Source organism: Amblyraja radiata, chromosome 2, assembly GCF_010909765.2.
Source record: "Amblyraja radiata isolate CabotCenter1 chromosome 2, sAmbRad1.1.pri, whole genome shotgun sequence".
NCBI classification, from domain to species: Eukaryota; Metazoa; Chordata; class Chondrichthyes; order Rajiformes; family Rajidae; genus Amblyraja; species Amblyraja radiata.
This window is the reverse complement of record NC_045957.1, coordinates 94,116,090-94,188,178: the sequence shown is the minus strand read 5'-3', so window position 1 is coordinate 94,188,178 and position 72,089 is coordinate 94,116,090. Positions and strand designations below refer to the sequence as shown.

The 72,089-nt window shown below is 43.5% G+C and overlaps 1 protein-coding gene across 2 annotated transcripts; it reads left to right on the top strand.

Annotated features, from left to right (window-relative positions):
• The first annotated feature begins 39,095 nt into the window (after positions 1 to 39,095).
• On the top strand, positions 39,096 to 62,480 carry LOC116991670 (retinol dehydrogenase 12-like). 2 transcript variants are annotated; one of them, XM_033050499.1, is made up of 7 exons: positions 39,096 to 39,365; positions 50,091 to 50,197; positions 53,630 to 53,785; positions 55,185 to 55,289; positions 56,430 to 56,639; positions 58,894 to 59,086; positions 61,571 to 62,480. In XM_033050499.1, the coding sequence occupies exons 1-7, from the start codon at positions 39,358 to 39,360 to the stop codon at positions 61,671 to 61,673; spliced, it is 882 nt and encodes a 293-aa protein (XP_032906390.1). In that variant the 5' UTR covers positions 39,096 to 39,357; the 3' UTR covers positions 61,674 to 62,480. The 2 variants fall into 2 exon arrangements, with proteins under 2 accessions (XP_032906390.1, XP_032906380.1); XM_033050489.1 differs by lacking the exon at positions 39,096 to 39,365 and adding an exon at positions 39,748 to 39,813.
• Positions 62,481 to 72,089: the final 9,609 nt, after the last annotated feature.

The window sequence follows — 72,089 nt, the reverse complement described above, 5'->3', positions numbered from 1 at the left end:
CTTACCCCATTCTTTCAACCTTCCCCACACTGAAAGATCTGGTTACCTCTGGTCCTGAAATATTCAATTATTCAGCCTCCACTGCTCTCAAGAGCAGAGAATGTGAAAGATTCTGCAGTTGTGACAGGAAGAAAAATCCTCTTCACCCCTCTTAAATGGGCATCCCCATATTCTGAAATAATACCTCTAGTTGCAGATTCCGTTAGAGGAGGAACAGCCCTTCAACATGCTGCCATTACCTCACATTTCCCCATATTATACCACGAATAAAGGTTGCAAATATTTGTGGCTCTGGCACCGTTCTCAGTGACATCCCTTTGGTACCAGCTGGTCAATTGAAAAGTGGCCTTTTTATCACCTCACTCCTATCTCAAACTCCACCAGCACAACACCAGATTCGGGGACAGTTTCTTCCCAACTGTTATCAGGCAACTGAATCATTTTACCACAACCAGAGAGCAGTGCTGAACTACTATCTACCTCTTTGATGACCCTCGGACATTCATGGATCAGACTTTGCAGGTCTTATCTTGGATCTTGGAGCAGACTTTGCTGGTTTTATCTTGCTCTAAACGTTATTCCCTTATGTCGCCTATTCCTTCGCTCCATAGATGCTGCCTCACCCGCTGAGTTTCTCCAGCAATTTTGTGTACCATCGATTTTTCCAGCTTCTGCAGTTCTTTCTTAAACATTGTCTTTCCGCTGACTGGTTAGCATGCAACAAAAGCTTTTCGCAGTCTCGGTACACATGATAATAAACTAAACTGAACTCTCTGTGCTAAGGTGAGCCTCAATGCTGAGTCATCTCCTCTTGTGCAGTGAGCATTTACATGCCACAGTATCAATTACCTCTGGAAATCCAGATACATTGTATCTACTGTTTACTTTTATGATAATTACTAGACTAAGTGGGACCCGTTGGGTCCCAGCATCCCACGGGAGGGCTGGTCCCCCAATGCAATATTCCACCTCTCCACCAATTCCAATATTGGTGGCCAGTAGGGTGGGGGGGGGGGGGGCTTTCTGGAGCGCTAGCATGGGTGTTGTGTGCAGAAGGGACTGGTTTGCAGAGGGCTAGTATGGACATTGCGGGCCAAATGGATTCTTGGGCTGGCGGCTCAGTCACTCAAGCCTGTTGTGCTGGCAGCTCACTCACTCATGGCTGGTGGGCTCGCAGTTGACTCGTGGCTATTCCTTGAAATTCCATTTCAAGAAGGGTGCAAGGGCACCAAATTCAAGTGCAGTTTCATACCATTTCAAGCAGGCCATTAAAGACAGCGAGACATGACCTTTCCCTCCCCATTTTGCATAGACTGAGTCACGCCCACACTTCCGTGTTTTATAGTCCCTCCCCCCCACCCACCAGAAGGGGCGTGGCCTTCATGGCATGATTGACAGTAGAGAGAATCTCAATATTTTTTAAACACTAATAACTCTTTTATTTTCCATCGGTGGGAAAAATTCCCGACACCTGATGAGCGGAGGGGGATTCTGAGTAAGATGGCCAAAAATCACAGCTGTACGCGGTAGCGTTTTTTCTAAAATCAATATTAAGCGCAAACAGGAAGTGATCAAGATTAGACTTTTAATTATATAGAGGGCAAGGCAGCTCTAATTAGGCAAGGCAGCTCTAATTAGGCAAGGCAGCTCTAATTAGGCAAGGCAGCTCTAATTGGGCAAGGCAGCTCCAATTTGGCAAGGCAGCTCCAATTTGGCAAGGTAGCTTGCTTTAGAACTTTCAAAACCAAAGGCAACACAGCTTGCTTTAACACTTTCAAAACCAAAGGCAACACAGCTTGCTTTAGCACTTTCAAAACCTAAAGCACCACAGCTTGCTTTAGCACTTTCAAAACCAAAGGCAACACAGCTTGCTTTAGCACTTTCAAAGGCAACACAGCTTGCTTTAGCACTTTCAAAACCAAAGGAAACACAGCTTGCTTTAGAACTTTCAAAACCAATGACAACGCAGCTTGCTTTAGCACTTTCAAAATCGCAGGCAACGCAGCTTGCTTTAGCACTTTCAAAACCAAAGGCAACACAGCTTTAGCACTTTCAAACCAAAACACACTTTTGCATTTTCAAACTACATTTTCAAACCACATTAAGGGCACTGACAGGTCAGTAAAACCACTCACAGTTTAGTAGACATGTGTTCAGTGTTATTCACAGCTCAGACTGAGAATTACGACCTCTCGCTCCCCCATCTTGCAGAGAACTGAAGCACCTCCACACTTCCGGGTTTTATAGTCCCTCCGGAAGGGACGTGGCCATCAGGAGAGCGAATCTCAACATTTTTTAAACACTAATAACTTTTATTTTTCATCGATGGGAAAAATCCTCTTGTCCTGTGCAGCGGAGGGGGACTCCGAGTAAGATGGCCAAAAATCACAGCCGTAAGTGGCAGCGTTTTTTCTAAAATCAATTTGCAGAACAACAGGAAGTGGTCTTTTAGTAATATAGATTACAGCTTCAAAGTTCACTGATGGAGCATTATCTTCCAAAGGTAACCACCTAAGATCCCATAATGGGAAATTCAATATACTGCAGATGCTGGAAATCTGAAATAAAAACAGAAAATACAATAAAAAGTCAGTCTCAGGTAACATCTGTGGAAAGAGGAAATGGGATTATTAGTTTTGGTAAAACACTTTATTAGAACTGGACAAAAATAATAAAGCAAGTTAAGTTTAAGTCTCAGAGAGATGGGGAGTTGGACAGATATTACAAAGGAATATCTTTGATAGGGTGAAGCCAGTTTTTATGGTGATACACTGTTTGCGCAACAGTTTTATTCATAGGTCAATGGCTAGATCCTCAACCTTGCTGGCTGCCAGCTGGAAAATAGAGTAAAACAATAAAGAGCCTGAGCCAATAGACAATAGACAATAGGTGGAGGAGTAGGCCATTCGGCCCTTCGAGCCAGCACTGCCATTCAATGTGATCATGGCTGATTATCCACAATCAGAACCCCGTTCCTGCCTTCTCCCATATCCCTTTAAGAGGCCTGTCTAGCTCTCTCTTGAAAGTATCCAAAGAACCGGCAGAGGATTCCACAGACTCACAACTCTCTGTGTGAAAAAATGTTTCCTCATCTCCGTTCTAAATGGCTTACCTCTTATTCTTAAACTGTGGTGCCTGGTTCTGGACTCCCTCAACAGCGGGAACATGTTTCCTGCCTCTGGCATGTCCAAACCCTTAATAATCCTATATGTTTCAATAAGAACCCCTCTCATCTTTCTAAATTCCAGAGTATACAAGCCCTGCTGCTCCATACTCTCAGGATATGACAGTCCCGCCATCCCGGGAATTAACCTTATGAACATACGCTGCACTCCGTCAATAGGATGAAAGTCCTTCCTCAAATCTGGAGACCAAAACTGCACACAACACACTAAATGTGGTCTCACTAGGGCCCTGTACAACTGCAGAAGGACCTCTTTGTTCCTATACTCAACTCCTCTAGTTATGAAGGCCAACATGCCATTCGCTTTCTTCACTGTCAGCTGTACCTGCATGCTTACTTTCATTGACGGGTGAACAAGGTCCCCAAGATCCCGTTGTACTTCCCCTTTTCCCAACTTGACACCATTTAGATAATAATCTTTCTTCCTGTTTTTGCTGCCAAAGTGGATAACTTCACATGTATCCATGCATCTACCATGCATCTGCCCACTCACCCAACCTGTCCAAGTCACCCTGCATTCTCATAGCATCCTACTCACAGTTCACACTGCCACCCAGCTTTGTGTCATCTGAAAATTTGCTAATGTTACTTGTAATCTAAATCATTAATATATATTTTAAATAGCTGCGGTCCCAGCACCGAGCCTTGTGGCACCGAGACATTAAATAAAGGAAGTCTTGCACCCCTCCTGTATTTCTGTGTTTCCTGGTAGCTTCATGCTCTCCCTTTCCCTAGAGATACCAAGCCCTGAATAATCCTGATTGTTCACCAGATTTAACAATTTACGTTAAACAAAAAATTGCACTGTTATTGAAAGCAGTCAGCATTGTGAACACACAGCAGTGAACTTCTCCAGCTTTGACACTGACTCTCAATCATACTTAGAAAGCATAATTGATAAATGGTGTGCAGAACAAGAATGTATTAGACAATAGACAATAGACAATAGGTGCAGGAGTAAGCCATTCGGCCCCTCGAGCCAGCACCGTGATGGGCCTTGCCTCAACTATCTCCTCCGGCAGCTCGTTCCATACACACACCCTCTGTGTGGAAATGTTACCCCTCAGATTCCTATGTTTAAGAAAGAACTGCAGATGCTGGAAAAATCGAAGGTAGACAAAGAAGCTGGAGAAACTCAGCAGATGAGGCAACATCTATGGAGCGAAGGAATAGGCGACGTTTCGGGTCGAGACCTGTCTTCAGGCTGAAGAAGGGTCAATCCGAAGAATAGACAATAGGTGCAGTAGGCCATTCTCCGCTTGGAGCCAGCACAGCCATTCAAATGTGATCATGGCTGATCATCAACAATCAGTACCCCGTTCCTGCCTTCTCCCCATATCCCCTGACTCCGCTATTTTTAAGGGCCCTATCCAGCTCTCTCTTGAAAGCATCCAGAGAACACGCCTCCACTACCCTCTGAGGCAGAAAATTCCACAGACTCACCACTCTCTGTGAGAAAAAGTGTTTTCTCGTCTCCGTTCTAAATGGCTTACTCCTTATTCTTAATTGGAAGTGTATAAGAGACCATTCCGAGGCTGATGCATCAGTAATATTGAGTGAGGGTGTGTGTGTTGGCGTTTGTGTGTGTGTGTGTCTCTGTATGCCTGTGTGTGCATGTTTGGGTGAGAGGGTGTGTGTGGGTGTGTGTGAGCGTATGATTGTGTGTGATTGTGTGCATGTGTTGTGTGTGTGTATTTGTATGTGCATGTGTGTGGGTGTGTTTGAGTGTATGATTGTGTGTGATTGTGTGCATGTGTTGTGTGTGTATATTTGTGTGTGCATGTGTGTGGGTGTGTTTGAGTGTGAGGTTGGTTGTGTGTGGATGTGCATGTGTGAGTTTCACATGTAAAAGTTATGGCAAAGAATGGCAGCTTGTTGTCAGTGCTGTTGAAGTGACTGCAGGCAGTGGCGGTAATGACACTGGTGCTGGAGCAGCTGTTGCTATTAACGGACCGGATCGTTTTCCTAATTTAAAAAAAATCATGATTAATTACTGTATGTGCAGCTCGTGGAGTGAGTTCAAATATGCACTCTACTGTTGGAAATCTGAATAATGTGCCAGAATTTACTCCCACATACATTACTCAGCTGTGCTCTCATTAGTGGATATCAGGAGTGTCCAGCACAATAGATAATTATTATTCTAACTGAAACACGAAAGAGGTTACATGGCCTGTGGTATAAAATATACTCCAGGTCATACACATAAGAGACTTACTATGTTTATTAAAATGTGAGTGATCAGAGTGGGTGAATAGTATAATTTTCAATTTTGCATTTACTGTTGGACCATTGCATTCCCTGAGGTTCAACATATCACACATATGAGGAAACATCTTCACTCCAACTTCATAGGTTATTACCATAGATCATTGTATTACCTTAGATACCTTAGATAGGCAGTAGAGTTATATATAATTTGCAATACCAGTTGTGATTGTCAATGTATTGTTATTCTCAAAATTGTGAACAGGTTTCTTTTGTGGAATTGCATACATGGGAATTGGGATAACATTGAAGGAAGCCATTCATATGACACTCATCTATTCGAGAGGACTCCTTCACCCCATGGATATAAGTCTAGGATCCTGGCGTCAAATGTTTCATTCAATTAAAACACCATACTGTGCAGTTGAAAAATAGCTTCACCGGGGGATCAGCAATACCACGTATTGTGCTTTTGTATGTAATTTATTCTATGTAATGTTTTGTCTTTTACCTGGACCTTGAGTCTGTGATAAAAAGTAAGTAAGGAAGTAAGTATTGCACCCTTGTCTGGTTGTCTTAATTATTATTTGTGTATTATTGCATTTAGGGGCCTGTTAAGCTGCTGCAAGTAGGAATTTCTTTCTTCCGTTGTCCGTACATTCAACAGTTGTTGAGTTGCTGCCTGGAGACCCTGGTTCAATCCTGACTATGGGTGCTGTCTGTCAGGAGTTTTCACGTTTTCCCCGGGTGTTCCGGGTTCCTCCTGCACTCCAAAGGCATAAAAGTTTGTAGGTTAATTTGGCTTTGGTAAAAGTTGTATATTGTCCTTAGTGATTAGGATGGTGCTAGTGCATGGGGATCGCTGGCCGGTGTGGGCTTGGTGAGATGGAGGGCCTGTTTCCGCACTAAACTAAAACTAAACTAAACTAAGACAATAAGATACAAGATACATTTATTTGTCACGTGTGCCAGTTGGCAGAGTGAAATGAGATCACCATACAGTCGTGGTACATATTGGTACAAATGACATAGGTAAAAAAAGTGAAGAGGTCCTGAAGGGAGGATTTAGGGAGTTGGGAGGAGAGTTAAGGAAAAGGACCAAAAAGGTAACAATCTCAGGATTACTGCCTGTGCCACGCGACAGTGAGAGTAGGAATGGAGCGAGGTGGAGGATAAATGCGTGGCTGAAAGACTGGTGCAGAGGGCAGGGATTCAAGTTTCTGGATCATTGGGACTTCTTTTGGGGAAGGTGGGACCTGTACAGAAAGGATGGGTTGCACTTGAACCCGAGGGGGACCAATATCCTGGCGGGGAAATTTGCAAAGGTCACTGGGGAGACTTTAAACTAGAATGGTTGGGGCAAGGGACTCAAATAGAGAAAGCTAGTAGACAGAATGGGAGGCAAGAAGCAGAAAAGGGAAGCACTTGGACACAAGAGGAGAAAGAAAAAAAAGGAAATAAACAGAGAAGAAGAGACGGGGGTTTCTTAAATGTGCATATTTTAATGCTAGGAGCATTGTAAGAAAGGTGGATGAGCTTAGAGTCTGGATAGACACCTGGAAGTATGATGTTGTGGCGATCAGTGAAACATGGTTGCAGGAGGGCTGTGATTGGAAACTAAATATTCCAGGATTTCGTTGCTTCAGGTGTGATAGAATTGGAGGGGCAAGAGGTGGAGGTGTTGCATTGCTAGTCAGGGAAGATATTACAGCAGTGCTTTGGCAGGATAGATTGGAGGGCTCATCTAGGGAGGCTATTTGGGGGAACTGAGAAGTGGGAAAGGTGTAGCAACACTTATAGGGGTGTATTATAGACCGCCAAATGGGGAACGAGAATTGGAAGAGCAAATATGTAAGGAGATAGCAGATATTAGTAGTAAGCACAAGGTAGTGATTGTGGGAGATTTCAACTTTCCACACATAGACTGGGAAACACATTCTGTAAATGGACTGGATGGTTTGGAGTTTGTAAAATGTGTGCAGGATAGTTTTTTGCAGCAATACATAGAGGTACCTACTAGAGGAGGGGCAGTGCTGGACCTCCTGTTGGGAAATGAGACGGGACAGGTGGCGGAGGTATGCGTTGGGGAGCACTTCGGGTCCAGTGATCACAATACCATTAGTTTCAATATAATTATGGAGAAGGTCAGCACTGGACCTAGGGTTGAGATTTTTGATTGGAGAAAGGCTAACTTTGATGAGATGCGAGATGATTTAAAAGGAGTGGACTGGGACATTTTGTTTTATGGGAAAGATGTAGAAGAGAAATGGTGGACATTTAAAGGGGAAATTTTAAGAGTACAGAATCTTTATGTTCCTGTTCGGTTGAAAGGAAACAGTAAAAATTGGAAAGAGCCCTGGTTTTCAAGGGAAATTGGACATCTTGTTCGGAAAAAGAGGGAGATCTACAATAATTATAGGCAGCATGAAGTAAATGAGGTGCTTGTGGAGTATAAGGAATGTAAAAAGAATCTTAAGAAAGAAATTAGAAAAGCTAAAAGAAGATATGAGGTTGCTTTGGCAAGTAAGGTGAAAGTAAATCCAAAGGGTTTCTACAGCTATATTAATAGCAAAAGGATAACGAGGGATAAAATTGGTCCATTGGAGAAACAGAGTGGGCAGCTATCTGCAGAGCCAAAAGAGATGGGGGAGATATTGAACAATTTATTTTCTTCGGTATTCACCAAGGAGAAGGATATTGAATTATGTGAGGTAAGGGAAATGAGTAGAGTAGTTACGGATACTATGAGTTTCAAAGTAAAAGAAGTACTGACACTTTTGAAAAATATAAAAGTGGATAAGTCTCCAGGTCCTGACAGGATATTCCCTAGGACATTGAGGGACGTTAGTGTAGAAATAGCCGGGGCTATGACAGAAATATTTCAAATGTCATTAGAAACGGGAATAGTCCCCGAGGATTGGCGTACTGCGCATGTTGTTCCATTGTTTAAAAAGGGTTCTAAGAGTAAACCTAGCAATTATAGACCTGTTAGTTTGACTTCAGTGGTGGGCAAATTAATGGAAAAGATACTTAGAGATAATATATATAAGCATCTGGATAAACAGGGTCTGATTAGGAACAGTCAACATGGATTTGTGCCTGGAAGGTCATGTTTGACTAATCTTCTTGAATTTTTTGAAGAGGTTACTAGGGAAATTGACGAGGGTAAAGCAGTGGATGTTGTCTATATGGACTTTAGTAAGGCCTTTGACAAGGTTCCTCATGGAAGGTTGGTTAAGAAGGTTAAACTGTTGGGTATAAATGCAGGAATAGCAAGATGGATTCAGCAGTGGCTGAATGGGAGAAGCCAGAGGGTAATGGTGGATGGCTGTTTGTCGGGTTGGAGGCAGGTGACTAGTGGGGTGCCTCAGGGATCTGTGTTGGGTCCTTTGTTGTTTGTCATGTACATCAATGATCTGGATGAAGGGGTGGTAAATTGGATTAGTAAGTATGCAGATGATACCAAGATAGGGGGTGTTGTGGATAATGAAGAGGATTTCCAAAGTCTACAGAATGATTTAGGCCATTTGGAAAAATGGGCTGAAAGATGGCAGATGGAGTTTAATGCTGATAAATGTGAGGTGTTACACCTTGGCAGGACAAATCAAAATAGGACGTACATGATAAATGGTAGGGAATTGAAGAATACAGTTGAACAGAGGGATCTGGGAATAACCGTGCATAGTTCCTTGAAGGTGGAATCTCATATAGATAGGGTGGTAAAGAAAGCTTTTGGTATGCTAGCCTTTATAAATCAGAGCATTGAGTATAGAAGCTGGGATGTAATGTTAAAATTGTACAAGGCATTGGTGAGACCAAATCTGGAGTATGGTGTACAATTTTGGTCGCCCAATTATAGGAAGGATGTCAACAAAATAGAGAGAGTACAGAGGAGATTTACTAGAATGTTGCCTGGGTTTCAACAACTAAGTTACAGGGATAGGTTGAATAAGTTAGGTCTTTATTCTCTGGAGCGCAGAAGGTTAAGGGGGGACTTGATAGAGGTCTTTAAAATGATGAGAGGGATAGACAGAGTTGATGTGATCAAGCTTTTCCCTTTGAGAATAGGGAAGATTCAAACAAGAGGACATGACTTCAGAATTAAGGGACAGAAGTTTAGGGGTAACACGAGGGGGAACTTCTTTACTCAGAGAGTGGTAGCGGTGTGGAATGAGCTTCCAGTGGAAGTGGTGGCGGCAGGTTCGTTGGTATCATTTAAAAATAAATTGGATAGGCATATGGATGAGAAGGGAATGGAGGGTTATGGTATGAGTGCAGGCAGGTGGGACTAAGGGAAAAAAGTTGTTCGGCACGGACTTGTAGGGCCGAGATGGCCTGTTTCCGTGCTGTAATTGTTATATGGTTATATGGTTACAGCCATACAATAAAAATAAAGAACACAACACACAATAGTATTCAACATAAAAACATCCCCACACAGCAGAATCAAAGTTTCCCCCTATGAGGGAAGGCACCAAAGTCAGTCTCTTCCTCTAATGTTCTCCAATGTTCACCCGTGGTCGGGGCCTCCCCGAGCCCTCCGCAGTCGCCGCTACGGGCGGCCCGATGTTCAGGCCCGCTCGCCGGGGTGATGTAAGTCCGACGTTGGGGCTGGGGGACATCCTCAGCGGCCTGGACATCAGAGTCGGGCGTGCTGGGTGAAGATACAACGCTGGCGGCCTTCGGCAAAGGGCCCCCTGACTCCATGATGACGGTCAGCGCCGCCCGCGTTGGAAGCTCTCCCAAACCGCAACTCCACGATATTGGAGCAGCGGCCCAATGCTCTGGAGCTCCAAACGGCGATCCAGGTAGGCATCGCCCGCTCCACGGTGAATTCAGCGCTGCGCCGCCGTTGTTGCAGCTCTGGTCCGGTTCCCAGTCCCCGGCAGGAAAGGCTGGTCCGATCCAGCTGGTAGGCCGCGAGGAGGGGGGCGAGGACACGACTCGGAGAAATAGTCGGGTCCCCGCCAGGAAGCGACTGGGAACCAGTTTCCCCCTTACCCTGCCCCCCTCCCCCACATAGAAAAGTTAAGGTTTCCCCCCAAAACAGACTTTAAACTAACGAAAAATAAAAAAAAGATTGGAAGGCCAAACAGGCTGTAGCCAGAGGCTGCCGTCAGTGCGGCGCCCCTAGTACTACTTGTCACAGCATCTAAAACACTCTTGTCTCAGCATCTATCAGAATATTCATATTTTGGTGGGATTTACATTCTCCTGAGCACTTTATTTCCCAGTGTAAACCTCCCCTCGATAATGTAACAATGATGCAACATACAACATTTGGTTGCAGTGAGATTATTCAACCTCATAGGTCTGAAAAACAAAAATTCTTATTTACTCACAGTTAATTTCAGTCATGGCCATGCTATTTCAAGGGCCAACACCCAATTTGTTTTATTTGTTCTCCCTAACATCTGCAACCTACTATAAACACAAATAAAATTCATGTGTGCTTTTATAGCTTTTCCCCCAGTCATAATCACTCACTGTTTCCCAGCCCCAGGACCATCCCAGGCTGCAGCTGTTGATCTCTCCCACATCCAGTGAAGTTATAGCTCATTTGTTACCTAAATCCACATACCTATCCCTATCCTTGATCACTTTGGTTGACAAAAATATGTCGTCCACTGATGTTATAATCAAATGTTGAAGAAGGAGCACGACCCATGGCACTACATGGCAGGATCCTTAGCAGCATTGACGTACCATGGAATCTTGAGGGGTGCTAGTCCATAGTTCCCTGAAAGTGACAACACAACTGAATGGGGTAAAAAGGTGTATGGCATGCTTTCTTTCAATGGTTGGAGCATTAGGTAGAAAAATGAATACTGCATGTCATGTCGCGACTCTATAAACTATTTATTACACCATATTTGGAACGTTATGTGCATTTGTGGTCACCACACTGTGGCAATGATGTGGGGGCTATTGAGTGGCTGCAAGAGAGATTCACCGAGATATTACCTGGATTGCTATTAGCTATAAGGAGAGGTTGTAAAAATTTGGGCTCTTTTCTATGGAGTATTGGAGACTGGGGGGTGGGGGGTGGGGGGGGGTAATCTAATAGAAGTATATAAAATTATGAGAGGCATAGATATAGTAGATAGTCAGTCTTTTTCTTAGGGTGGAAATATCAAATACTGAGAGCATGGTTTAAGGTTAGAGTGGGGAAACATGAAAGGAGATCTACATAGTAAGGTATTTAGTCAAGAGTGTTTTATTATCATATGGTTGGCCCTTATCTATTGTGTCAGTTACACTCAGAAAAACTAATGGATGATTTCCGTCTCATAAGTTCACCAGTCCAAAGTTGCCTGTTTCTTAACTAATTAAGTTACATTTGGGTAACTTCCCACCCATGGGAACCACTGTAGAATTGTGGAATTTGGGGAGATGATTATCGGTGCCTCCATTATCACCATTGCCACTTCATTCCCCTGGAATTCAGATCATTGGGTACTGAGGATTTATTGCCTTTGTGTCCCATTAATTTCTACCATTTTAATTTTCACCTAATGCCCATCTCATTCACCACATAGTCAGCTGCTTTGGAAGGTTACATCACATGGGATCCAGAGAAAGCTGGTTAAATTGATACAGAATTGGCTTCATGGTATGAAGGAGAAGATGTGATGGTAGTTTTTTTATTGGGCTGGAGGACTGTGAATAGTGGTTATAGTCTCAGTGATCTGTGCTCGGCCCATTATTTTTTCTTATCTATATCAAAGAGTTTGATGAGAAAGTACAGTGCACGATTGGTAAATTTGCAGATTATACTAAAATAGGTGATATTGTAGACAGTGAAGATTGTTATCAAGAATTATAATATGATCTTGATCAGCTGGGCAAGTCAGCTTGTAATGTAAGTCAGCTATTGTCTGCCTCAACGAATACAGGCCGGTTGCACTAACACCAATAATTATGAAGTGCCTGGAGAGATTGGTCCTTAAGCACATCAAGGCCGCTCTCCCATCAACCCTGGATCCACACCAACATGTGTACAGAGCAAACAGATCAACAGACAACGCCATTGCCACTGCCCTCCATACTGCACTGCTCCACCTTGAACAACGGGGAGTATGCGCGCGACTGCTATTTGTGGATTACAGCTCCGCGTTCAACACAATCATACCCAGTAGACTGGTCTCCAAGCTGTCCGACCTAGGCTTCGAACACAACATCTGCCAATGGATTAAGGACTTCCTAACTGACCGTCCACAGTCAGTCAGGATGGGACCCCACCACTCCCCCACTCTGACACTCAGCACAGGAGCTCCACAAGGCTGTGTGCTGAGCCTCCTCCTCTACTCTCTCTATACCTATGACTGCATACCAACCCACAGCACGAACACCATCATAAAATTTGCAGATGACACGACAGTGGCGGGGCTGATCACTGAGGGCGATGAGTCAGCTTACAGGGAGGAGGTACAGAGGTTAATAGGCTGGTGCTCAGAGAACAGCTTAGCACTCAATACAAAAAAAAACAAAAGAGCTCATCATTGACTTCAGGAAGAAGCAGGGTGACCATCCCCCACTGCACATAAAGGAGAAAGAATGGACAGAGTCTCCAGTTTCAGGTTCCTGGGCACCCACGTCTCAGCAGATCTCAGGTGGTCAATTAACATGCACTCCCTGGTAAAGAAGGCACAACAACGGCTTTACTTCCTAAGATCACTCAGGAAAGTCAACTTGACACAGCAGCTGCTAGTGCCATTCTACCGTTGCTCCATAGAGAGTGTCCTGACACATGGCATCCTGGCGTGGTTATGGCAACAGTTCTGCGGCTGACAAGAAGGCTCTGCAGAGAGTCATCAACACAGCCCAGAAGATCACCGACACACATCAGCCTGCCCTGGAAGAGATCTATAGCTCTCGTTGCCTGCGGAAGGCATCACGCATCCTAAAGGGCTCATCTCATCCCGCACATCACTTGTTTGCCCTTCTGCCCTCAGGAAAGTGTTACAGGTCCATCAAATCACACACCACAAGATTAACAAACAGTGTCTACTCCAAGGCCATCACCACTTTGAACTCTGCACTGAATACACAGCCCCATAGCCAATATTTTGTCCTGCCACAACACCATACTGTGAATATTGAACATCAGGACAACAGCCTCCTCTTGAACATCAAAAAAACTAAGGAGCTGATCGTGGACTTTAGGAGGGCACATCATCCGAGGACGTACACACCATTGAGGATAAATGGGGATACTGTGGATAGGGTGAGCTGTTTTAAATATCTGGGAGTCCACATCTCTGAGGATATGACATGGACATTACACGCCGCAGCACTTGTGAGTAAGGCAAGGCAACGCCTTTACCACCTCAGGCAATTGAGGAAATTCAGAGTGTCTCCGAGGATCCTCCAGTGCTTCTACTCAGCGGCCGTGGAAAATCTTGTCCGGAAATATCACCATCTGGTTTGGGAATTGTTCTGCCCAGGACAAGAAGGCTCTGCAGAGAGTAGTGCGTTCGGCCGAACGACTATGGGAACTTCACTCGCCCCCCTGCAGGAACTATACATCAGGCGGTGCAACTCCAGAGCCAATAAAATCAAGGGAGACCCCTTCTACCCCTGCAACGGACTGTTCCAGCTGCTACAGTCAGGCAAATGCCTCCGTTGCCATGCTGTGAGAAAAGAGAGGTTGAGAAGGAGTTTCTTCCCAGAGGCCATTAGGACTGTAAACTCCTATCTCTCCAGCAACTAACTTTTACTGTACCACTCTACTGTTTTTTTTTAAATTGCTGTTTTTTTCCCTTTTTTCTTCCGCCCACAATATTTAATATGTAAAAGAATATGTGATTCTGTTCCACTGTTTGTAGTTTGTTTGGTTGTTTGTTTGTTTGTCTTTTTGCACAAAGTCCGTGAGCATTGCCACTTTTCATTTCACTGCACATCTCGTATGTGTATGTGACGAATAAACTTGACGACTTGATTGCACATTCTGACTTGACGATGTTTTCTTGCCATTTTGTTAGTCGTTATTATTTATCTGATACGTTGGAGCTCCGCTCGGGCAGTGCGCCTGAAATTTCGTTATATGTATTTACAATGACAATAAATTGTATTATTATTATTATTATTATTATTATTATTATTATTATTATTATTATTATTATTATTATTATTATTATTATTATTATTATTATTATTATTATTATTATTATTATTACTACTATTCAATTGAGTTTAATTCAGATAAGTGTGAGGAGTTTCATTTAGGGAAGTCGAATGAGGGCGGGAATGGTAGGGCCCTGGGAAGAACGGTAGAGCAGAGAGATATAGGAGTACACATTCACATGTCCCTGAAAGTAGTATCACAGGAAGATTGGTTGGTGAAGAAGGCTTTTGGCATGCTGGCATTCATTAATAGAAGTTGAGACGTTATGTTGCAATTATATGAGATGTTGGCGAAATTTCTATTCAGCTGAGGGTAGTTAAGATCTGGAATTTACTGCCTGAAATGGCGGTAGAACCTCATTTCCCAGCAATATTGAAATGGAGGCCAGACATGTCGTTGATGAAGAAAGATTTATTGAGTCAAGTGAAATCAAGATTACTGTCATGTGCGCAAGTATTATGAGCCACAGGTGCAATAGCAATCTTACTTGCAACAGCAACGCGGGCGCATAGCCTCAGAATACATACAAAAACATAACATATGTATAAGTTATACAAGACAGTGAAAAGAAAAAGATTGTACAAAAGACGTCACTAGAAAACATGTTCATGATGGTCCAGGAGGTGTTCTGCACTGTTCTGTTGCTGAGGTAGGATTAGAGCTCTGCAAGGTCCGTTCATAGACTTGATTGTTGTGGTAAATATACTGTTCTTCAATCAAGTGGTGCAGGAACAGGCTCCTGTAACTACTGTAACTACTGCCCCATGATGGCAGCAAGAAAAGGGCATGACCTGGAAGGGGCAGGTCCTTGATGATAGACGCCACTTTCTTGAGGGTAAAGGATTGTACAAACTTGATTGCACAGATATCAAAGATTATTGATACAGGCATGCGGGGCTGAATGGTTGCATTCCAGCTGTACCACTCGAGAATGTTGCATATTACTCATTGTGCAAAAGATAACAGCTCTTGTAAATTAAAAGCTTTTTTTCCACCATACTTTGTTTCAAGAGCAATTAGAATTAAAGTTCCTTTTCAAAGCACTCATTCTAGTGGCAGAATTAAACTCCATTCAAAATTAATGATGCCAATGCCCTAATGAGCTCTTGGCTCTTGAGAGAATGTTTGACCAATCTTTTATGCAACTACAAAGGTCAAAGGTCAAAGGTTGATCAAAGGTCAAATGTTGAAATATTGTCACATACACCTAGATGTAGTGAAATTCCTTTTGTCAATGCAGCACATAAAAAAGAATACAAACATAACAATAATAAATAGCTTTAACATAAAAACATCCCCCCACAATGGTTCCCATTATGGGGGAAGGCACAGAGTCCAGTCCCATCCCCAATGTTCACCCATAGTCGGGCCTATTGAGGCCTCCACAGTTGCCTCTACGGAGGCAACTGTGGAGGCCTCAATTCCACTGTACACAGTGGAATTCTGTAAACAATATTAAATTGCATTACTATATTGCATTATGTCAACAGTGCCTATTTTTCTCAACCCTCTCATTTTCCAAATTTTGATTGTCAGCAAAATAATTTTGAGAGGAAGGCTCTGCAAAGAGTCATAAAGTCATAAAGACTGCAGAGAGGATTATCAGAACGGAACTCCCCTCCATGGACACAATCTACACACAGCGCAGTCAAAAAAGAGCAGAGAGAATCATCAGAGACACACTACATCCAGCTCACTCCCTGCTCAAACACAAAAACTGCACATACAACCTCAGGCACAGACGAGCGGACAGCATCGCCACAAACAGAACACGCTTTTTTAAGAGCTTCTTCCCTGCCACAGTGAGACTCTTGGCCAAAACAAAATGAACTGATGTCCTGGCCTACCTCATAGCATATCATATTATATCATATTATATTGTCTCCTGGGCCTGTGCAATTTACAATGCAATCAACACTTTTATATAGGGTTTGTGCAAGTTACAATGCTCTCACTTTCTCCTTTATATAGGGTTTTAGGCACTTTCTTTTTTTATTTCTAGAGAAGTATATGTTTTTATAGATTATGTGTCTTTCTGTGTGTCTTTTTAATTTGACTTCACTTGACTCCCTGAACAACCGCACAAGAGTTCCTATGTGTGTAAGCACAAATGGCAAATAAAGTTTTTGACCTTTGACCTTTGACTAACCTGGGCTTTTAGTAATCATTCACATGTAAGGCAAAGGTTTGAAAGGGAGTGTCATATCAGTTGGGATGTAAACCTAGCATTGCAGTTGATGCTAATGTTAGGGTAATCAGAGACTCATAGATAGAATGGTCCATATAGAAGGCAAAAAGGAATAGGGATGGAATTATATAACTGACGGTGGGATCATGTATGTATGTGCTGGATGCGGAGGCTGGTAGGGCAAAAGGTAAAGACTGAGTGAACTACATGTCCTCTCCAGTGTGGGGGAGGGTGGGGGCAGCCACATTTCCCAAACAAAGGAAACACAGTGACACCCTGTTTCGCTCATCCTTCCTCACCCAATAATCCCAATACTCAGGCACTTTCCCCTGTAGGAGGTGCAACACCTGCCCCTATACCTCCTCCCTCACCACCATCCAGGAACCTAAACTGCCCTTCCAGCTGAGCCAGAGATGAACATGCACCACTTTCAAACTTGTCCATTGAATTTGGTGCTATTGATGTGGCTTCTTCTGCGTCGGCGAGATCAAGCATCTACTTGGCAACCGCTTTGCTGAACTCTGTACTTTGTCCATGTGAACTCCTAGTTGCATGCCATTTCAATTCACCATCATATTTGCAGGCCAACTGTCTGTCTTTGGTTTTCCCCACTGTCAATCTAAGGCCAAACGTAAACTAAAATAACTGCACCCCATATCTGGCCTAGGTAAGCTACACCCCTAATGGGTGTGAACACGGAAGTATCCAATTTCAGTTCATCTGCACCCTGCCTTCCGTTCTCTCTCTTTCTGATCCACCCAGGTGTGCTGTCTGCTTCCCCCTAATCTTTCCAAAACGCCTCCTCCAAGCCTCCCATTTACCCAATTCATTCCCCTTCCCCACAGGTTCCATTTGCCTATCATCTCTTCCTTACCAGATTCCAGAACCTGCAACCCTTTGATATCTCCATTTATCACCTCCCAGCCCCAGCCTCCACTCTCCCTTTTCTATCCCCACTGCCCTCTGTGCTTCATCTGCCATTCAACCTCATTCTCCTGGCTTCACATTTTGCTGCTCACCCTCACTGCTTTTTACTGGCTGCCTCCCCTCTACGCTCTGAGTTGTGTTGCCGGGTTTTGCTCTGAAATGTCGACTATCCCTCTGTCTCTATGGCATCGGCTATCACTCTGCTCTGCTTGAGCCACTGAGTTCCTCCAGCATCTTGTTTAGCGCATTTGATGCTGTTGATTTAGTGGTGAGATAGGTTAAAATTTCCGAAGAACATAATTATGGATTTGTCATTTTCAAACCTCTGGAAAGAGCTGTGTCAGCACCTACATTCCTGTTAAAAGGGAACAAAAGCATGCCTATCCCAGCTCTGATCAGTTCCTGCTCTCCAGGGCCTTACTGGGCCCAGGGAGATAAAACAATAAAATCCTCGTGCAAATGAGGTCACTGGTCCTGAAAACGGAGATTCCTCTTAACAATTTCAGAGCCATCATTTAGATATTGTCATATTTATGAGGTTCAACTAATATATAGAGGAAAATTTAAACTTTCAAATGATGATTAGTACTCTGTATTTGCGTTTATTCTCATATTCCCCCTGCACTTACCACATTGCACCATTGTTACAAGGGAACAGGCTCAAGGATCTGACTAGTAGAACAGAAAAAAAGGTACACTCGTCTGTTTAGTTACAAATCAGTTTTATTGGCAAGAGAGAACAAAAACAATACTCGTCTTGGTATGCGCGGGGTCCGTTTTACAGCAGCACATCTCCCTCCCTCTGCCTCTGTCCGCGGTGCTGATTGTGACCCCTAGCCCGTCAGTGAACTTCTCTCGTGCATATAATAACTTACTGTATGATAGACAGTTGGACAAAGATCCTTATGATATTGCTTGCATACAATTCTATTGGCCTAAATTATGAAATAGATCTTATCTGGATGGTTGAGTGGTAAAGTTGTACAGGACAGAAACATGCCCTTTGGCCCATTGAGCATGCACTGACCATCAAACACCCAATTACACTAATTGAAGTAATGTTGAGTCTTATTGTCAAATCTGCAGGTATGGTAATGTAGAGGTACATTGAAAATCTTACTTGCAGCAGCAACACGGGCACATTGACTCTGCACTAGTGCTATTACACAATATTTACGCACTAGTAGTAATTCTACCCAAATCTTATTTAATTCTTCTCACATATTCTCACATATTCGCCAACTGCCTCCCCCAAAACGTTATCACTCCTACCATTATCCCTCAATCCACTGTCCACTGAGATCGTCCACATCTTCACTCTTGGCATTGACAAGAGGTTCTTCAAGGAAAGATCTTTGTTCAGACGCGAGGCTGGAAAACTTCACTCAAAGTTAGTGCAGGTCTCAGCTGCTTTAAATATGCATTACAATTCCTAGGTCATTAACTTGTTGACTCAGCTTCAACACCAGCAATAACCTTTGGGAAAACTAGAACGTTTGAAATAAAGAGTTTGTCCCAAGCCTGAGACTAATTTGGTTGGCCTGAACAATGACAGGACCAAAGGACTGTTTCCCGATGAAGAGGTTTGTCTTACTACTGTTACTGTTGCTGGTAAGACTGAGATTGTTGTCTGCCTGGTAGAACTCATTAGTAATGTTGTTTTCTTGCACCCCGTTACATTAATGACTGGAAATTAAGTAAAGTTATCACTTTGGTGGGTAATTTATATTCCGCAAAATGGTTTTGTAATGGTAGACAGTTAATTTGTTATGCATATTTTACACCTGTGGTTGATGCTATGACTGCCATTGCTGTTTGCAGAGATAAATAACCCTGTTCTCTCTTTGAAGTTAATGCTTCAGCTGTCAGTTAACTTCAGATGTAATTTATTCTCTGTCCAAGTGTAGGTGCTAAAAAGTCATAAAGACGAATATTGAAGTGTATTGCTTTCCATCTTCCATCTGTTAATAATGCAACCATCCATATGGGGGCTATTTCCCCAGTCTTTTCTCAACAATCTATCTCCATCGCACAGCTACATGGTCATAAATTTGGAAGGGATGGACAATGTAGAAAATTGTGTGCATTTGTGAAGCACTTGATCGATTTTATGGATCATTTCATCTGCAACTCTATGGCAATTTTGCTGAGATTAAACTCAGTTTTTGATTGTTTTGCAACTGCATTTTCATCATCCAGCATAAAAAGGGCTCCTGCAGCAGCAGCATCAAGAAAAATCGAGGGAGTAAAAAATAGATATTGGGATAAAATACACAAAAATAGATATAGGGATAAATGCCAGTCATTCTGCAATAATATTTAAATTCACCAAGACAATGGAATGATTGAGCCAGTAACATATTCACAAATGAAAAGAGTAGATCGTTTAGTCTTTCAATCCTATTCTCCCATCTACTTAAGTCATGAAAAACTCAGATCTATCTGCCTTGCCACTGAAACTAAAATCTAACCAATAACCTATGAAATATCCACAAACAAAACATTGCAAGTTCTGGAATTTGGATTTAAAATAGAAAATGCTGAAAATACTCTGCAGCATCTCCAGAGAGGGGAACAAGGTTAACATTCCAGGTCAAAAGACTTTTCACTAGCAGACTTGAAATTACTGAAAACATTGACAGATACCTGTGGGGTTCTGAGTCTCACTTTTAAAATTTACAGCTGTCTTTGCCTCAAAGGCCCTGGTGGATTTCAGACTTCTACTATTCACTGTGAGCATGTTTTTCTAATGTCACCCTGAAGGGTTCCAGTTTTTCCATCAGAGGTTCATAATCTCCTATTGCATGTTGGATTTCTATCTTCCATGTCAATTCCATTTTAACCATAAACAAATTTTCAGTGACAATAATTTACAACAGAAAGTCACGGTAAACTCTAAGTGATATATATTTCCATTGCAATTTTGTAATCAAGATACATTGGAGAAAATGGAAAGAAAACTATTTCAAAACATTTCTGCAAGTTTAGCAAATAAAGGACACACAATCTCCATCTAACCATGAAGTGATGGCAAACAACTATTTTGTCAACTGGGAGGAAAATATTGATCCAAATCAATAGTTGTCCTCAGAAGGGAAACTATATGCATTCATTGGGAATATTGTATATTTATGTTAATATAAAGATCCATGGAATATAATGAAGTGTAATTGTTGTAGTTATGAATAATTTCTTCCAAATCATTGAAGGGGAGTAAAGTACTAAAAGCTAAAATTATTATAGTTAAATGATATTATGATTACCTGCATGTCAATTCAAGCCAAATTTATTGCCATTTGCACAAGTACTGTGAGGTACAGGTACAGTGAAAATCTTGCTTGCAGCAGCAGCAGCAGCAGCATCACATCCACATAGACAACGCATATGAACATAAATTATGCATAAATGACACAAAACTCTACAAGAAAGTGAACAGAAAAAGACTGGGCAAGCAAAATGGACATTGGTACAAAAATATACAATTAGAAAACAATTTCATGGTAGTGCAAGAGGTGGACTATTACGTTACATTGCCGAGGTAAGATTAGGGTTGCGTAGGTTGGTTCAAGAATCCGATAGTTGTGAGAAAATGACCATTCCTGAACTTGGTGGTGTGGAATTCAGGCGTATGTAGCTCCTACTTGACAGCAGCGATGAAAAGAAGGCATGGCCTGGATGGTGAGGAATCTTGATGATAGAGGCCACATTCTTGAGCCAGCACCTCAAGTAGATGCTTTTGATGTTTGGGAGGGTAGTGTCTGTGATGGGCTGAGCCCATCACTCTCTGCAGCCTAAATGTGTGAGAAAGAACTGCAGATCCTGGTTTAAACCGAAGATAGACACAAAAAGCAGGAGTAACTCAGCAGGACAGGCAACATCTCTGGAGAGAAGGAATGGGTGATGTTTTGGGTCGAGACCATAGATTTTATAGCGAGCAAGATAGCCCACTCCTGCGAAATACGATAGACTGACGTGTAGTACGCACCGGAGCGGAACTTCAGCCATTTCAGTAACCCCGACCCGACGCAACGCTCAGTGTAAGACGGGTCTCGACCCGAAATGTCACCTATTCCTTTTGTCCAGAAATGCCGCCAGATCCGCTACATTTTGTGTCTATCCTTTAATCTCTCAGCCTGATATAGCAGAATCTCCCTGAATTAGCTTGACGCCATGATGGAAGCCGGTTACGCAAATGGCACTGAAGATTACCCATGATCCTACTACGGATTATTAGCGGAGTGGACCATCTTGCTCGCTATAGGATCTTTGGTCGAGACCCTTCTTCAGACTGGTTAGGGATAATGGAAACGAGAGATATAGACAATGATGTGGAGAGATAAAGAACAATGAATGAAAGATATGCAAAAAAGTGATGATAATAAAAGAAACAGGCATTGTTAGCTGTTTTGAGGGTGAAAATGAGAAGCTAGTGTGACTTGTGTAAGGGAGGGATAGAGAGAGAGGGAATGACGGGGCTACTTGAAGTGAGAGAAATCAATATTCATACCACTGGGCTGTAAGCTGCCCAAGCGAAATATGAGATGCTGTTCCTCCAATTTGCCTTTAGCCTCACTCTGACAATGGAGAAGACCTAGGACAGAAAGGTCTGTGTAGGAATGGGAAGGAGATTTAAAGTGTCCAGCAACCGGGAGATCAGGTTGGTTCACGCGGGCTGAGCGAAGGTGTTACGCGAAACTATCGCCCAGCCTGCGTTTGGTCTCGCCGATGTATAAGAGTCCACATCTTGAAAAACAGATACAGTAGATGAAGTTTGAGGAGGTCCAAGTGAACCTCTGCCTATTGTGTTCCACTGAGTTGGAATTCCCATGCTCGGCCATGATGCAATAATCAAGGTACTTTCTACCTCCTTTGGTTTGGAGCAATCTGCATTTACTCAATAGTCAATAAATAGAGGTGGAAAGATTATATTTCATTACACAGGTACACCATTGATTTTCCGGCACCCTTGGTTCCAGAGCCTTGCCAGAAATATCCATTTTGCCAGACTTAAAAAAGGTCAGGTAATAATAATTTAATAATACGCCTCTGAACCACTAATTACACTCCTCTCGTATCTAAAGCACCAAGGACTGCTAGAAATTTAAATAAAGGATTAACATTCAACAAAGAAGTAAACAATTACCTCTTTCAGCACAGAGGCACATACAGTATCCCGACAGAGCATGCACCGCATGCAATGCTCTCGTAAATTTATCCTGATTGAAGAAGGTGCCGGACTGCCAGTTGCCGGAAAACCGGTGGTGGACCTGTACTTGTTTAGACAATAGACAATAGACAATAGGTGCAGTAGGCCATTCGGCCCTTCGAGCCTGCACCACCATTCAATGTGATCATGGCTGATCATCCCCAATCAGTACTCCGTTCCTGCCTTCTCCCCATATCCCCTGACTCCGCTATTTTTAAGAGCCCTATTTAGTTCTCTCTTGAAAGCATCCAGAGAACCTGCCTCCACCGCCCTCTGAGGCAGAGAATTCCACAGACTCACTCTCTGTGAGAAAAAGTGTTTCCTCATCTCCGTTCTAAATGGCTTACTCCTTATTCTTAAACTGTGGCCCCTGGTTCTGGACTCCCCCAACATCGGGAACATGTTTCCTGTCTCTAGCGTCTCTAAACCCTTAACAATCTTATATGTTTCAATGAGATGCCCTCTCATCCTTCTAAACTCCAGAGTGTACAAGCCCAGCTGCTCCATTCTCTCAACTTGCATTACTTATGTTGCTAGCATAAGTAATTATGACAGTCCAGAGAATTAACTTTGTAAACCTACGCTGCACTTCCTCAATAGCAAGAATGTCCTTCCTCAAATTAGGGGACCAAAACTACACACAATACTCCAGGTGTGGTCTCACTAGGGCTCTGTACAACTGCAGAAGGACCTCTTTGCTCCTATATTCGAATCCTCTTGTTATAAAGGCCAACATGCCATTCGCTTTCTTCACTGCCTGCTGTACCTGCATGCTTACTTTCATAGATTGATGTACAAGGACCCCCAGATCCGTTGTACTTCCCCTTTTCCCAACTTGATGCCATTTAGATAGTAATCTGCCTTCCTTTTTTTGCTACCAAAGTGGATAACCTCACATTTATCCGCATTAAACTTCATCTGCCATGCATCTGCCCACTCCCCTAACCTGTCCAAGTCACCCTGCATTCTCATGGCATCCTCCTCACAGTTCACACTGCCACCCAGTAGGTAGTTATATTTCCAAAGAAACGGGCCACGTATAAATGAGAAGAGATGCATTGTGAAAACCTGAACAGTCTTTGTACATGTATTTTGGCCAGCATTTGCAGTTAGAGCGGGGATCTCCTTTGTGAACCTGCATGCAGAACCTGTGGTCTAACATGAAGCAGTGTACAAAGGGCTTGCAGAGCTACCAGCAATACATTTAGAAATTCATTGTAAAAGTGCTCATGCCTGGGATTGTTTTCTTAATTCTGATATAGTTTGTTTTGATATGCATATTGCTATAAAAATATCACTCATTGACTATCCTCACAACCTTTTGCTAACTTCCATCTAAACTTAAAGTTCACACCAGTGAACTTTGGTGTCTGGTGTTGTTGCTAGCATAAGTAATTAAGAGATATGCTATCAACAAAGCTATCAATTTTAGTAATTACAGTAACTTAACTAACCAGTATAACAATCTATTAAAGGCGTATCCAGTTCTTTATGGTACACATATATACATTACTTTCCCTTAATGAAACCCTTCTAAATCATTAACTACTTATAAATATAAAATTATAAAATCAATTAGCTATTTACATTGATATACAGTTGTAAATTTCACCAATTTTCAATTCATTTGATCTCTGTTCACTAAACTCCTCACTGAAAGTTGCACATAATGTCTCTGATATATCTGTTCCAGACACTTGTAACTTGGATTCCTTTCACAGTAAGATCTCATACACACCTGATCTCACATCCTGTCATGCAATTGTTGTTTAACATAGATTCCTCACAATTGGGGTGTCCATTTAGAGAAGGACTGAGATGAGATGGAAGTGCTGCTGTTGAGGGCAAAGTGCGGGCTTTGTGAGAAAACTTGGGCTTTGACGAGGCATCATTTCTGGGTCAGAGGTGACCAGTCCGAGAGGGATGGATTACAATGAAACTGGAGGGGGACTAATATCCTGGAGGGGAAATTTGATAGTGCTTGTCGGGAGGGTTAAACTAGTCTGCCGGGAAGGGAAGTGGGATCCAAAGCAGTAGTGTGGCAGATGAGAAAGTTGAGGCAATGGTTGTATTTGAAGTTAAAACATGCAAGACCAATAGGCAGGACAGACAGGAGCAAGACAGGCAGTGGGGAAGGTCTGATATGCTAAACTGCATTTATTTTAGTGCAAAAAGCCTGACAGGTAAAGCAGGTCTCCTCAGACCATGGGCAGGTACACGGGACTAGGATAGAATGGCTACTGTAGAAATATGGCAACAGATGGGCAGGACTGGCAGCTCAATATTCCGGGGTACAGATGCTGCAGGGGTGATAGAGGCAGGGAAAGACGTGGAGGCCGCGGGTTTTTTTTAATCACAAAGAACATCGCAACTGTACTTAGAAAGGGTATTCCTGGCCTTCGTCCAGTGTGGCTATCCAGAAATCGGAGGTACAAAGGGACTTGGGAGTGCTGGTGCAAGACTCCCAGAAAGTTAATCAGCAAGTCGAATCGGTAGTAAAGAAGGCAAGCACAATGCTAGTATTTATTTCAAGAGGGCTAGAAAACAAAAACAGGGATGTAATGCTGAGCCTGACCAGACTCTATAAGGTGGTGGTCAGGCTGCATTTGGTGTATCGTGAGCAATTTTGGGCACCATATCTGAGGAAGGATGTGCTGGCCCTGGAGAGGGTCCAGAGGAGGTTTACAAGAATGATTCCAGGAATGAGTGGGTTAACATGATGAGAGTACGACAGCACTGGGCCTGTACTAGCTGGAGTTTAGAAGATTGAGGGGGGATCTCATTGAAACGTATCGGACGGTGAAAGGCGTGGATAGAGTGGATGTGGAGAGGATGTTTCCACTAGTGGGAGAGTCTAGGACTGGAGGTCATAGCTTCAGAATTAAAGGACATTCCTTTAGGAAGGAGATGAGAAGGAATTTCTATAGTCAGAGGGTGGTGAGTCTGAGGTATAATTTGCCGCAGAAGGCTGTGAAGGACAAGTCAATGGATATTTTTAAAGCAGAGATAGATAGATTCTTGATTAGTACGGGTGTCAGGAGTTATGGGGAAAACTGCCCGTGTTTGGTCCATATCCCTCAAAACCTTTCCTCTCCACGTAACTGACCAAATGTTTTAAATGCATAGGAAAGAACTGCAGATGCTGATTTAAATCGAAGATAGACACAAAATGCTGGAGTAACAGCGGGACAGGTTTAAGAACCAGCTCTGCTATGCGGAGGAGAGTGTCTGAAGAAGTATCTCGGCCCGAAACATAGCCCATTCCTTCTCTCCAGAGATGCTGCCGTTAATTAAGCATTTTGTGTCTATCTTCAAATGCTCTAAATGTTGGTGTAGCATTTTTTATCATGGGTGAGTTAGTGAAAGGCTGGAATATGACTAATGATGTGCCTTTTATTACAAAAGGCAAGGGAATGCCAGCGGACAGGTTAATGGATGTGATTCTGAGAGACCGGATCTACCTGCATTTGAAAAGCAAGGACGGATTAACGATAGTCCGCATAGCTTTGTGTGGAAAATGTTCCCTCATAAATTTGAATGTGTTTTTTGAAGAGATGACCACAAGGATTGATGGGACATGGTGATAGATTTTAGCAAGGCCTTTGACAAGGGCTGGTATGGTAGGCTGGTCTGGAAGGCTAGATCACATAGGATCCAGAGTCAGCTCGCCAATTGTATATATCATTGGCTTGGTGGTAGGAGTCAGAGGGTGAAAATGAAGGGTTAGTTTTCAGGCTGGAGCCCTGTGACCAGCAGTGTAGCAAAGGGATTGTTGCTGGATCCCCTGTTGTTCATTATCTATATTAACAACTCAGATGAGAATGTAGTTGGCAAGACTGCACTCATTCACTAGAGACGGAAATTAGCTACTGATTGGCTATAATCTCGCATATTTACATGCAAATGTTCATTAATATGCACTGTCCCTATAAACAAAACATTATTATTATTATTGACCAGATCAAAGTTTTAGACTTTAAGAGATACAGCTTAGAAACAGACTCTGCTGCCCATTGAGTCCACACCAACCAGCGATCACCTCGTACTCTAACACTATCCTGCATACCAGGGACAATTTTACATCTTACCAAAGCCAATTAACCTACAAACTTGTATATTTTTGGAACTGAAGCACCTGGAGAATATCCACACAGTCACAGGGATAACGTACAAACTCCATAAAAACAGCACCAATAGCCAGGATCAAGCCCAGGTCTCTGGTGCTGTAAGGCAGCAGCTCTACCACTGCTCCACTACACCAGAGACTCACCACAACCCCTCTCACTCTACAGCTTTTTGCAATCCATCCACATTTGTCCAAGTGACTACTAATTCTGTCTATGATTATTGTCTCTCCCTCTTTCCTTAAATAGAAATAGAAATAGAAAATGCACAAAATACAGTGTCTGCGGATGAGAAAGTTAATAACTTTTCACCAAAGGTAGATAGTGTTACAGGGACAAAGAGTGATAGTGTTGAAACTGGTCGTTAGGTCCAACTTGCCCACATCGGCCAACATGTCCCAGCTACACTAGTCCCACCTGCCTGCGCTTGGCCCATATCCCTCCAAACTTGTTCTATCCAAGTACCTGTCTGTTTCTTAAACGTTGGGATAGTCCCAGCCTCAATTACCTCATCTGACAGCTTGTTCCATTCACCCACCACCCTTTATAGAGCCACAAGCAGGCTATCTTACTAACGGTGAAGTTGTGCCATCAACACCTGGTGCAGTGTAGGATAGTGTATTATAGTCACAGTCACAGAGAATTTAACGTAGCATGGGTGACTGTCATTTCAGTGCCTGAAGTGAGATCAGAAATGTAACTGGAATCTGTCTTGTTTAGATACAACAAATCCCTGACTAGAATATAGAATAACGTATTTGAGTAACATTGGCAGGAAGGTTTAATTAAAGCTGTCATTTTATCAGGACAGTCATTTAATAGAACATTGCAGAATTAATTGAGAAAAGGAAAATCTACAGAATGTCAACAAGTCAGCTCAAACTTGCATCACAATATGAAATGACATCATCCAAGTATGCCTTGGGTAATTCTAACCATCATATAGTTATATCTGTTTGGTGACAACACTTCTTGTTTGAGTAGACAGCTTTTGTTATTAGTTGAGACACACTTACTGAAGTGGTGTTCTGTTATAAAGTAAAAAGTCAGGAACTTAGACGAGGCAACGCAATTAGCTAAGCTTAAAAAGACTATTGTGCTACTGAGTAAAGAGTCACCAAAAGCCAACATGCAGATGCAACAAGTGTTGTGTTAGCCTTTATTACAAGAGGATTTGAAGATAGGAGTAAGGAACTTGCAGCAATAGTGTGGGTCCTTGACTGCATCTGGAGTGCAGTTCTAGTCTCCTGATGTACGGTAAGTAAGCATGTATTTGCCACGGAGGGAGTACACTGAGGATTTAATATATTATCATGTCATAAGATCATGAGCTCATAAGTGATAAGAGCAGAATTAGGCATTCGGCCCATTATGTCTACTTTGCCATTCAATCATGGCTGATCTATCTCTCCCTCCTAACCCCATTCTCCTGCCTTCTCCCCATAACCTCTGGCACCTGTACTAATCATGAATCTATCTATCTATCTCTGCTTTAAATATATCCACTGACTTGGCCACAGCCTTCTGTGGCAAAGAATTCCAGATTCACCACCCTTTATGGGTTGATGTTTGTGGTTGTAAAGTATGAAGAGAATTTAAAAGAAGATCCAATTGATAATTACATATAGTTAGTAGCCTGTTTAGGATAGGGATAAGTAGAAATGTCTTCATTCAGGGGATGGTGGTCCTTTGTATTTCTCAACTGTGGAGGGTTGTGCATTTTCAGTCATTGATGAAATCAAAGAATATGTAGAGTGCTCAAGAAACATATAAATTATATATAATTGCATATAAAATTATGTGGCATAGATAGGGTAAACAGTCAGAAACAATATCTCAAGGTGGAAATGTCCACCACTGGAGTGTAGGGCCTGTCCCACCAGCATGCGTTTGCATGCGTCTAGCGCGACCAAACGTGGTCATTTGAGGCGTACGGCCGCGCGGGGCCGGTCCCACTTCGAACCGCGGAGGCGTATGGAGTTGTGCGGGGCTGGTCCCGACATCTTACTCACCAATCAGCTGGGCAGGAGGCGGGCCGACTGAATTTGGACGTCGTACGGCGTCGGGCGGTGACGTCAACATGCAACGGCACGTCGGGCGGTGACGTCATTGCATAATGCCATGTGCTAGGCGTACGCCGTCAAGATGCTGCGTTCGCACTCAATGCGCCTGCGGGCTGACAGGCCGTTGGCGCGCGGAATTTTCGGACAGTGCAGGATTTTTGGAGCCCCACGCAATGTCAGGACCAGCCCCGCATAACTCCATACGCCTCCGCGGTTGAAAGTGGGACCGGCCCTGCGTGGCCGTACGCCTCAAGCGACCACATTTGGTCGCGCTAGACGCATGCAATCGCATGCTGGTGGGACAGGCCCTTTAAGGAGTTTAGTTTATTGTCATGTGCACCAAGGCACAGTGAAAAGCTTTTGTTGTGTGCCAACCAGTCAGTGGAAAGACAATACATGATTGCTATTGAGTCATCAACAGTGTGATTTAAAAGAGTGGAGCGATTGTAATGCGTGATTGCAGATCCACTTCTGTGACTAACACACAAAGAGCCACCTGGCTTGTATCAGTACTGCCAACATTGGGTGAGAGTTGAGGGTGAGAAATTGTGAGGGAGTGTAGTGACCAGGAGGGAGTGCTTTTGCATGTTTCAGCTTGAAATTGTGCAATCTAGTGCAAACTGTAGCATTTATGCTTTAAATTGGATTAGGTATGAATAAGGTTAAGCTAAATTACATTCCTAATTACAGTCTGCAGTAGAGCCAGGCTCTGATCAAGAGGTGCAGCACATAAATGGCCTTAATACATTCATGTATGGAAATCAGATCGTAATTCATGATGTTTTGCATGAAAAAACCCCATAGAAACAAGGCAAGAGGAGTCGGACTTCTATCTGTCGGGGGATCTTATAGAAACTTACAAAATTCTTAAGGGGTTGGACAGGCTAGATGCAGGAAGATTGTTCCCGATGTTGGGGAAGTCCAGAACAAGGGGTCACAGTTTAAGGATAAGGGGGAAATCTTTTAGGACCGAGATGAGGAAAACTTTTTTCACACAGAGAGTGGTGAATCTCTGGAATTCTCTCCCGCAGAAGGTAGTTGAGGCCAGTTCATTGGCTATATTTAAGAGGGTGTTAGATGTGGCCCTTGTGGCTAAAGGGATCAGGGGGTATGGAGAGAAGGCAGGTACAGGATACTGAGTTGGATGATCAGCCATGATCATATTGAATGGCGGTGCAGGCTCGAAGGGCCGAATGGCCTACTCCTGCACCTATTTTCTATGTTTCTATGTATCACTGTTCTGCATCAATCTAACCGTTTGACTATAGAAACAAGACAAAAATAATGCCACTTATTCAACCAAGTATATTGGTTAATGAAATTAAGATATATATGTAAAACATATATATGGAATCAGGCCCTTCGGCCCACCAAGTCCACACCAACCAGCAATCTACCATATACACTAGTTCTATCCTACACGCTAGGGACAATTTATAGAAGTCAATTAACCTACAAGCCTACACTTCTTTCGGATGTGGGAGAAACTGGAATATCCGGAGAAAACCCACGTGGTCATAGGGAGAATGAACTAATTGATGGTGCTTTGAGAGGTTGATCATGGAGCAAATCAACTCCTACCTCGACAAAAACCTGGACCCACTGCAGTTCGCTTGCCGTCACAACAAATCAACGGTGGATGCGATCTCGCTGGCCCTCCACTCCGCTCTGGACCACTTGGACAACAAAAATTCATATGTCAGGCTGTTATTCAACGATTACAGCTCGGCATTTAACACGATCATCCCCTCCAAGCTGGTTACCAAACTCGCAGAACTGGATCTCTGCGCATCCCTCTGCAATTGGATCCTCGACTTCCTCATTCACAGACCACAGTCTGTTCGTATTGGTGGAAATGTGTCAGCCTCGATAACAATCAGCGTAGCCAGTCATAGTGCGAACTCCATCATCAAGTTCGCTGACGACACCACTGTTGTGGGACGTATCACTGATGGGGATGAGTCAGAGTATAGAAGAGAGATCGAGCAACTGTCCATATGGTGCCAGCGCAATAACCTGGCCCTCAACACCAGCAAAACCAAGGAACTGATTGTGGACTTTGGAAGGAGTAGGAGGGGGACCAACAGCCCCGTTGAAATCAATGGTTGAAAGGGTCAAGAGCTTCAAATTCATGGGCGTGCACATCTCTGAAGATCTTTCCTGGTTCGAGAACACTAATGCAATTATCAAGAAAGCTCATCAGCACCTCTACTTCCTGAGAAGATTACGGAGAGTCGGTTTGTCAAGGAGGACTCTCTCTAACTTCTACAGGTGCACAGTAGAGAGCATGTTGACCGGTTGCAACGTGGCTTGGTTCGGCAACTTGAGCGCCCTGGAGAGGAAAAGACAACAAAAAGTAGTAAACACTGCCCAGTCCATCATCGGCTCTGACCTTCCTTCCATCGAGGGGATTTATCGCAGTCGCTGCCTCAAAAAGGCTGGCAGTATCATCAAAGACCCACACCATCCTGGCCACACACTCATCTCCCTGCTACCTTCAGGTAGAAGGTACATGAGCCTGAAGACTGCAATAACCAGGTTCAGGAATAGCCACTTCCCCACAGCCATCAGGCTATTAAACCTGGCTCGGACAAAACTCTGATTATTAATAACCCATTATCTGTTATTTGCACTTTATCAGTTTATTTATTCATGTGTGTATATATTTATATTATGGTATATGGACACACTGATCTGTTTTGTAGTAATTGCCTACTATGTTCTGTGTGCTGAAGCAAACCAAGAATTTCATTGTCCTATCAGGGACACATGACAATAAACTCACTTGAAATTGAACTTGAACTTGAACTAATTCTGTACAGACAGCACCCGTAGTCAGGATCAAATCTGGGTCTGCGCCACTGTGCCACCCCATTAAATTATTTTTTCTGCAATATATTTATTATGGTGTCACGTCAATAAAGATGAACGCATGATTCTGATTTCTGCCCTTAGTTGGATAACACACATCTCCAGTCATTGTGTTTTATATATATATGGCTGGTTTTCAACCTCTTCAGTCTGAAGGTCCCGACCCGAAACATCATCAATTCTTTCTCTCCAGAGATGCTGCCTGTCCTGCTGAGTTATTCCAGCTTTTTGTGTTTATCTTCAGTTTAAACCAGCACCTGCAGTTCCTTCCTACACTCTTTGTTCAGCAAAACAGGTCCTATTCACATAATATTATTCACCTCAACTAAGTCTTTTCTTCACCTCCGTTGCTGCAGAGAATACAATGCCAGTTATCAAATCTTTCTTCAAAGTGAAAAAAAAATCCAGCCCTGCCAACATCTTCATAAATCACCCCTGGATCCTCTCCAGAGCAATTGCACCCTTTCTACAATGTGTCATAGTCTTACAGCATGGAAACAGGCCTTTCATCCCAACTTGACCGTGCAGATCAAGTGTGTGTGAGTGTGTGTATCAGAGTGTGTGAGGGTGTGTGAGAATGCGTGTGAAAGTGTGTGTCAGTATGTGTCAGAGTGTGTGTCAGTGTGTATGAGAGTGTGTATCAGTGTGTGTGAGTGTGTATCAGTGTGTGTGAGTGTGTGTCAGTGTGTGTGAGGGTGTGTGAGAATGTGTGTGAAAGTGTGTGTCAGTGTGTATGAGAGTGTGTGTCAGTGTGTATGAGAATGTGTATCAGTGTGTGTGAGTGTGTATGTGTGAGTGTGTGTGTGTGTGAGGTTGTGTGAGTGTGTGTGTGTAAATATTTGTGAGTGCTTGTGAGGGTGAGGTTGTGTGTGAGAAGGTATGTGAGGGTGTGTGCCTGTGTGTGTGTAAGGGTGTGATTCAGTCTATGTGAGAGTGTGTGTCAGTGAAGCTGCGACAACACCCGGAGTGAACGGAAATTCAGAGACTTGGCGACATCCGGGGAGCATTTCTCTCACCCCCCCCCCCCCCCCCCCCCCCCCCCCCCCCCCCGGGGTCCGGGGGAAGTGAGGGACAGTGATCCAGGTGTCGGGCATCGGAGTGGAGCCTTAACCCGAGATTCATGCCCGCGGCTCCGGATGCCCCCACTCACCCAGGCCGCTCTTGTCTCCAGGCCGGGTTAAAATTCCATGGGGTGTGAAGAGAACGGCCGACGGACACAGAGCCACCGGAGGTGAGGGTGGGAGGTGTGAGCGGTGCCTTCTTCTTGCGTATGCAGTGCACAGCTTAAAGTTGTAGAACAACTTGTTCTATTTGATCTTATTTGATTGTGCACACCGGGTTGATTGCATTCGCCGAAACAGGGCGGACCACGTGAAGTTGCAATCTCCCAGCCCAGCGGTGCCTCAGGGGTCGGTGCTGGGATCGCTGTCATGTCTCACCTATCACACCATCTGCATGCGACTGTTTAGTTTAGTTTAAACTCCAACTCACCCCGCGGCCGGATTGGGCCCCTTCGCGGGCCGGTAGTTTGACACCACTGCTTTAAACCAATGCCCTCTCGTTCTTGAATCACATATCCCGGGAGAAAAGACAATGCATTCACCTTATATATTCCCCTCATGGTTTTTACTCACCTCCAAAACAATTTTTGCTTTAATTTCCAGCACCTGCAGATTTTGGTTCCAGGAATGTCAAATGGAATCATTAGTACTGCAGTTACATTGCCATTTTATAGTGCGCGATGGGTTTAAGACGGTCAAATTACTCGTTCTTTATGAGAAACCTACCGACAGAAAAATATTCTCATTGGTGAGGGTGGAGGAGATCTGGAAACCTTGGGCGAATTGAATTGTTTGTGACTTTTTTTGAGCGTGAGAAATTCTGTGATCAGCGTGAGAGCATGAGAATTGCGTGAAATGCGTGAGTCTCACGCTCAATGCATGAGAGTTGGCAGCCCTGCTTGTATGCTATCTTGGATCATCATGCATCGAGGGCATAGGTATAAGCTGAGAGGTAAGAAGTTTAATGAAAATGTGTGGGACACAGAGTTTTTTACACAGAATGGTGGGGGCTTGGAATGCATTGCCAGTGGTGATGATGGAAGTCCACAATATAGTGGTGTATTAAAGGCTTTTAGATAGGCCCGTGGAAGTGAAGAGGATAGAGCGATATGGATCATGTACAGGCAGATGTGATCAGTTTCACTGTGCATCATGTTTGGCACAAACATTGTCGGCCAAAGGGGCCGTTCCTGTGCTCTGCTGTTCTATGTTCTAAATGGCACTGGGTTAGAACACCCGTAAGCTTGATTAATGGCGGAGTAGGTTGAACGGCCAACTTCTGTTCCTAATTTTTACATTTCTACCATAAAGGCAAAATCTACCTCACGATCTAGCTTATCAAACTTGGATTCTGGTATCAGAAACAATTAATGTAGTTGTGTTGTCATCAAAATTATTTGGTGTGCTCAAGTCCTTGGATTTTAGGTGAAGATGGGATCGAAACCAATGGCATCGATTTGGTATTATTATCCAATGTCATTTATGCTTGAGATTTGTTATCAATTTGTATCGCCTTCCATTTTCATTACAGCATTAGTTTTTATAGGCTCAGAATGGGTGAGACATGACCAGTTCCCGTTCACTGCTCCATGAAACGGAGCAAATTCAGATTCTCGGTCATGTACCGTAGAATGCAGAAATCCCAGTAATTGTCAGTATGTCGCCACAAGTTTGTACTAGTTCCCCCTCATCCAACGAAATCAAAGAAAATCTCTAAAGCTGTTTAAAACATCAGTCACTTACAATTTAATTTCCAGGTAAAATACTTTGAAAATCAGAAGGTAAAATGACTTTTTTGTGGTGCACTAAGCTATAATTTTGGTTTCGCAAACAATATAGTTCAAAACAACAAAATATGTGGGCTCTGATATTTCCCTGGGAATATTTCAAAATATAACATTAAAAAAAAAAGTTTATTTATGACATTTTAATTTCCTTCCTAATCTTTTATTTATGTTCCTGTTTATATTTAGTACTGTACAATATTTAAAAATGTAATGAATGTTCATTTACTTTGCTTGCTTGCAGGCTCTCTGTGTGAGCTTTCAATGTGATTTGCCGTCCACTCAGACTGACAACTTCACAACCAGTGGAAGCCTTTGAACAGATGTGTCGCTGCCAAAGGTATAAAAAAAAAGAACAACTCTCAGCCACAGAGATCACGAGAGGCAATGGGGAGAAGGACAGGGAGGAGGGTGGAGGGGCGGGGGGAGCTGGGGTGAGGGACATGGTTTTTCATGAACATTGGAAAGTGTTACTTTTTCATCACTGACCACCATTTCAGGACAATGTGGGCATTGATGCTTGAATCCTTTCCCCCTCGGCAGTTTGGGAGATTATATATTCCTTCATTTGTTTACAGTCATGATGAATGGACAAGATCATTATGCGTGTTTTCTCTCCATTTTAAGTGCTCAAAGAGTAAGGGGTACTACAAGTCAGCAATTACACGTTATCAAAAAGATAAAGCATTTGCCCTCTCCTCCCTCTATCTTGTAGTCTTTAGTTCTGATGGAGCTTGAACAGAGTGCCTGTTTCCAGAGTCCGGTGTCAGCATGTGAACAATGTTGCCTGCCCATTGAAGGCAATCAAGGGCAATTAAAGTCTTGATTCTGAAGCCGTTGGTCCAGGCAAAGATGCTGATATGCATATCCTGCTTGGAGATTTGGAGGTTTGCATAAAGAAAGCAACATGTTGACACATATCCGTTACTGAGAGGCCTTCTGCAGGTAGTCATAAGGTCAGAAGTAATAGGAGCAGAATTAGGTCATTCGGCCCATCCAGTCTACTCCACCATTCAATCATGGCTGATCTATCTCTCCCTCCTAACCCCATTCTCCTGCCTTATCCCCATATCCTTTGACACATGTACTAATCAAGAATAAAGAATCAAGAAACTTTAAAAATATCCACTGAATTGGCCTCCACAGCTTCAGTGGCAAAGAATTCCACAGATTCACCACCTTCTGAATAGACGTTCCTCCACGTCTCCTTCCAAAAAGAACATCCTTTAATTCTGAGGCTATAACCTCTAGTCCTAGACTCTTCCACTGGTGGAAAGATCCTCTCCACATCCGCTCTATCCAAGCCTTTCACTGTTCTGTATGTTTCAATGAGGTCCCCCCTCATTCTTCTAAATTCCATCGAGTGCAGGCCCACTGCCAACAAACGGTCATCATCGGTTAACCTACTAATTCCTGGGGTCATTCTTGTAAACCTCCTCTGGACCCTCTCCAGAGCCTTCCTCAGATATGGTGCCTAAAATTGCTCACAATACTCCAAATACTCAAAATACGGCCTTTCCAGTGCCTTATAGAGCCTCAGCATTACACCCCTGATTTTGTATCCAAGCCCTCATGAACTAAATGCTAGCATTGAGTTTGGTTTCTTTACTACCGATTCAACTTGCAGATTATTTTTTGGGAAATCCTGCACCAGCATTCCCAAGTCCCTTTGCACCTAGTCTGTGGCTCAAAACTGTGCAGGGGGCAGGGATCACCACAAGATAGTAGACCTTCAACATTGTACTGGGTATGAAGTCTTGATCTTCAAAGGCTGTTTCCCTCAAATGATCTAAAACTGTCCTGGCATATTGGAAACAATGGTATAAATTAGTATACAAACTTAAAGCACACGGTATTGGGGGTTCAGTATTGATGTGGATAGAGAACTGGCTGGCAGACAGGAAGCAAAGAGTAGGAGTAAACGGGTCCTTTTCAGAATGGCAGGCAGTGGCTAGTGGGGTACCGCAAGGCTCAGTGCTGGGACCCCAGCTATTTACAATATATATTAATGATCTGGATGAGAGAATTGAATGCAACATCTCCAAGTTTGCGGATGACACGAAGCTGGGGGGCAGTGTTAGCTGTGAGGAGGATGCTAGGAGGCTGCAAGGTGACTTGGATAGGTTGGGTGAGTGGGCAAATGCATGGCAGATGCAGTATAATGTGGATAAATGTGAGGTTATCCACTTTGGTGGCAAAAACAGGAAAGTAGACTATTATCTGAATGGTGGCCGATTAGGAAAAGGGGAGATGCAACGTGACCTGGGTGTCATGGTACACCAGTCATTGAAAGTAGGAATGCAGGTGCAGCAGGCAGTGAAGAAAGCAAATGGTATGTTAGCATTCATAGCAAAAGGATTTGAGTATAAGAGCAGGGAGATTCTAATGCAGTTGTACAGGGTCTTGGTGAGACCACACCTGGAGTATTGCGTACAGTTTTGGTCTCCCAATCTGAGGAAAGACATTCTTGCTATAGAGGGAGTACAGAGAAGGTTCACCAGACTGATTCCTGGGATGGCAGGACTTTCATATGAAGAAAGACTGGATAGTCTCGGCTTGTACACGCTACAATTCAGAAGATTGAGGGGGGATCTTATAGAAACTTACAAAATTCTTAAGGGGTTGGACAGGCTAGATGCAGGAAGATTATTCCCGATGTTGGGGGAAGTCCAGAACTAGGGGTCACAGTTTAAGGATAAGAGGGAAGTATTTTAGGACCGAGATGAGAAAATCTTTTTTTACACAGAGAGTGGTGAATCTGTGGAATTCTCTGCCACAGAAGGTAGTTGAGGCCAGTTCATTGGCTATATTTAAGAGGGAGTTAGATGTGGCCCTTGTGGCTAAAGGGATCAGGGGGTATGGAGAGAAGGCAGGGATGGGATACTGAGTTGGAAGATCAGCCATGATCATATCGAATGGCGGTGCAGGCTCGAAGGGCCGAATGGCCTACTCCTGCAGCTATTTTCTATGTTAACTTCATCAATGATGTTGCTACAATTGTGAGGTGACTCTCAAAGTACAAGATGTGGTCCATGCTTCCAGTGTCTTTTCAGAGGGCTGGGGAAGGTGGGGGTATGCATGTTAACCATATTAACAATGACCTGCACTATGATATCTGTAGAAACAAGAAACTGCAGAAGCTGGTTTAACAAGCTGGTGTGAAGAAGGATCCCGACTCGAAACGTGACCTCTCCATGTTCTCTCCATGGATACTGCCTGACCCGCTGAGTTACTCCAGCATTTTGTATCTTTCCCGTGAGATCTCTGTGTAGTTATCACAATCAAATTTGTCTCCTTTCCTGAAGATGGTCACAAATACAGCATCACTGAGGTGCCTTGTTCCATCATATTTAACAGTCACAAGAGGTGAGATTGTAAATTTGTGATGGAGGTTCCTCTCCACCACGTTTGAGAACTTCAGTGGAGTTACGGTTGTCACCTGAGGGGCTTAGTCTATTTTTCAGATGGCACATGGCATTTTCAACGTCTTGTTGGGCAGGAGTGCAGTGAGATTGGAACTGGTAATTTACAGTGGGGTGGAGCCAAGGCACTCACATCCAAGGCCATGCTGTATCCATCATCCCACCTGTAGAGCAGCAGATCACAATCTATTGACATCAAACAGCTTTTGGTGGATGGCTGAACATGCTCACGGCGTTTTCTGAGAACTGTGGACGCAAGCGCCAGGCTGCAGGGTGAGCAGCCAGCAGCTGGGGTCACATAGAGGCCAGGGGGATGCTGTGGGATGAGGAGAATGTGGAGAATATGAAGAGGGAGGCGACGAGAGGGTTATATAAAACGGGGAGAGGTTCCAATGGAGAAACAGAAAGGGATGGGGAAGGGAGATGGGGATTGAAGGAGGAAAACAAAGGTTTGCGAGAAAAGAGCATTTGGAGATTCGGGGATTGGGATAATGGCAGGTGAGAACGGTCAAGGGGCACATAACTGGGGCATGGTGTGAAGCATGAAACAGTGGGCAAGCGTGTCTGTGCCTGAACCCACCCGTGTTTATATACTGGCAGGAAACGGCATGCACCCACATGTGTGCGTATTAATGTCCACCTGGTTATGTGTCTTTAACCCTGGATTACTGCACTGCCTGCATCACCGCATTATCATTGTCCTGGTGGTGGTTGAAGTCCTTCACTCGGGGTAAAGTGATATAACGCGTCTTCGGAATGTAATCTGTCCGGTTCGATTAGTTTCCACCCCGAGGGCGGTGGATGATGGAATCCAAGCCATCAACGGGATCCCTGGTCGCTGCAGGGCAGTGAGGAAGCTGAAGCTGAAACTGCCTCCACCGCCGCCCTCGGTCACTCACCATGACAGCAGCGCAGTTCGTTTTGTAATAAAGGCTGTTTTGTAACCGGCCTTGAGGTCAACAAACAACCAGCGCTTTGTCCCTGTCTCCAATGACTCACCAATATTGGCGACGGACCAAATGAAACGCGATTCGGTCTTTTAAAAAACACAGGTTGTAAAACACAAGAAAGGCAGCAAACTTGAACGAGACGTGTGATCGTTGTCAATAGGGAACAACTAACGTAAAAACTCCAGCAGTGAGACTCAAAATGCTGGAGTAACTCGACGGGTCAGGCAGCATCTGTGGTGGGCATGGATAGGTAACATAGTCTCGACCCTTCTTCAGATTGATTGTTGTAGGAGGGGAAGAGAGCTGGGAGGGAGGTTAGAGTGCGTGACAAAGGCTGCAGGTGAAAAGGAGACAAAAAGGTCTTCGAGAAGGTGATCTGTAAAGCCGGAGGGAGAGAGTGATAGAGAGAGATAGAGAGAGAAAGAAAGAGGAAGAAAGAGGAGAGGTGTAGAGCAAAGATCTAGCTCTGCTATAAGATCTTTGGTGTAGAGAGAGGGGAAGAGGCTATGTGGGTGGAAGGAGGCGGGGTAGTGGAGGAAATGGGTGAGGCTTTTCACTGGGAAGACGAGATTGGTTGCTGGCAAGAATCATGTGTGTCACCGCTTATGCAGCTTCCGCGACGGCGGGCGGGCGGAGAGTGTACGTGTACCCACCGCAGCACAGTACAGCCGGCCTGTCAGCATGGGGGACGACGACAGGTAAACGACCAAAGTCAAGAGTGCCATTGAGTTTATGAAGTCTATTTTTTTTTAAAAATAACCTCGGTAACTGGTTTGTGTAGGAAGGAACTGTAGAGGCTGGATTACACCGAAGATAGACACAAAATGCTGGAGTAACTCAGCATTCCCCAGAGATGATCTCCAGAGATACTGCCTGACCCGCTGAGTTACTCAGCATTTGGTGTCAATCTTCCGCAACTTAGCTGTCAGACTAGCAATACTGTAGAATTTTAAGAATAACTTTTATTAAATGAAAGCAGTATTTTCAAGGTTGGTTACTTTCTCCCCGGTTTTTATTTGCACATTGAAAGTTTCCTTTTAAAAATAACAAGTTTGTGGCTTTCATCTGTTTTTGACAGATTTGCTAGTGTACTATTATCTCTGACTCAGTAGTTGCTTCAAACTTCACTCTGAGTATTTCTCGTGTTTTATCTTTTTACCTCTGGTGAAAAATCTAGGTTTTCACTTCAGTGTACTGTACTGGATATTGCCGGAGATGTGATCGCTAGGCTGACGTTTGAAGCGAGGGCTTCAAATAGTTCATAATGTCTCAAAAGGAACCCACGCTGGTCTCCAGCTTGTTTTTTTTCTTGGGCAGCACCTCCGAAGTGGATTCTCCGTGGGGAATATATTTTTTTAGGCCGTTGGGCACTCCTCTTTGCTCAAGAACTGTGTATGTTACACCATTTGAGGCTGAAATGTTCAATGATTTCCTAAATACTCTTTCCCCTGTTTTGAATTTTCTGGGGCCAAGGTTTTCAGTGTGAGTGGTTGAGAATGATAAATCTTTTCAATGAGGCTTTGACAAGTCCATTCAAACATATTCGCCGAGCTTCACAGTGTGAGAATAGAGTTTTGTAGCAGGACCCTAGTGTGAAGCATGTGGGTGGTTGAACGTGATCAGTGTGTTGATGTTAGTCTAGTGGAGGACAGTGCTAGTTCTGTGTGTGTTTAAACTCTTAGTCTTCAAATATCCCCTTGCAAGTATCTTCTGTCTTAATTTGATATGTGAATCTGGGGTCCCCTTGATTTTGCAGTTAAGATGAAGAAGGTTGGATTGTTTCCTATTTTATTTTGTAAATAGGCCATTCCAGTGGCTCCAATGTATCCTCTCCAATAGCTTCTCTACCACTGACGTGAGGCTCACCTGCCTATAATTCCCTGGATTCGCCCAACTTCCCTTAAATAAAGGAATACCATTAGTTACTCTCCAGTGTTGTGGAATCTTGCCTGTGGCTAGCAAAGATCATTGTCGAGGCTCCTGGAATGTCCCCTTGTTGCCTCTCCAAATAACTAGGGATAAATCCCATCAGGTCTTTTATTTATCCTTGATGCTCTTCAATAGCCCCAACACTATTTCCTTCTTAAACTCAATGCCTTTGCATATTAGTGTTCTCCACACTGATTTCACTAAGCTTGATATCCTTGGTTGAAAGACATAAAAAGTACTTGTGAAAGACAGCCTTCTCCATATTCAAAACAATCTTAAATCTTACTGAGTTGTGATTCTTTCTCATCCCTTGGCTGAAAGAATCAACTATTGTGAAGTGTTGCTCTGAATATTGTTCTTAGATTTATCACATTGTGAAAGTGCCGTCTTGATGAAATCCATGTTGTGATTCAGAGGAGCTTTGGAGCAACCAGGAATCAGTGATTGAGAAAAATCCTGGCAATGACCATTCCACCTTGTTTTGTGTAGAAAGTTCACCTGAAACATTGGCTCTCTTTCCGTCACCACAGAAGCTGCCTGTCCAGTGTTTCCAGCATTTACTGTTTTAATTTTTGTGTTTAGTCTTTTGCTTTTTGATAGTGCATTCAGAAAGTATTCAGACCCCTTCACTTTTTCCACATTTTGTTACGTTACAGCCTTATTCTAAAATTGATTAAATTCAGTTTTTTTTAATCATCAATCTACACACAATACCCCATAATAAAAAAGCAAAAGCAATGTTTAGAAACGTTTGCTATGTAATTAAAAAGAAATAACTGAAATATCATATTTACCTAAGTATTCAGACCCTTTACTCAGTACTTTGTTGAGGCACCTTTGGCAGGGATTACAGCCTCAAATAGGATCATAAAATTTGCGGACGATACAACCGTGGTGGGGCTCATCTCAAATGGGAACGAGGTCGCCTATAGAGAGGAGGTGCACAGACTTTCTGAGTGGTGTGCTCACAACAATCTCTCTCTGAACACTAAAAAGACAAAGGAGATCATCACTGATTTCAGGCGACATAGAGCGGAGCTCAGGCCACTGGAGATAGGGGGCGAGGAGATGGAGAGGGTGCCTAGTTTTAAATTTCTGGGGATCAACATCAGTGAGGATCTTAAATGGTCTGTGAACTCTGCTGTAGTTGTAAAAAAGGCGCAACAGAGACTTTACTTCCTCAGAACACTGAGGAAGGCCCATCTGTCTGCTAAACTGCTGGAGTCTTTCTACCGCTGTTTGGTAGAAAGCATACTGACTTACTGCATAACTGCCTGGTTTGGGAACTGTTCAGCAGCTGACAGAGCAGCTCTCCAGAGGGTGATAAAAACTGCCCAGGGTATCATTGGACTCCCCCTGCCCCCTCTGGAGGCCATTTACCACTCCAAATGCTGCAGCAGGACCTGTAATATCGTGAAATACATTACACATCCTTGTCACCACCTATTCACACTGCTGCCCTCAGGAAAAAGGTACAGGTCGCTAAAGTCACGCACTGCCAGACTCAAGAACAGCTTTTACCCATCAGCAATCTTGGAACTGAACTCTGTCTCGGGAGCGGGTTATGGGGAAGGAGGGGGGGTGGGAGAGAGTGTTAATTTATGTAAATGTGAATCCATGGGTGGGTTTGGGGAGGGAGGGAGTGTAAAAAGTATGAGTATGTGAATGTTTGAAGGTCTTTTAAATGGAGAGACACAGTAATCTCGTTGTATGTGACACATGCAATGACAATAAAGCATTCTGATTCTGATTCTGAAGTCTTCTTGGGTATGACGCTACAGTCTTGGCACACCAGTATTTGGGTAATTTCCCCCATTCGTCTCTGCAGATCTTCTCAAGCTCTGTCAGGTTGGATGGGGAGCAACGATGCACAGCTATTTTCAGGTCCCTCCAGAGATGTTCGATCGGGTGCAAGTCCGGGCTCTGGCTGGGCCACTCAAGTACATTCACAGACTTGTCACAAAGCCACTCCTGCATTGTCTTGGCTCTGTGCTTAGGGTCGTTGTCCTGTTGGAAGGTGAACCTCCGCCCCAGTCTGAGGTCCTGAACGCTCTGGAGCAGGTTTTCATCAAGGATCTCTCTGTACTTTGATCCGTTCTTCTTTCCCTCGATCCTGACTAGTCTCACAATTCCTGATGCTGAAAAACATCACCACAGCATGATGCTGCCACCACCATGCTTCAGCATAGGTATGTTATTGGCCAGGTGATAAGCAGTGCCTGGTTTCCTCCAGACATGATGCTTGGAATTCTGGCCAAAGATTTAAATCTTGGTTTCATCAGACCAGAATAATCCTGTTTCTCATTCCTTTTGGCGAACTCCAAGCGGGCTGTCATGTGCCTTTTACTGAGGAGTGACTTCTGTCTGGCCACTCTACCATAAAGGCCTGATTGGTGGAGTGTTGCAAATATAATTGTCCTTCTGGAAGGTTCTCTCATCTCCACAGAGGAACTCTGGAGCTCTGTCAGAGTGACCATCGGGTTCTTGGTCACCTACCTGACCAAGACGCTTGCTTAGTTTGGCCAGGCGGCCAGTTCTATGAAGAGTCCTGGTGGTTCCTAAGTTCTTCCATTTAAGAATGACGGAGGCCACTGTGCTCTTCGGGACCTGCAATGCTGCAGAAATTGTTTTATACCCTTCCCCAGATCTGTGTCTCGCCACAATCCTGTCTTGGAGTTCACCGGACAATTCCTTCCTCTTCGTGGCTTGATATTTGCTCTGATATGCACTGTCAACTGTGGGACGGGGTCGGAGATTGCAACCTTCACGTGGTCCGCCCTGTTTTGACAAATGCAACCAATCCGGTGTGCACAATCAAATAAGATCAAATAGAACAAGTTGTCCTACAAGTTTAGGCTGTGCATGCCATACACAAGAAGAACTGTGGGGCTTTATATAGACAGGTATGTACCTTTCCAAATCATATCCAATCAATTTAATTTACCACTGGTGGACTCCAATCAAGTTGTAGAAACATCTCAAGGATAATCAGTGGAAACAGGATGAAGCTAAGCTCAATTTTGTGTGTCATGGCAAAGGGTCTGAATACTTATGATGTGATATTTCTTATAAATACTTATAAATGTGATATTTCAGTTATTTATTTTTAATTACTTTGCAAAAATTTCGAAACACCTGTTTTCGCTTCTTTCTGGGGTATTGTGTGTAGATTGATGATTTTAAAAAAAAGATTTAAATCCATTTAAAAATACGGCTGTGACGTAACAAAATGCGGAAAAGGTGAAGGGGCCTGAATACTTTCTGAATACACTGTAAATAGTACAACAGATTGAGTAGCTTTTTTTTGGTACAGATGAGATCGACCAAAATGGCCTCCAACTGTGATGTAGATTTGCTGTAATCTTAATTAGCTCTTGGTCATTTTCATTAAGCCACTCTCCACATTCTGCAGTAGAGGTCCCTAGAGTCTCTACACAGATGTTAACAATGGCAGACCTCAGTCTTGAGGCTGAATGTTAGAGTCATAGAGTGATACAATGTGGAAACAGGCCCTTCGGCCCAACTCGCCCACACCGGCCAACATGTCCCAGCCACACTAGTCCCACTTGCCTGTGCTTTGTCCATATCCCTCCAAACCTGTCCTATCCATGTACCTGTGTAACTGTTTCTTAAACTATGGGATAGTCCCAGCCGCAACTACCTCATCTCGCAGCTTGTTCCATACACCCACCACCCTTTGTGTGATAAGGTTACCCCTCGGATTCCTATTAAATCTTTCCCACTTCACCTTGAACCTATGTCCTCTGATCCTCGATTCCCCTACTCTGGGCAAACGACTCTGTGCATCTACCCGATCTATTTCTCTCATGATCTTATACATCTTCATAAGATTACCCCTTATCCTCCTGAGCTCCATGGAATAGAGACCTAGCCGACTCAATCTCTCCCTATAGCTCACACCCTGTAGTCCTAGCAACATCCTCATAAATCTTTTCTGAACCCTTTCAAGCTTGACAATATATTTCCTATAACATGGTGCCCAGAACTGAACACAATATTCTAAATGCACTCTCACCAACTGCAACATGACCTCCCAACTTCTATACTCAATACTCTGACTGATGAAGGCCAAAGTGCCAAAAGTCTTTTTGACCACCTTATCCACCCGCGACTCGACCTTCAAGGAACCATGCACCTGCACTCCTAGATCCCTCTGCTCTACAACACTACCCAGAGGCCTACCATTTACTGTTTAGGTCCTGCCCTTGTTCGACATCCCAAAATGCAACAACTCACACTTCTCTGTATTAAATTCCATCAAACATTCCTCCGCCTACCTGGCCAATCGATCCAGATCATCGGGAGTAAGGGACGGGAGGTGGCCAGCATTTGGGAGTAAGGAATAGGAGGTAGCCAGCTTGGGGGCGTAAGATGATTCGGAAGTAGCCAGCTTGGGGAAGTAAGGGGAATGGGTGGTAACCAACATTGGGAGGTAAGGGATGGATGAAGACAGCTGGGAGAGTAAGGGATGGGAGGTATCCAGCTGAGGGGAGTAACAATGGGAAGTTAGTAAGCTTGGGGAAGTAAGGCAAATGGGAGGAGGCCAACTTGGTGGGGTAATACATGGGAGGAAGGCAACCATCTTCACTGTCTGCAAAACCACTAACTTTTGTATCATCAGCAAACTTGCTAATCTTGCCCTGTATGTTCTCATCCAAATCGTTGATGTAGATGACAAACAGTAACGGCCCAGCACCGAACCCTGAGGCACACCACTAGTCACAGGCGTCCAGTCTGCGAAGCAACCTTCCACCATCACCCTCTGCTTCCTTCCATGGAGCCAAATTGCTATCCATTCAGCCAGCTCCTTGGATCCCATGCAATCTAACCTTCCAGAGCAGCCTACTATGCGGAACCTTGTCGAATGCCTTACGCCTTGTCGAAGTCCATGTACACAACATCTACAGCTCTGCCTTCTTCATTCTTTTTGGTCGCCTCTTCAAAAAACTCAATCAGATTTGTGCGACACTACCTCCCACGTACAAAACCATGCTGACTATCCCTAATCAGCCCTTGCCCATTCAAATGACTGTATATCCAATACCTCAGAATATTCTCCAGTAACTCACCAACTACAGATGTTAAGCTCACCGGCCTATAGTTCCCAGCATTTTCCATGCAGCCCTTCTTGAAAAGAGGTACAACATTTGCCACCCTCCAGTCTTCCGGCACCTCACCTGAATGTGCAAAGGAATGTTTTTTTCTCCTTGCTAACCATTTGAATTTCTCCTCACTGGGAAAGACCAAGTTTGAAGTGGTTTTCATTATTTCTCTACTGTACTTATGCTGGCCTTAAAGAAAAATCTGATTTATTTCCTTTTAAAGTATGTGATAAAGGTTAGCCCTGCTTGAATTAACTACTGTGAAATTTGAAACATTGATTATATTCTATCTTTTCTACATTCGTATTTTAACAATTTTCTTTTGCATGCCACCTGGAACACTCTGGCTTACGATCAGATCTCAGTGATTGGTGAGGGAATGAACCTATTTCTCTCAAAAACAATTGAAAATCAATAAACTGTTGGAAATTGGTAATAAAACAGCGTTCAGCAAGTCAGGCTGCGTTTGTGGAAAGAAAAAGTTACACATTTCAAATTTAAGAGCCTTGATTAGTGGTTCAATGGTGTCTTTACTATCCTGTGTATCAAGGTACAGTGAAATGCTTTTTTTGCATACGTTTCAGCAAGACTATTACCATGCATCAGTGCAATCCCCCGGTTAGTACAGAATGAACAGAACAACCCACTGAGTTCATATGTTGAGTCGCCATTTTGGGGCCATTTTACAGTCCTAGCTGCAGCTGGCCACAAAGGCCCTCTATTTTGATTGCCATGTGACCTATCGTCCCTCTCATTGCATGGCCCTCTTGAGCCCTTGTTCCAAAGGGGGCACTTCATGCAGCCGACCTTGAGGGCGCAGAAGGTCCCTCTCACAGGGCCATTTGTCCAACGTCTACTGCCGTCTCCCTCCATCCTCCTCTCCACAGCTTCCCTCTCCGGGCGAGTTCCTGGTTTCGCAGCGGGCAAGCCAGGACTGCTGGTGGCATATGGCTGTGGCTCATTGGGCTTCCCTCTCTGGGCAGGTTCCCGGTTTCTTGGTGGGTGAACCAGGTCTGCCATGGTGATATGGCCACGGCTCACCGGATTACTTCAGCCGGAGAGGGAAAGTGAAAATGCAAGTTAGAAGTTGTTGAATGGATAGGACACAAATAACACATCTCATGGGGTGAGACAGGGTTGCCAAAATAATGCTGCCATTTGATGTACCAGATGGCTTCACATGAAAAAGAAAAATAACAAAGGGACATAGAAAAAAGCAGCAAGTGCAGCACAGAGATGTTGCTGAGACTTAAAACCAAAAGATGATTGCTAGAAATATTCATCAAACAGGCAATGTCTCTGGAGAGACACAGTTACGATTTTACTTCGGAGTCACGTAAGTGACTACGTGAAGACCCCACCAGCACGCATGCACGACATAGCGTCTCACGCAGTGCGACAGCGACGGGCGGGGGAACGAGCTCTCCCACAATAGAGTTTAAAACGGGACCTCCAGGTAAGTAAAACTTATTCTGAGGTCGTTTTTCGTAAAAACCCTTGTTGTGCTCTGTGTTATAGAGAACATGGACAAGGGCAGAAAACCAAAGAAGGTCGCACCCCATTGACTGTGATGGCCCAGGAGGGTTCCAGCAGTGGGGGGCGAGCGGCGGCACCTGGACCGCACTCGCTGCGGTCCACAGTCACCGACGCAATTTCTGCTGAGCCAAGCCCAACGCTGCAAGCTGCTCAACTCGAACCACCGCAGCGGGTTGGAGGCAAGGCAAAGCAGAAGTCGGTCCGGCCGGTAGACCATGATGAGTCCGGTCAGGAAGACACGCTGCCCGAGAGCGGCAATGGTGACCGTTTGTCCCACATGGAGCGGCTAATGGAGCAGACGCTCCAGCTGGACTGGCTCCGGGAGATGGGGCAAGCCCGCAATGGAAGTGCATGCACACCCACAACAGTGCAATACCCGGCACTGTCCATTGCATCTCCCTCGACAGAGGGGAGAGTTGGTGGCCAGGGCTGGGCTGGTCAAGAAGAGGGGTCCGTGGCTTAAGACAATAGCAGCATGCTGGGGATGCAGGAACAGGAAGAGCTGCTGGGAGTGGTCAACCGCTACGCGGTAACACCACAAGCGGGACAGCCGTTGCAATCAAAATTGGCGGCCAGTATTGACTACCTGTCCTTCAGCCCACTACAAGAACAGGTAGTAAATGAGGCGTTGGACAGATACACGCCCCCGGAGAACTGCATCTCACTCAATGTACCGGCCGTTAACAGCCAAATATGGGGGTACATTGGGCTGGGCATACCAACCCAAGAGGTGAAGCTCCAAAAAATTCTTAAGCTCCTGACGCCAGCTATTGCATCTTATGCTCGTTCCGTGGATGGGGTTGAAATGACCGACAACCAGCAGGACACTCTGGCTCTACTATGAGGATGGAGAATTAATGATAGGAACCTAGTAGTTCAGGCTTGCCCCTCTGTGGACAGAATGGAGGTGTTCTGCAATGTGGTCACGTGATGTACATTTGGTTTCTCTAGTATAGAGGAGATGACAGAGTGATCACTGAATGCACTACGCCAGATTGGATGATGTGCAAGTGAATCACTGCTTCACTGGAAGCACTATTTGTGTCCCATGATGGGATGGAGCAAGTTAAAGAATAGAGATTGCATCTTCTTGTGTTGCATCGGAAAGGGTCTTGAGAAGCGTGGTTTTGGACGTCGAAGGGTCAACCTAGGAGATGTGAAGAGAATAGTACCTTCCAGGTACCAGGAGATAAAGAAAATGTGGTGTCTGCTGATGGAACCTTGTTGAAGGTGATGGAAAAAGGAGTAAAGTTATTTACTATCCATTTTATTAGAATGTAATAACCAGGAGGGTTTGGTCGTAATGTACATTGATCATGCTCCACACATAAAGATTATGGCTGATTTTCAGTATCAATTATTATCTTGCCTCAAACCCTCATATACTTTCATACTCCAAAATTACTCTATCTCCACATATGATAGATTTATCAACCATACAGGTAGGCCTTCAGATGTAGAAAATTTAAAATAAGTAGAAAAGGTGCTGCATAAATGGAAATTGATTGTCTTGATTAGGGTTTTAAAGTTTTCATAAATTGGATTACGATTGCAAAATAGATTTTATTCCAAATCCATTTACTACACAAGATATTGTTTTCTAAAAGCATATGGTCATGCTAATCCCAAAACAATTTGAAAGGCCTTGACCAGATATATAAGAGCTCTCCCGAGTTTGCCCTGATTAGAACTCGGAGATTTACGGTAATGGCCGCTCGTAAGTACTCGGGGCTCTCGTGGACATTTTTCAACATGTTGAAAAATCTTCACGAGTCTTCCCGAGCTTACCTGCTGCTAATGAGTCTTCCTGAGTATCTGCCGGTAGCGTTATGAGCTGCTAAGAGACGTCCCCGAGCTCCGACGTACCCGCTACGTTCATTCTACGTGCTTACCACGAGTTTGATTTTTTTTTTTAACTCAGGAGAGCTCTTGAATGAACTCGTACAGTGGGACAGGGCTTTTAGCATCATTCCCAAGACCAGAGCTGGCCCAGGCCAATGCTAGCATTCATGCAAGGTACTATCTAAAATGCAAATAGACAATTGTAAAAATGCCCCTTTTCTATTAAAAATGTGGAACTAAATGGGTCACCTTCGGTCAGCAGCCAATTTTTATTCTGTTAGCAGAGGGATGAGCGCCAGGCATTGGCTGTTTAGTTTGTATTATAATCTTGCACAAAGGAAATGGGTGTATTGCAAGTCTACTCACAATTGAAAATTATGTGTAAGGAAGATGAAAAGGTTATTTGGGAAAACTGTAAAGTCAATGGACAGTTCTTTGAGCTGAGCCATAAAATGGGGGCAGGGGTTGGTGGCAAAGGGGAGTAATATTAAGGGACATTCAGTGTGTTACTTACCACTTCACCATGAACTTTTTTCCTTCAACAGAACAGGTAATGCATGGAAAACCCAGATGCTGGATGGAAAGACTGTACTAATAACTGGCGCTAACACTGGAATTGGCAAAGAGACTGCAAGAGACCTGGCAAAGAGAGGTGCAAAACTTGTTTTAATTTTGGTGCCTTGACAGTCATGGTGTAGTGGCTATATGACATGTTTTCTTGAATTAAATGAGAATTTGCAAATTATCACGTTTAGTGATGAAGATTTAGTCACTGCAACTGCACTACAGCAATAAGGTCAGATGAGACAATATTTCGGAGAAGCACATTAGATGGGGAGGGAGAGGAATCTGTACAAATCTGTGTAAAATATAAGTATCAATCAATGTTTCAGGACTTGGACATAGTGGAATAAGGACACCGTTCCAGATTTTGGGTGAAACAGAATGTCTTGCTGTGTTCCTTGCATGTTTTCTGACCCAAGAGATGCTTAATACTGATATGCAAAATGTTTCATGTCCCACACTAATACTTTGAGCATGGTTTGGTGAACGAGCAACCTGTTAAAATGTAATATTATGTTGCATTTTTAATTATTCAATAGCCCATGAGAGGTTGGAGGGTGAGCACAGTGCTGCTGGTTGAACAGATCTTGATGCAGGATAGGACATAGGGAGTAGATTTTAAATAAAGTGAAGATTATTGTTCATCAGCCAAGAATTTAGAGGTGTAGCTGGTGGAGCTGCTACTTCACAGTACCAGAGCCCGGGTTCATTTCCTGACCTTGGCGACTGTCTGTGTGGAGTTTGCATAGTCTCCCTGTGACCTCCAGGTGCTCTGGTTTCCTCCCTCATCCCACAGACATGTTGGTTAATGGGCCTCTGCAAAATTGTGTCTGATGCTTCGGAAATGGATTTGCAAGTGGGATAATATCGAACTAGAGTGAATGGTTAATGGATGGTCAGCATGGACTTTGGGCTAAAGGGCCTGTTTTCATGCTGTGTCTCTAAACTAAATTATTGGAATCATGGAATCTGGTGGCAATACGTGTATGGATGATGGCTTCAGCTGCACATTCATTGTTATGGTGGAAATTTTGCAGAAATAAGCAGAATTTGTGATGGAACATATGTGGAGTTTAAAATGCGCTGTGGTGCTGACTGGAGAACGTAGGAAATTGAGGTTGGGGTTGGCCATTTGGCACATTGCCTTTCAGTATGCTCAATGGCAAAACCTCATTTATAATATTCTTCTCGCCCTCTTCCCCGTACCTATGACATCTTTTTATCTGGAAATTAATCTATCTCCTCCATATTTTCAGTGTCTTAAACTCCACCACTTTCTGTGGTAGAGAATTTTTGAGATTCAACATCCCCCTCATAGCCCAACATATCTTGGGCAGTATCCTGAGACTAATCTAGTATTCTCAAACCCACAGTTATGGGCAACATTCGCCCTGCACCCTTCATTTTCCTATATTGTGAACAACCCATATTTTGCCTTCAACATGATTGTTACTCTTGGAACCTTTGCTGCATACCCTGTATGGTAATATATCAATTGTTAGGAGATCAAAACTGTACATAAAATTCCAGGTGTGATTAGGCCCTGTATAATTGTAAGGCATTTATTACACAAGACATCGTGCATTGAAGGCCAACTTACTATTTGCCACCCTACTGCCTACTATGTGATTTATGAGGATACCAGTAAATAACAAGTTCGAAGAATAAATATTCTGTTTCCAATCTAACCTTTTTCCAGGTCAAACTTTTTGTTTTAAAGCGCTAATTCTTGGATGAAATGGACTGTAGTTCACTTCACAGGAATAAAACAAACTATTGAATGAATGTGAATGAAGAGTGAGGAAATGTTTTAAGTCAGTACAATGTTGCTTATAAAGGGAAAGACTTTCACAGCTTAAATTAATTTCAGGTCAAGAGTTGAGTCTCACATAAGTGTTACATTCAGAATTACAAAAACTGCTTTTTAAATGAAAAGAATAATTGCCAAGTAGCAAATCCATTAGAGCTGATCAAGGTCCAGCATGTGATTATACTCTCAGTAATTTACTAATACCTTGGCTGACTGCCCAGTAGATTGTGTTGCTTATATATGTATCAATGATGTAGAAACATAGAAAAATAGGTGCAGGAGTAGGTCATTCGGCCCTTCGACACTGCCATTCAATATGATCATGGCTGATCATCTAAAATCAGTCTGAAGAAGGGTTTTGGCCCGAAACATTGCCTATTTCCTTCGCTCCATAGATGCTGCTGCACCCGCTGAGTTTCTCCAGCTTTTTTGTGTACCTTCGATTTTCCAGCATCTGCAGTTCCTTCTTAAACATCTAAAATCAGTACCCCGTTTCTGCTTTTTCCCTATATCCCTCGATTCCTTTAGCCCTAAGAGCTAAATCTAACTCCCAAATCTAGTTTAAACCTCTCTTGTCTGGTTTAATTTTCCAGTCCTTTTCATTTTGATATATATAATTTAGAATTCCTTGTTTCTTGTAATTCTCAGATTACCATGGCCCAGGAGATTGCATTGGGTTACAGTAAATAAGCCATTATTAACCACTATTAGCCATTATGTATCTCACTTTATCTACTTGTGAGTAAAAATTGAGAAATCCTTGTTTTAATAGCAGTTTTAATAGTATCAATACAATTTTCTAGTCCTACTATAGAAAGTAGTTCTTGTCCTGAAGCACAGTGCTTGGTCCTGTTAGCTCCCAGACCCCAGGTTCAAACTTGACCTTGGGTGCTATTTGTGCAGCTTTTGAGTTCTCTATCTAGGATAGTATGCATTTTCTGTAGGTGCTGTAATTTTCTCACACATCCTAAGAAGTTACTGATGAAGGGTCCCGACTCGAAACGTCACCTCTTCCTTTTCTCCAGAAATGCTGCCTGTCCCGCTGAGATACTCCAGCATTTTGTGTCTCTCTAGGAAGTTGCTGTTTGGTTAAATGGTGACAATAATTACGGTACTCGTTTGGGCAGGATAATGGTGAAATGAATCAAAGTGGAAGTTTCTGGGGGCATGTATGAAAGAGAATAGGTTGCAAGGAGGAAGGACTTCAGTTGCCTGGGGAGGATGGGTCTTGTATAGACCAAATGGATTGTACTCATCAGGGCTGGGACCAATATACTCATGAGCAAGTTTGTTGTGCAAGGTTCGAGATAGATTGGCAGGGATATGGCAAGTAAGGATTGATTCAAAAGTGAGAAAAGCAGACTAGAAATCTAAGACAGAAAATTATTTTATTTTTCAAAAGGCAGTCTGAAGATGGGTTTCAGCCTGAAACTTTGCCTATTTCCTTCGCTGTATAGATGCTGCCTCACCCTCTCCAGCACTTTTGTCTACCTTCAAAAATTCGAAAGTAGTCAAAGTAATTGTCAATATTTAATAGATATACTTAAATGCAAGGAGTATAGTAAATAAAGCAGATCAGCTGACAATACATTTGCAGGGAAATATAGTATTTTGCTGAGATATGGCTTGGAGACGAACAGTAGATTTAGTTCCATGAGCATCTATCTTTTGGCCTGTTCTCACTTTTGCCCTGTGTTCTTGTATCCATAGGAGCCCACATTATCATAGCATGCAGAGACATAGAAAAAGGCGATGCTGCAATGAAAGAAATAATAAAGCAATCTGGAAATTCTAATATAATGGTGAAGAAATTGGATTTAGCTGATACCAAATCTATTCGAGAGTTTGCGGAGCAGATCAATAAAGGTATACTGTTCTTTGTTTCCAACTGTGTTACTTCTTTTGTTGATCCTGTTGTGTAAAAATGACTCCCTCCATACCCCAATAATGGGTCAGAAGCCCTCGCAATTAGATGATTTAATAGTTAGTGACATCATCTTGGAATTATTGACTTTACTGGGCATGTGGGGTGAGTTTATGAACAGCTACCGTGGACATACACACTTTCAGATCTTGATAATTTATTGCTGGCTCCTGTGTGGACAACCTAGTATAGAGGCAGTAGCACAGGCAGCATAGTGGTGCAGCGGCATAGAGCTGTTGCCTAATGACACCAGAAACCTGGGTTCGATCCTGACCTCGGGTACTGTATGTGTGGAGTTTGCACCTTCTCCCTGTGACCGTATGGTTTTCCTCTGGGTGGTCCGGTTTCCTCTATTAGGGAGGTGAGAGAGGGAGGGGGGTAGAGAGAGGGAGAGGTGGGGGAGAGAAAGAGAGAGGTGGGGGAGAGAGAGAAAGGGAGAGAGAGAGAGAGGTGGGGGAGAGAGGGAGAAAGAGAGAGAGAGAGAGAGAGAGGTGGGGGAGAGAGAGAGAGAGGGGAGAGAGAGGAGAGATAGAGGAGTGGAGAGGGGGAGTGGGGGGTCGCAAGATTTTTATCAAAGGACTTGCGAGAGGCGCGACTGGCAGCACGTTGTGTTTGCAGCGGGAGGGGGGAGAGGGAGGGAGGAGGGGGGATGGGGGAGAGAGAGGGAGAGGGCGGACCTGAACTCGGTGAGCGGGCGGCTCGGACGGGGCCGGTGTGGAGAGCCTCGGTAGCTCTCGCGTGACGATTCCCCGTGTCTCTGCGATCAATGGAGGAATTTCAGGGTTCCCAGAGGGAGTAATGCCCCGCGCGACAATAACTGCCGCCGCCATGTTCAAGCCGGTGGCCTCCGGTGAATGGCTGTGACCTCCGGTGACCTCCTGAACTGCAGAGCATTTTGAGAGTGTGGGCGGGTGTGGAGTCCAGCTGCGGGAAGCGTGGTGCGATGGTGTTTCAAGATCAATGGCCCATACGTTTCCAGCCATGTCTCTTAACCATTCCTGTAGTGTTGTCTATTATTATTGCCGATTATTAGCCACCTTCATGCACCAATTATGGCTCGAACGTACTTGTGCGTAAGAACTTGTCACACAAAGGAGGCTATCTTAGCCATGGTTAGAATAACTTCCAAAGCGCACGTTCGACCAAATAAAAAAGCGTATACAGATATAAAAAAGCTGACCATAATTTAGAAATTATAATATGACATAAACTCTCCGTGTACAAATTGCAGAATCATTTAAAAGGAAATGGCATCAACATTTAGAAAAATTGAAATTTTCTGTTGCATTGACCGGATTAATAATCTGAGTGATATTCCTCTAATTTTTTTTTCCCTCTCAGAACAACAGCAAATTAACATTCTGATTAACAACGCTGGGGTAATGATGTGTCCTTATTTGAAAACGGAAGACGGCTTTGAGTTGCAATTTGGAGTCAATCATTTAGGTGAATTTAAGTACAGAAAATCATAGCATTAAAAAAATTCTCTTGATTTTTGTTTTGTTTAATCGTCTCCTTAGAAATCTGTATGTATTTATTTTAGATTTGAATTTATGGGTCCTATTGTATTATTTTTGATGTAATGCCAAACAGTTTATTGATTTGGGGCATTGAGTATAAGAGTCAGGAAGTCATGATGCAGTTTTATAGGACTTTGGTTAGACCACATTTGGAGGAATCTGTAGAGTTGTAGAGGGTCATATAATTACTGGAAGGATGTGGAGGCTTTGGAGAGGATGCAGAAGAGGTTTACTAAAATTATGCTTGGATTATTGGGCATTGGAGAGGTTGGACAAACTTGGATTGTTTTAAATACATAGACAATAGGTGCAGGAGTAGGCCAGTCGGCCCTCGAGCCTGCACAGCCATTCAATGAGATCATGGCTGATCATTCACAATCAGTACGCCATTCCTGCCTTCTCCCCATACCCCTTGATTCCGCTAGTCCCAAGAGCTCTATCTAACTCTCTTTTGAATGCATCCAGCGAATCGGCCTCCACTGTCTTCTGAGCAGAGAATGCCACAAATTCACAACTCTCTGGGTGAAATTTTTTTTCCTCACCTCAGTTCTAAATGGCCTTCCTCTTATTCTTAAACTGTGTCCCCTGGTTCTGGACTCCCCCAACATCAGGAACATGTTTCCTGCATCTAGCGTGTCCAATCCCTTAATGTTTCTATATGACCCCCCTCTAAATTCCAGTGTATACAAGCCTAGTCGCTCCATTCTTTCATCATATGACAGTCCCACCATCCTGGGAATTAACCTTGTGAACCTACGCTGGACTCCCTCAATAGCAAGAATGTCCTTCCTCAAATTAAGAGACCAAACCAATTCCTGTGCCAGCAGTCGCCGAAAAAATCGCCAAGTGGGACCGGCCCTTTAGGAGGGAAAGGAAAGAAATATTTACATTTTTGTAAAGAAAAAAGTAGCATCACCAAAGAGTGCAAAGAAGTTGAATGGTGTGTATTTAGCAGGGGGGGTATGAAGAAGCAAACAAGAAACTCCTGGTGGCATGAGAAGCTTGCATTTCCACTTGCCTAGCTTTTGAAAAGAGTGAAAATGGACAAATGTGTTTTTTTTTCCAGGACACTTTTTGCTAACCTATTTACTAATTGACTTGATAAAACAATCTGGTCCTGCTCGAATCATCAATGTCTCCTCTGCTGCACATAAAATGGGAAAAATTCAGTTTGATGATCTGAACAGTGAGAAGAGTTACAATTCAGTAAAAGCCTATGGGCAGAGCAAACTGGCCAACATTTTGTTTACAAGGGAATTGGCCAGAAAACTCCAAGGTAAAGCTAATTTTGATGTGAGCATTAAGAAATGGCTGAATTTTACAATGATGAAAATCATTGAATGTGACCAATATGAGATAAATGCTGCTCCAAATGCAAGATGCTGCCTGGAGCGTGGTGAACTTTGTGTGGTCTTCCCAGAGAAGGATCAACTACAATCCAATACAATCACTGGACTCTTTTAAAATCTCTTTTTTATGGTATTTGAGTTTGACGATTGTATTTATGTATGGTATATCATTTCTGGTCTGAAGAAGGGTTTAGATCCGAAACGTCAGCCATCCTTTTTCTTCAGAGATACTGCCTGACCCGCGGAGTTACTCCAGCACTTTGTGTCTATCTTCCGTATATCTGATCTATTTGGATAGCATGCAAAACAAAACTTTTCACTGTACCTTGGTACATATGCCAATAATAAACCTAAATCTATGTTTACATGAATGTCAAATCATAAACTGAAAAAATTACAATACTTACTTTTTTTTTAAAAGATCTTTATGACGTTTCCAATCTCTACTTTTGAGAATTGCTGTTTTGAATTTTTTATTCTAGTATTTAAATTGTATTGTTCCTTGTGAAGTTGAATTATTGTGGAAGGTGTAATTGCTAGTATACTCACGAACTTGGGCTGAAGAAGGAATGTACCCTGTATTTTCCATGAGATATTTAGTAGCAGAGTGCAGATCCATGTGGAACCTACAACCAAACTGAATCCGTGTTTCTAAACTGGATACTAGGCTGAATCTGAAACAAGCAATCTGAAAATCAATGTATTATTGTGAGGAAATTGGAAGTTTTTGCCTCCCATAGTGTGTTGAAACGGTTTTAACTTGGCTTGACCTACCATATTGATCAAGATGTTGGCAATTTGAAATACAAACAGAATATCTTGGAACAGCAAGTCAGGCAGCATCTGTGGAGAGAGATATAATTAACAATGGCTGTTATGTAATTGTGTTAAAAAAGCCTTGGAAATTCTTCACAGTTGGCCCGACGAAGGTTTGAACATGTGGAGTTACAGGACAGTTGCAGAATGAATTGCAGACTGTCACAAAATTGAATGTAAAGTAACTGCTTAGACAGGATAGGGGTGGTAAGTGGACGCATACCATCTTTTATGAAGATGTTGCCAGATGGGCCTGAGCTATAGGGAAAGATTCGGTAGGCTAGACCTTTATTCCTTCGAGCACAGGAAGCTGAGGGGTGAACTTGTAAAGGTGTATAAAATCATGAGGGACTAGATTAGGTGAATTCACAGTCTTTTATCAAGGGTAGGGAAATTGAAAACCAGAGAACATATGTTTAAAATGGGAGGGACAAGATTTTATATGAACTTGAGGGGCAACTTTTTCCACACAGAGGGTGGTGGATATGTAGAAAGAGTTGCCTGGGGAAGTAGTTGAGGTAGGTGCTATAACAGCGTTTAAAAGATACTTGGTCAGGTTGAGAGGGATGTGGGCCAAACGCAGTAAAATGAGACTAGCTTAGGTGGGGCATTTTGATCAGAATGGACTAGTTGGGCCAAAGGGCTTGTTACTCTAAGAACATTCCAATATAGATAGATTTATAAGAATTTTACTTGGACTACAGTTCTTTTCTATAAACATTTAGAAGTCTGAGAGGAAGCACTCTATGGTTTTGATAGGGCGGATATGAATATGTTTCCATTTGTAGGGAACTCAGAATATGGGGACAGTCAATGCAAAATTATAAAAATGGATAATTCAGGATAAATGTATTTACCCCAACACTGGTAAAATATTTGATGTGATGACAAGAAGCACTTGGGACGAATACCATGGAAACATTTGAGACACTAGACTGGGCATAAAAGGATAGACGGATATACTAATGCTTAGCTAAAAAGGGTTGGGTGGAGGCTTGTATTAGAAAACAGGTGCAGGAGGAGGCCATTTGGCCCTTCGAGCCAGCACCGCCATTCATTGTGATCATGGCTGATCATCCACAATCAGTAACCCGTGCCTGCCTTCTCCCCATATCCCTTGATTCCGCTGTCCATGAATACCAGCAGAGACCTACAAAATCAAATACGCTTTATCAGTGTTGTGGAGTTAGTGCAATTCCTTTCATGTCTACAATTTAAAAACAAAAAATTGAATTTTCAAAGAAAATGCAAGTATAATGGCAAACATCGAAAATAGGTGCAGGAGTAGGCCATTCGGCCCTTCGAGCCGAGGGTGTATGTCATAATTTCCAATTATGTGCACTTACTTCACTTTTTTTCCAATAGGGACAAATGTATCAGTCTTTGCTTTGCATCCAGGTGTGGTCCGAACTGAATTAGCCAGACATTTGAATGCTGTAACCCGGTTTGGGTTGTCATTGCTGCGACCTTTTACCAAATCTCCAGAAAATGGTGCTGAAACTTCAATTTACTGTGCTGTAGCTCCAGGATTGGAGAAAGAAACAGGAGAATATTTCAGGTAAATACAGAAAGTAAACAGTGATGCATCAAGCACAACAGCGACAATGTTTAAATTACATTCAATTATTGAATTATGAGAAAGGCTTAAAGAGTTGACTAAAATCTTTATGGGGTTCGGGAGGGGTGGAGAAGGAGAAAAAAATGACAGGACCAAGAGTTTTAACCAATGGGGTTAAAAGAAGGATGGGTTGTCCAGGACTGTGGAATAATGGGCCAAATCAGGGGTTCAGTCGTTGGGTCAAAGGTTATAGGAGGAGTGAAGACACTGAATATAATTATATACTTGCGAAGAGATGATAAGCCCACAAAGGACGGTAAAGTTTTAAAAACTGACGTGTTGGGAAATTGCAATCAAAAGTGATGAAATTTTGGAATGGGTTAAAATTGAGAGGCATAGAGAGTAGGTAGACAGTCAGAAACGTTTTCCTACAGTGGAAATGCCTAACATTAGCGGGCATAGATACAAGGTGAGAGGGGCAAAGTTTAATGGAAATGCGCTGAACAAGTTTTATTTTACACAGGAGGTAGTGGGGGACTGGAATGCATTGCCACGCATGGTGGTGGAGGCAGATATGATATAAAAGAGGCTTTTAGATAGGCACATGGAAGTGCAAGGAATAGAGGGTGGGGGATCATGTGCAGGCAGATGATATCAGTTTAAATAGGTATCATGTTCGGTACAAACATTGGGGGCCGAAGGGCCATTTGCTTTGCTGTATTGTTATATATTCTATGTAGCTGAGTTTATAATGAGATAGAATTAAATGTAAGGTGGAAAATTAACAGGGAAGATATTGGGGAAAAATCAGTTAGTTGATTTAAAAGATATGGATTTGGAGAGAAAAGTAAACATGCTTGGTAATTAAGAAATGGAGACAATATCTCCTTTCGATCAAAGAAGTCAATAGTTTGCTAATTGAATTGACTGGTACTAGTATTCGAGGGGGCTGGCATATATTGTCTAAATTGGTTCAAACATTTGTTTTCCCAGAACCTAGTTAGAGCAAATAGTTTAAAAATGAGGTGAACTTAGAACTCCTGCTCCAATGTGATATTTGGCTTTCATTTGGTTTTTGTTGCTCTGTGCACTTCATAAAACAGAAAAATAAAACCTAATTGAACAGAGTAGTTTATTGAGTACTACAGCTTTTAGAGCATTCCCATGAAATGATAGAGGAGATGAAAGTTTACGTGGATTTTTCCATACGGTGTACTTTCTACTGGTATGCTTGACTACAATTTTGGATCTGTTCATAGAAACATAGAAACATAGAAATTAGGTGCAGGAGTAGGCCATTCGGCCCTTCGAGCCTGCACCGCCATTCAATATGATCATGGCTGATCATCCAACTCAGTATCCCGTACCTGCCTTCTCTCCATACCCTCTGATCCCCTTAGCCACAAGGGCCACATCTAACTCCCTCTTAAATATAGCCAATGAACTGGCCTCGACTACCCTCTGTGGCAGGGAGTTCCAGAGATTCACCACTCTCTGTGTGAAAAAAACTCTTCTCATCTCGGTTTTAAAGGATTTCCCCCTTATCCTTAAGCTGTGACCCCTTGTCCTGGACTTCCCCAACATCGGGAGCAATCTTCCTGCATCTAGCCTGTCCAACCCCTTAAGAATTTTGTAAGTTTCTATAAGATCCCCTCTCAATCTCCTAAATTCTAGAGAGTATAAACCAAGTCTATCCAGTCTTTCTTCATAAGACAGTCCTGACATCCCAGGAATCAGTCTGGTGAACCTTCTCTGCACTCCCTCTATGGCAATAATGTCCTTCCTCAGATTTGGAGACCAAAACTGTACGCAATACTCCAGGTGTGGTCTCACCAAGACCCTGTACAACTGCAGTAGAACCTCCCTGCTCCTATACTCAAATCCTTTTGCTATGAAAGCTAACATACCATTCGCTTTCTTCACTGCCTGCTGCACCTGCATGCCCACTTTCAATGACTGGTGTACCATGACACCCAGGTCTCGCTGCATCTCCCCTTTTCCTAGTCGGCCACCATGATTGCCATTGACATCAGGGTGCGAGTTAGTGTCCAATGCTACTGCATAGGGTCAGCACAGTGGCGCATTGGTAGAGTTGTTGTCTTACAGTGCCAGAAATCTGGATGCGATCCTAACTACGGGTGCTGTCTGTAAGTAGTTTGCACATTCTCTTTGTGACCGCATGAGTTTTCTCCGGGTACTCAGGATTCCTTTCACGCTCCAAAGACGTGCAGGTTTGTAGGTTAATTCGCTTTGGTAAAATTGTGAATTGTCCCTTGTGCGTTGGACAGTGTTAGCGTACAAGGTGATCACTGGTTGGCACGGACACAGTGGGCCGAAGGGCCTGTTTCCACGCTGTATACTAAAGCATACTAAAGTAAAGTTCAGTAAACAGGGTTGCAGGAATGTTAATAAAAGAAAAGAATTGTATTAAAACTTTTTAACGTCATGCATATAGAGATTTCAATATGTTTCTTTTTGATGCAGTGATTGTGATCGTACAACCGGTTCATCGGATGCCCGTAACGATCAAGTAGCAAAGAAGTTGTGGGAAGTAAGCTGCCAAATGCTGGGAATTGATTGGCAGTGAGCCCAACACATGCCCTCAACAGCATGTTATGTTCAATTTATTTGTACTTATAATCAACAACTGAGGTTGTATCTGAATAACTGAATAATATGAACTCTTTTTGCTAATTAACGTTTTATCTTTTTAAGTATAAAGTATTTGTATTTTACATTTTTGTATACATTTAACAGCTTAATGTAGGTCGTACTACAGTTTTGCTTCCCAGTATGCATATAATATACATTCACTTAAAGACATAAACAGTTTAAATTTTCTTTCTAGAGAAAACATTGTACAAATTAAATATGGTGCTTATTCCTGGTGTTTGTTCCTTTGTTATTTCGTACACTACTGACTTTTGTTTTCTTTCATTTCTTTGCCATTTTGTAACATTTTTATTAGGTGGAATTGTACACTAGTAACATTTTATAAAGCTTTTGCCTATTAAGTTGTTGTATAATTGACTCTTCCGTCTTGGATTTATGATGAAGAAATGAGAAGTGGCACAATAAAATGTAATTCGGAGCTTTACACTGTGTAGCTTTCTGCATGGGCCAATACTTTGAATTTGATTTTGATATTTTTTTTAAGATTTACATAGTTGGATACTATGGTTTCTGTCATGAGATGGTGGTTTTGTAATTGAACTATTCTGCACCAGGCAGTTATTAAATTTTAGATCTTGAAGATTGAATGCAGGAATATGACATCTGTTAACCTAATGCAGCTCATGATTATTGAAAATCTGGTATTAAGTACTTTGAGAGGCTATAGTGGTCATATAATGTGTTTTTATAACATTGTGAAATAAAAACAATGTAATCAAAATGCAGGAGTAGAATGAAATAGTCTGCAAGTACTTTGGTGTGAGTGTGCTCTCCTTATGATCTGCGTGAGATGGATCTATGCAACACTGTTTTATTTATTGGAACACGTCTGGCATGCTGTTATTTATTTTTCCCCAAGTAGAGGCATGTTTCTCTCTCCTTTTGGAGATACAAGGAACTACAGATGCTGGAATCCTGAGCAAAATACAAATCAGTCTGAAGAAACCCTGACCTGAAATGTTGCCTGTCCATTCCCTTCACCAGTACCACTTGGCCAGCACTTTGTGTTTTTCCCTTCCCTTTTAATGCAGTTCTATGCTCTTTTATGGTGGTTAACATGTAGCTCAAGGGACACTTCCTCAATTTTTATCAATGTAGAGGAGAGTTTATTGAGTTCTACCGCTTTAAGATGAATGTAATTCTCAATGGTAAAAAGTATATCAAAATAACATATTTGTATGGTTGGCAACATTTCTTCACAGGGAACTTTGATATCTTGCTGTGGAATTTTGATATCTTGCTTATGTTGCCATGGAATGATAGAGGAGATGAAAGTTTAATTATGGAGTTTCACATATTGTGTACTTTGTACAGGTAATGCTTGACTGCATTTTTGGACCTGTTCATGATTGCCATTGGCATCGGGTGGGAGTTAGTGTCTGTCCTATGCTACTGCAGTTCAGTAAACCGTTTTGCAGGAATGTTAATAGAAGAAAAGAATTGTATCAAAACTCTTCAATATGTTTCTTTTTGATGCAGAGATTCTGATCGCACAACCTCCTGGGCCTAGAGGGAAATGTGCTTGCCTGCTTATTTTCTGAAAATATGATTGCTTGGAAGTTATTACAGACAATATTGTGTTTGCGGGACCACTCTTTGCTTTTAGAACTGAATTTGCTGAAAGCATCCTCTTGTTACCAGAGGAACTACTATGAAATGGAATTGCCCAAATTTTAGAATTATTTGCCAGGTTTTTAACATTCAGTTGATGTTACTTGCTTGAGAGTGTAGCAGGTTATTCTGTCCTCTCTGCCTCGTTGAGTAAAGTGTGGAAGGAGATTTGTGTAAACCGCTCCCCAAAGTCGTGGCTTGATGAGATCTCCAGTGTCTGAATATATAATAACATGACCAGGAGGTGGTGGCAATGGTGGGCATTTAGAAGAATGCCATGCTGTTAGCAGACGGTGTTTAACTCTAAGGTAAGAGCAGAAGGCTTCCCCTTGAGGATCAGAACGAAGGGAAGAAATACTTGCCCCATTACCAAGGCCTCATTTTTTAAATTATTTTTTGGTTATTCTGCCATCCCCACCTTCTTACTACCCCACAGGCTGCTGTCTCTGTCAGGAGTGTTACTTCCTCATTACATATTGGGGCTCCAGTCCTCAAGCTTTAATAGTATTATTAGAGGAACATGATCTCCCTAGCTTTTTGGTAATATCTGCACACATGCCTCCCCTGCTTTTGGGATAGATCATGATTTGTACTTGAGTGGTTGATCAGAATCCTGATTCCAACATTGTAAGCTGACTTAGTCACCTCATATCGGCGAGACCAAGCATGGATTAGGCAACTGTTTCACCAAACACTTGTGCTTGGTCCGCTGAACCTCCGGGTTGCTAGCCATTTTAACTCCCCATTCCCATACTGACTTTTTTGTCCTGGGCCTCATCTATTGCCAGAGTGAAGCCACATGCTTCTTGGAATGACACCTTGTATTCCACTTGGACGGCTTGCAACCCAGCAGAATGAACATTGAATTCTCCAATTTTAGATAGCTGCGCACCCTCCTCCTCCCTCCCACCACCCCCGCCTTTCTCTTCCCCATGCGCCACCTGGATCAGCACCTATTTCTCCCTTTCCTCTTACCCCTTCCAGCTATGTCCAGCTCTCTGGCTTCACATTTTACCCCTCTCTTTATCTTGCACTTTTTTTTTTGTCTTTTCATCACTGACCACCCCTCACCAGCATCACTTGCCAGGCTGTATCCTGCTAGCACCTCTTCAACTTTCACCCCTTTACTCCAGTCAGTCTGAAGAAGAGACCTGACCTGAAATGTTGCCTATGTCCCCCAGAGATGCTGCCTGACTCGTTGAGTTACTCCACCATTTTGTTTTGTTTTATAAACCAGCATCTGCAGTTCCTTGCATTAGCTATGCTTATTACCTGTTTAAAAAGCAGCCTGAAGATTACTCGAGTATTCCAGCAAGCCTTCGGTTCCTTTAGCTGGCATATGCAATGGTTATCTGGTCATTTAAAACTTCACTCCGGATGCACAATTGTCAATGCCTTCTTCAGCTCTGTTCATTTGAATATCCTTTACCACCTTTTCTGTTCACCAAGTAGCAGGGTGAGGCAGGTCGACACTTGGCTCCTCCACAGATCCTGACTGCTCTGCTGCCAGATCAAGGTGAGTGTTTTATTTCATGTGCTGGTATCATTTGCTCAAAGATCTAAGCCTGAGGTCCTGTCACAGATCCTCTTCATAATAGCACAACAGCTGCAAGTTGGTATGTATTAAATAGTTCTGAAACAAGGTGGTGATAAAGATCTGAAATGTTTATCACCTATGAAAGAACAGGTTACTTATCTGGCAGGTTTCCATCTATAATTTGCCAGCTTCTGTCTCCACACTCGTGGGCACACACAAAAAAACTAGCTTCACCTGCCCATCTGGTTCCACCTATCCCATAACAATCCCAGTCTCATTTCTACCTCTCACCGCTTTTATATTGAAAATATTAAACATGACTACTTTCATTTACATGACATTGCTCTGTGCCAAACATTATGGTGCCCTGAAATGGGAGGACTATGTATAAACACTGCTGTAATTTCTACATGGTGAAACCAAAATGTATAAAAATGCCCTTTATTAAAATCTGACAATGTGCAAAAACCACATGCGATTTTTTTTGTCTTCTCTATTACAAATCTCAAATTGTGTAGTACAGAGGCAAATAAATAAATGATGGGTCTTTGTCCCAAACATTATGGAGGGCACTGTACACTTCGAATTTTAGCTATCCCAGAATGTTAATTATATATATTATTTTTTTGTCAGTGTTAAAATTATGCATACATTGACACCATTTTTGAGGGGAGAGAGAGGTGGGGGAAAAGAGAGGGGGGAAAGGGAGGGGGGTTGGAGGAGGGGAGAGGGGGTGAAGAGGGGGATTGGTGGGGGGTAATGGGGGGTTAGAGGAGAAGGAGGGTTGAGGAGGGGAGATGGGTGGGGCAGAGAGAGGGAGAGGGGGGTAGAGTGGGGAGGGGGAGGGGGGAAGGGAGAGAGGGGATGGGGAGGTGGAGGAGAGCGGGGATGGGGAGGGGAGGGAGGTAGGAGGAGGAGATGGGTAGGGAGGAGGGGAGGAGATGGGGAGGGGGGTGAGGAGAGGTGCGAGGAGAGGGGGAGGAAGAAGGGTGGAGATGGGGGAGAGATTGGGGAGGGGAGGAGAGGGGGGGAAGGAAGAGAGCGGGGAGGTGGAGGAGAGAGGTGGGGGAGGGGATGTGAGAGTGGTGGGGAAGGGGTGGAGAGGGGATGGGGAGAGGGATAGGGGGAGGGGGGGAGAGATGGGTGGGGGGATGGAAGGGGGGAGAGGGAGGAGGAGGGGAGAGGGGTGAGGGAGAGGGGTGAGGAGGGAGGGGTGATGAGAGAGAGAGGGGGGGGAAGAGTGAGGAGGGAAGGAGAGGGGAGGGGGAGAGAGGGGGATGAGGATGGGGGAAGGGAGGAGAGCGGGGAGGGTGAAGGGAGAGACGGATAGGGGGTAGGGGGTGGTAGAGGGGGAAGGGGGAGAGAGGGGTGGGTGAGGGGAGTAGAGAAAGGTGGGGGAGGGGAGAGAGGGGTGAGGAGAGAGGGGTGAGGAGAGGGGGGAGGGGAAGAGATTAGGGAGGGGAGGGAAGGGGGAGGGGGGAGAGAGGGGGGTGAAGCGGGAGGGTGAAGGGGAGACGGGTAGGGGAAGGGGGTGGTAGAGGGGGAAGGGGTGGGTGAGGGGGGTAGAGAAGGGTGGGGGAGGAGAGGGGAAGAGGGGGAGGGGAGAGGAGAGGGGAGTGGAAGGGGGAGGGGAGAGGAGGGGGGGAGAGAGAGAAGTGGAGAGGGGGGGGGAAAGAGGGATGGGAGCGGTGGAGAGAGTGGAGGGGGAGAGAGAGAAGGCATATGTAAATACAATACAATACAATACAATACCTTTTATTATCATTTGAACCTCACATGAGGTTCAAACGAAATTTGGTTTCTGCAGCCATACAAAAAAAAGAACCAAGACACACACCAACACAATTCAATTCACATAAACATCCATCACAGTGAGTCCTCCTCACTGTGATGGAAGGCAAAACTTAAACATATCTCTCCCCTGCACTCCCCTCTCCCCCCCATGTCACAGTCAAAGACAGAGTCAAAGCCCCCGAGTCAAAGCCCCCGGCGGGCGATGTTAAATGTCCGGCAGCCATTAAAGCCACGCCGGGTGATGCAAGGCCACGCACCGGGTCTTGGAGTTGGGGCCCCGGCGGGCTCTTGGTGTTGGAGCCGCGGCGTGCGCTCACAAAGTCCCGCAGCCATTCCAAGCCGCGCGGGGCGGTGATGTAAGGCCCCGCTCCAGGAGCTCTTCAACCCCGCAACTCGGGCGGGAGAAGTCGCCGTTGCGGGAGCCCTGAAAAGCGGTCTCCCCCCAGGGACCCGCGGGCTCCCGGTGCCGCCGTCCGCCAGACCCGCAGTTGCAGCCTCCGAATTTCCGGAGGTCGGACCGCAGCAGCGTCCACCACCGCTCCACCCGCTCTGGACTCGGCCAGCTCCGCGACGGTGAGGTGAGTAGTCGGCACCACAGCCCCCGGTCTTCCTGTTGGAGGCCGCTCCTCGTTGCAGCCCCAACGACAACGGAGACCCGACAGAGAAAAGGTTGGGTCTCCCGTGCAGGGAGAGATTTAAAAGTTACCCCCTCCCTCCCACCCCCCCACACACATACCCCAACAAAAAATAACAAAAACTACATAAAAACATAGACATAAAATAATAAAAACGGAGACGGACTGCAGAGGCCACTGCTGACGAGAGTCGCGCCGCCCAGATGAGATGAGATCCATTGCAATTGGACATCAGTGAGCATTGGGCATAGTGACATCACACGATGGAATATTCATCAACATTCTATGGGCGAGAAGCTGTTTGGTTTTTCTTTTAACATTTTGTGTTTTTTAATGTTTTTTTACCGAAAAAGCAAGGAAAGGATGAACCGATTGTTCTAATTTTACAAACATTAAGAGGAGGAAGAAAACCCCTCCGGGAATATGTAAAGATTGTTTAGGTTTTGCAAATTTCGGAGGAGGAGATTCACAAACGCCTAAAACAAATATTTGCGGCATAGAACCCGGACAAACCCAACACAAGAGCTTTAAATATATACAGATAGATAAGATTACTTATCATTGGACAATAGTAAAGAATAATACAAGCTGCCAAAACTACGATCAATTCAATTACAAAACAAATTTTTCCTTTACTTTTAAAAACTGTTCACAGGATGTGAACATCACAAGCAGTGCTAGCATTTATTGTTAGTCCCTGAATGCAAATGAGCAGTTTTGACTAGGAATTTTTCTGGAGTCACTTGCAAATTTCCTTTCCTGGAAGTCATTGATGAATCAGTTAGGTTTTATAACTGTCTAGTGATTTTAGACTAGCCTAAAAATCAAATTGTATTTAATTAGTTGACTTTAAATTCCCCAGCTGCATTGGGATATAAATTTCTGTTTAGATTCATTCAGCACGGAAACAGATCCTTCAGCCAACTTGTTTCAGATGGCTACTAATGCAACAACTTAATTTTTACATCACCGCATACTTTAGGTGTGTTACAAAACTTACCTTCAGCGGCGCTGCAGTTCTGCCACTGGCCGTGTGCGTGACTATGGCGCCTTTGAGGGGGAGGGGGGGGGGTTAAAATGTGGTTTTCTCCTGCCTGCCGGATTTTTATTTTCCCGGGCTGCTAGCTAATGCTGAAGAATTGTTCCGACTACTGTTCTGTGATTTTTTTTTTAAACCGCGGGACAATTTCAGCGCTGGAGTAAAATAAAAATCCACTACTAATGCCGTCAACGCCGACGGTTTTCCCGTTCGGGACAGCTAAAGGTAAGCCGATTATTTTACATATAAACGTGCTTCTTAGGATTACCTTAATCCAAATTTTACGTTGCGGAAAGGTGATTTAGGCCCCATACGAACCGGCAGTGTTTTTCCTGCCGATATGGGGTTTAAATTCACTGCAACCGCAACATTCCAATCGATCGCGTTCCACAAAATCCCACTTGCAAGATGATTAAAATAGCCATTAATCTACGGGAATTAAACACTAAATTCCTTCCATTTGGGCTATAAATTCATGACAATGAGATTTCAAAATCATGTTATATTGTGAATTCTTGTGTGAATGTTATTTGGACACTTAGGCTATTTAAAAATGTTAATCTTTTCTTAAGAAATGGATAGATGTTTAGATCTAGTAATTGAATTTTGTAATTAGCTACATTTAGGTAACTAACTAATTATATGCTTTAATTTCAGGTCATCCAAGTAAGATTGTTTCATATTTGTTTCAGAATGCTTCAATCTATAATAACTGAAAATGCTGTTGCCTGCAGCCATACATGTAATAATAACAACACACAATAAACACAAATTAACATCCACCACAGTGAGTTCACCAAACACCTCCTCACTGTGATGGAGGCAAAAGTCTTAGAGTTACTGTCTCTTCCCTCCTCTTCTCCCTCTGCGCCGAGGCGATACCCCACCGGGCGATGGTAAGTCAGTCCCGCGGTTCAACCTCTGCGGCCCGGGGGTGGTCGAAGCTGCCGCCCTCCAGTCCAGCGGACGCAGCTGTTGCAACGGGAGCTCCGGAAAACAGGCACCAGCCTGTGACCTGCGAGCTCCCGACATTGTCATCCACTGGCCCGCGGCCAAGCCCCGGATCCAGGTCGCCGCCGCCAGAACGCCGCCTCAGCCGCCGGAGCACCGTCTCCGCCCCGCACCGGGCCGCCCACACGGCAGCGTCTCAGCCCCGCACCGGGCTGCCCCCACGGGAGCGCCTTCCAGCCGGGACCCAGGCCGCTCACACGGGAGCGCCTTCCAGCCGGTAGCCGTGCCGCCCGCACGGGAGTGTCTCAGCCCCGCGCCGTCCGCCCTCACCAGAGCGCCGAGTCGTGCCGCTACCCGGACGTCGCCAATGCTACGCCAGATGCTAATTTCTGAGTATGAAAATGGCCATAACTTTTTTAATACTGAAGATATGAAAGTGAATAAGGTGTCAAATTAAATTTCTTTTTATGTTTTATCCGATGGGATAAATTGCAGACTTGGTTTTTAAAATTTCAAAATTTTGTAACATTGCTACACACTTGATTTGGTAATGATTACTGAGCCAGATCTTTTTGGTAAAAGCTGGGCAAGTTAAAATCATCACACCAGGTTCAATGTGTAGAGTAACAGACATCGATCAGCATCAGAGTCTTATATCAGAGATTGGATAAGCCTCACTTCCAGAACTCTCCAAACACCTTGATTGTAGGCAAGATCACATAAATGTTCACTTTCAAAGCTGCCGACAATTCCAATTGTTTGTGAATATCTTAGGAAAGCATATCACGTCTACTTGAGTCTGAAGAAGGGTCTCAACCTGAAACATCACCCTTTCCTTCTCTCCAGAGATGCTGCCTGTCCTGCTGAGTTACTCCAGATTTTTGTGTCCATCTTCACGTCTACTTTTGTTTTGGGATTTTCATGCTTGGCTGAATTGCAGGCCTTACCAACAAAATCCAAGCCAATAATGTTTTTTTCTTTTTGTGGCATTGCTTGCATAAGTACTATTCACGGTTTAAAAGAAAACAGATCTTCTGCAAAAAATTTGCATAATTTTAAAGTAACAATGTCTAATTAACGGTCAAGAGATGTGTTACATGAATGTGTGTTTTAATTTTCTTCTCTTAATGTATCTACTCTGTTCTCCCAAACTACAACCATCTTTACATAATGCATGTAGATGCACGCACTTACTGATTAATCAGAAATGGAATCTGGACTACAGTCAAATGCCAAAAGTTAATGCATTTCAATTAAATATATATTTATATTGCCTTGCTAAAATCTGATATACTTTGAGATTTCATTCGCCTCAGATAGAATATTCTGTTTTTTCTTTGTATAAGTAATGCCTGAGCAATCATGCAGCAATTTACATTGCTATTGTCCGTCCATTAATGTATCATTTGCCATGTTCTCATCATGTCCTTACTGGCAGTGGTGAATTAATTCATCCAGCAGGCTGCATACAAAAACCACTTAATAAGTGTAAATGACCCATTTCACTTCTGCTAGTCCGGCTTTGGTTCAGCTTGACGAGAACTCTATGATAATAGGACAGGAAATTGCACTGCCGCAGCTGTCAACATTCTAGAAAAAAGCTTTTCATATTTTAGGGAAGCAATTCACGAGGGTAAGATATTACTGGGAGGGTTACTTAGTCATGACAAGTACAAGATGCAAACATTAAATATGCCCTAAAATTATAAATTGTAATAATTGGAGGGCTTCAGTAGCTAATAATCTGCTGTGGTTATACTGCAAATCTGCTGGAACTGCTGTGGATGTTTGTGCATTTTTAGCCTTGGTGAAGGGTTGAAACATGCCAAATGGAAGAGTAAATAAATACAACAACTGCCCAGCAAAGCAGAATTGACCTTATTGCCCTGGCATTCTCTGTATCTGTGGATTGTATGTCTTTTGTCGATCATTCTCCCAGTGAATGTAGTGACTGTCTTAACTCGTCCCTGTGGCAGAGCATTTCTTTGAATATCCATGCTTATAGGAATCTCTCCTAGTCTTCATTTTAAATATGTACTTCATTAATGGTTCAGTAACCCGAGGATGCAGCCTTTTATAATAAAGCCAATACTCATAAGGACATCTGAGCACAGTAAAACGGAAGAAGGAGTAGGCTATTTATCCCTCAAGCTTGCCCTCCCACTCAATATGATTATGGTTGATCTGCCCCAGGTTTCACCTCCACTTCTGTCCCATTCCCCCAGAGCCCTCAATTCCCCAAACTTTCAGAAATGTATTTAATTTCTCTTTAAATACCCCCAATGATCAAACTTCCACAACCATCTGTGGTAGGAAATTCCAGAAATTCGACGTGACCTACAAAAGGAACAAAGGCTCAATGTATTGGAAGACCATATTCTCTCTATAATTTGTGGCTTGCCTTTGCACACCTTGGTTTCGACCTACATCCCAAAGATAAGCATGTTGGGAGGTTAGTTGGTTCCTGTGAATTCCCTGTGATGTGTGGGTAATTGGTACAATCTGGGAGGATGATGAGAGTGGATGGTGGTTATGGGAATGTGGGGTAAATGCTCCTGGATCAGTGTATGATTATTATAAATGGGTACCTAATGCTCAGGCAGGCTGACTGGGTGGACCAAGGGGTGTATTTCAGTGCTTTATTAACTGCTGTACAGGGCCAGATTCGAGGATCTACTTAACATTAAAACGATGTGCCACATAATGTAGAAACAAGGAACTGCAGATGCTGGTTTGTAAACAAAGACACAAAGTGCTGGAATA

What these genes read in the sequence shown, in the direction of transcription:
- LOC116991670 (XM_033050489.1), top strand. An exon ending in AAGAGACCTGGCAAAGAGAG is followed by an intron (nt 50,198 to 53,629) that starts GTGCAAAACTTG and finishes TTGTATCCATAG; the next exon opens with GAGCCCACATTATCATAGCA. An exon ending in ATTTGGAGTCAATCATTTAG is followed by an intron (nt 55,290 to 56,429) that starts GTGAATTTAAGT and finishes TTTTTTTTCCAG; the next exon opens with GACACTTTTTGCTAACCTAT.